Source organism: Cryptomeria japonica, chromosome 10 (assembly GCF_030272615.1).
Source record: "Cryptomeria japonica chromosome 10, Sugi_1.0, whole genome shotgun sequence".
In the NCBI taxonomy this organism is placed as follows: Eukaryota; Viridiplantae; Streptophyta; class Pinopsida; order Cupressales; family Cupressaceae; genus Cryptomeria; species Cryptomeria japonica.
In genome coordinates, this window is record NC_081414.1 from 298,752,994 (window position 1) to 298,825,082 (window position 72,089).

The 72,089-nt window shown below is 35.6% G+C and overlaps 1 protein-coding gene across 2 annotated transcripts; it reads right to left on the minus strand.

Moving 5' to 3' along the window:
* Positions 1-504: 504 nt before the first annotated feature.
* LOC131040905 (probable methyltransferase TCM_000168) lies at positions 505-54,903 on the minus strand. 2 transcript variants are annotated; one of them, XM_057973863.2, is made up of 4 exons: positions 54,554-54,903; positions 54,060-54,440; positions 53,705-53,980; positions 505-704 (listed from the first exon to the last, which is right to left on the minus strand). In XM_057973863.2, exons 1-4 carry the CDS (start codon positions 54,665-54,667, stop codon positions 675-677), a joined length of 801 nt encoding a protein of 266 aa, XP_057829846.2. In that variant the 5' UTR covers positions 54,668-54,903; the 3' UTR covers positions 505-674. The 2 variants fall into 2 exon arrangements, with proteins under 2 accessions (XP_057829846.2, XP_057829845.2); XM_057973862.2 differs by lacking the exon at positions 505-704 and adding an exon at positions 26,959-27,439 and having other exon boundaries at positions 54,554-54,899.
* Positions 54,904-72,089: the final 17,186 nt, after the last annotated feature.

The following is a 72,089-nucleotide window of genomic DNA, read 5'->3' on the forward strand; positions in this document are numbered from 1 at the left end:
TAAAATAAGTAACAAAGAAGAGAAAGGGGGATTATAAAACCTCAAACGACACTTGCTTGAGGAGTGCAATCTTCAAGAAATATCAACACGCTAATTCAGGAAAAAAACAATCATTGCATATTCTCATTCATGACTCGTATTCAAGATAACAAGATTACAAGTACACATAAGATATAGCAATAATCATATTTGCATTGTCTTTAGTTTTATCATTAACTAACAAGTAAATGGAAACAACTTAACTCACAAAAGAAGATATTAATTGAAACAACACTTTCCCTTTTCAAAGAAATCATAGAGAGTGGACATTTTACTTCTCCTAACTGAACCTAAATAGATGACATTCTTCCATAACACTAAGGAAACTTATTCAACAAAGAAAAATAGAAATAACAAAAACCCTACAGGAGTCCTATTCTGAAATAAACTCTTTTATTACATAGCAACACAAAATTAGGGACACGATCCAATACATTAAATCTAGATTAATGATGCATAACCTCATCATCTTCCATGATGCCATAAATCCTTTATGATCTCAGATGAGACAAAGTCAACAAGGACTCAATGTGACTGCAACTCTCCTTCTATTCATTGATTGCTTCCATGTGAATTGACAGGGTCAGTCTCCTTTGACTATGTGTGGATCATAGATCTCTTAATTGTGGTTGTCTTTAGACATCCATTAAGCTACATGTTAGTCCCTTGCAACAAATAATAATCCACATAATCATTTGTAACATTCAACAATATATCAGTCATTAAAACACATAATGCATTCTATATAAACATGTCATTCATATATTATAACTAGATGGTAATGTGGTCTTAAAAATAATTAAAACGTATAAAATCCAACAATATACTCATAAGAGTTTGATAAAGTAGCAGGAAACTAATGAAACTAAGGCAATCCCAAGACTCATCACACCCTCCAACTTTGCCTTTTGCTTGACCTCAAGCAAACCATTTCCTAAGATTAAATCCTAAAATATCTAATCTATAATCTATAGTTTGAGTTACTTGTAAGAGACGATTTAAGTAGAAGCCATTATCATCTATAATCCTTTCCTAGTGGTCCCTTTCTCTTGTTGCGCTAATCATCTGGTGTCCTATCTAGTGTGGCACCGGGTAGAGGAGTGGGGTATGAAATTTGAGTGGTATCCAATCTCTCCTTGCATCTTCTGAGGCTTTCATGTATCTCTTAGCTCCCAGTTCCAAGGCAATAAATTTGTATAGGGCGTGTGGCTCTCTCTTTTTGAGTTTTTGGGGTAATTCCATCCATTTCTATCAAGACAATGCACCAAAGTATGTTCTTTCCCCGTTTCATGCATAAAATTCCTAAATCTATGGTAAAATTATCCTTTGCACTCATGGAGCTTTAGTACAACCTCTAACATATTAATCATTTTGAACCACTCCACTATAATCTTATTCAATTCATCACACTAAAATTTGATCTTCAATGGTTGTGATTTATATAATTCCTAATAGAGGATATAATGTTGGAAGAATGTGTTGTTGTGGTTGTCATTGATGTCAATCTTGTTGTTCCAGAGAGGTGTTGGTCCAGAAAAACTGTGGTGTAGAGATATCTTGATGTGTTGATGATGCAGTTGTTCTATTGGTTGTTTCAGAAGTGTTTGGGTTCGAAAAGTGATGTTGATGATTGTTTGATAATGTTATCTTCTTTGGTTATGTTTTTGGTATCATGGATGTGATAGTTTTATGGTCCAAAAATATCTTTGTGTTCTCCGGATGTTGTGACATTGTTCATAGTTGGTTATGATATTCTATGTTAGATCTGTCTTTGGGTCTAGCTATTATTTGTGGAAGGTGATTAGATGTGCTATGGGTCTCATCACAATGTCTGGAGATCTGGATTAGAGTTATTTCTATTGAAGAATATGTTTTGATTGTTAATTTCTTATATGGATGCGTAGCATGTTGGTATGTTGTTAGTTATGTTCCAATGATTGTGAATGATTTGATCTTTGGAAGATGTGTTTTGTTCCTCTTTCTCCTGGAGTGGATCAACATGTGTGTTTTTGGTTTGAAAGGTATATTTTGTTTTAGGTCGACTTGGTTTAAGATTCGATGATCTATCGTGTATATAAGGAATGAATGTGATTGAGTTAAGTATGTGATGAGGTATTGAGTATAGAGAGAGTGGGAATAACAATGTTGAGAATGCAAAAGAAAGTGTGCGAATTTCAGTGAAGAGTAGAGAAGAAGATTTGTCTTTGAATGATATGCAAGTTGTTTTGAGACTGTGGTAGAGGTATGAGATAGAGTATTGATGGTTGAGGTCTGCATTGTGTGTGTTGATGTTGGTCGCATGATGCAGAGTTCAAGGACAACTTCATGATCAGGAGATCCTTATTTTCAAATCATTTTTGTACCTTGCCTTGTTGCAGTTAGCTTTAGGTTTTGCAAGTCCTCTTTTTTATCTTGCCTTGTTGCATTTAACCTTGGTTTGCAAGTCTGAAGCAATACACTCTTTTCATTGTAATTTGATATACATAGTGGATATATTTTGTGGGTAGGTGCTCGCTATAGTTTTTCCTTGTTTGGGTTTTCCACATGGAAAATCTTGGTGTTGATGAGTTGTGTTTGTGTTTGTGTTGATGATTAATTGTTTATGTGCTGATTTAATTTTTGTTCAAGATTGATTCACCCCTCCCCTCTCAATCCTGCCTTGGTTTTAACAAGTGGTGTCAGAGTCTGGGTCATAGGTTCAAACCCCCTCACTTGAACTGGGGGAATTGTTTCAAGGTGTATGCACTTGGTCTTTTTGTATTGTGTAGCGCAATGCTTGGGTTTCTGACATGTCTTGACCGCCTCTTGTGGATTTTGTAAGTCTAGTGGTTGTATCAGGCATTAATAGGTTGATCTTTTGGTGCAACGACAACCATACTTCTAACATAGAATTCACCTTGTTCCTACTCATTCCTAAGATAGGATGTGAGTGATTTCAACTATAAATGACCCACATAGAATAAGGGGTTCCATGTAGTGTTATAGGGAATCGTTAGAATGTGAAGATAAAACTCATACACCTAGTCTTCTGTGTTTGAAGTGGATTTAACATATACAATAAAAAATTACCTTAGTGATAAAATAAAAATGGGCAAGTTACTCAACAATTGGCTAATTTGAAAACATAAGAATTTTTCCTGTGAATAAAATGCACACACTCTGGTAGGAGGATGAGGACTTCTAAGATGACTGGCTAGGTCAACCATCTATTCTAGATTAATAGTCAACTTCTTGACCTTTATGCTCTTCTCCTCTAATGTTGCTTCATACCCCATCCTGGAGTGTCTGTCATTCCTTTTCCCACCAAGTCTCAAATGTCATTCAAATTTTAAATGTAATCTCCATAAGGAAAAGCCAAGAGTAACTATGGTCAATGGTGTTGATGCATCCTTGTCTTTGATAGTAGGGCATCCTTTCTTTTGCAACTATAATAGCCAAATTGGCTAGATTTTTTCAGTTCACCCCTTTCTTGATGCTATAAGGTCAATTACCATTTCTACACCTTACCTTTTAACCCTTTCTCTCTTTCTTTGTATTCGACAAGTTACTGCTCCAAAAATTTTATCTTTTCTAAAGCCACTTGCAACTCCTTTTTCTCATCTCTCCTTTCTAGAGTATTTTCAAGAATAATAAATTTTTTAGGACCTACTTCAGTTCAATTGTCACCACTATATTCTTCAATAGGAGGAATGATTCCTTGTTCTTATGGTCTAGATGGCTTAGTTGGTATCTTGCTTGGATCAAAGAGGTCTTCATACTTAGGTTCCCCTTGTACTTCTTCTCTAACAATTTTCATTTTATGTGCCCCTACATCCTTATCCTCAATCTCCTATTTTGTAAACAAATTTTCCCTCTTAGAATCAATTTCCTCCGCATATACAATCTCTTGTATATGACTCCCTTGTTTAGATGAAGTTTTTTTAATTTTTAGAGAGGTGAATGGACCATCTTTCCAAGCTTTGTTTCCCCTGAGACCTTTTCTCTTTTGGTTTCTTCTTCTTAGATTATTTAATAGTTTTTGGGGTCTTATATTTTTCTTTACACTTATTCTTTTTTGATCCTCACATGGGCACTCTCCTAGATTCTTATATAACCCTCTACCTCTTTGTCATAGGTTTTTCACTTGTAGAATCAATCCTTAACTTCTTATGTTCCAAGGTTGAGGATGAGACAAACTCTTTTCTTTTCTTTTTAGAAGACCTAAGGCTACATTTTGATGATGAGGATAAAAATCTCTTAGGGGTTGTAGGTGTTTGTAGTAATGATAAGAGTGAGGTTGTTGGCTCATTGTCACTAGTATTCTCACGTTCCTATGTATTTTCCTTGGATTTCCTAGGGTTTATAACATGTGAAGAAGGAGATGCTACATTTCCCTCATTAACCCCCGAGGCTTCCCCTATGAAGGTTTCAATATGTTCTTCTTTCTCTCTCAACCCTTCCATACCTTCTACTTTATCCTCTCTCTATTATGAAACATTTCTCAAAAGCCTATTGTAAATATTATCCCAATTCTTAAATTCTCTCCAATCAATATTTGGAAATTGTAAAGACAAACTTATTTTAACAAACAAAACAACTAGATAGTGGTCAGACAAGGAGGAGGGTTTCCTCTTCTTTCTATATTCAACAATGATGGTTAACATATGATGGAAATAAAATTGCATGTTAACCAATCTATTATGATGAAAGAATGCTCAACAATTTGAAATGGATAGTAAAAAGTATAGAATTCTAGTCATCATAGGTGAAATGCCTAATGAATTGTGATGCTACCATCTGCTAGAGTAGAGGAAGATATGTTTATTGAGTGCCCTCATAGGTCAAGTCAAAATTCTTGTTAGGATAGGAAAATTATGCCCTCACCAATGCTACATCAGGTGATGTTGGGAAATCTTATATTATTCTTGGAAGGTTGGTAGCTTCTAAACTAACAACTTCAAACGCATCCACCCTGAGCCCCTTAACAATTGCTTCATTATTCTTGAAGGTGGAAATAAATTCCTCTATCATTTCATCATTATATGTAGTTAATAGAAGAAAATGGTGCACTCACCCTTCTCTCTCAAAGAATGGAAAAGTATTTGCATCTACGAGCAACTGATTGTGGTCTAAAGGTTCTCTCCTAATGGGGTCACCACCCATTCTACCTCTTCTCTTACTTCCTCTTGTCCTACTTTTGTTGTAATTTGAGTTATAATTCCTTCCATTTGTTGCTTGAAAGTTTTCAATTCCACTCATTTTTCCCAATATGGATGTCAAATTCACTTACTTCCACTCAAACATTTATCGGACCAGGTTTCCTCAATAATTCTTTCCATTCTACATTATGTGGGTGAGCTATATATTATTGTGACACCATGATTTGTATTTATATTTTAGCCAAAATTTTAAACTTGTCGGATATTACCAGACTTTACAAAATAAATCTAAATTTTGATAGTCAACACAAACATAACCAGTCATATCAACTACCCATGTAAGAGAAATAATGACAACTATACCCTTTCAATAGGAATGTAATGATGATGATGTCCCCAACTTATTTGTCAAAAAATTTAAACGAGGGAGGTAGGGTACGAATTAAAGGAAATAATCATTCTAATAGTATATACATTATTGTCATGTTGATACAAAAAAACATAAGCAAAAGGTTGGTACTAGAGAGCTTTGATGGTTTTTTGCATTGTTGTTTCTTTGTATTGTGTGTCTCTGTAATATTTTACCAAGATCAAGAGCTCAATGAAAAGTACAAAATAGAGAGACAAAATATTGATAGGAATAACTGTATTCTATCAAGAACAAATGCTAATCAATTGGATCATCAAAATTTAGCATACAATGTAGACAAGCCTGCTTATAAAGGCAAGGCTAAGAGACAAGAGAGCACACAATGATGACATGTGGCTCAATGAGATGCAAGGGTAGGTAGGGGTTGGTAGGAGAAATAGTAAAATATTCCACATGAGGTGGATCGCCCACCGAAGGTAGAATTATCACTCCACAATAAGTGGATATGATAAAGTAACAACAAGATCACACCATTAAAGGTGGAAATTATCCTACATAAACACTCCCAATGTAGCACATCTCCCTAAGTGTCTCATATGAAAACTACTATGATATGCATGTACCTAAGTAAACTTAAGTAATGTGTAATTATATCCAATATGAATAAATAATTACACCAACACCCCCCCGTAAGTGCAACTTAGGGAAATGTAGTTAAGTTTACAATGCGACTAAGTAATGCAAGATGGGTCTCGACTACTAGGCCATGTTAGGTACCCATGCACAAATACAAATGCACGCAAAAAAATGCAATCTCTCATAAAGCGGGGAAAGAGAGAAAACCTCGATGGGAAAAAAGCATCCCCCAAAAGAGAGATGAAAACTATATACAAAGGAACTCTCAAAGAAGTATGAGAAGGAAAAAACCTAATGTGAGGAAAAATTCCCCCCAATATGAGAGAAGAAGAGAGACCAAGTAGCCCCCCCTCAATGTAGAATCTGCACCAATGGTAGAAGCTCGATGCCGAATGAAGGAACTGCTTCACGAACGTCGAACAACATTCATCCCCTTAGGAAGAAACAAAACCAAAGGTGTATCCATGAAGTCTCCCCAATCATGAAGGGAAGATGTAGGAAAAAAATGCACGATGAATGGAATCTTTGAAAATTGCTCAAGAGTCCCCATGTCGATGCTGAAGGTTACCCCATCCAAAGTTAGTGAACTACTCCACACTACTGAAAAAGGCACTCCAAGATCTAGTGGAGATGAATGTAGAACAATATCCAAAGACTCACATGTCTCCTCTAAAGATAAAGAGACCCCCTCCAACTGCTGTACAAAAGAATCCACAATCATGTCAACCTCAAAAGAAGAATCATGTAGAGACTGCACAAGAGGGTTAGAGTATTCCCTCACAACAATCAAAGAATGATCATCTTTATCAAAGAGAAGATGAATAACATCAATGATGTCTCCCAAATCTGCAATGTAGGACTCCACAAACAAATATGCAATGTCTGTCAAGTAGTCATCCCAATCAACTGAAGCTGGAAGACAAGGAATATCCTGCTACATTGAATCACAAGAAGGCAAAACTATCGCACTAGCTGCATCATCAAGTGCAATAGGTGATGTGATATCAAGAGGAGGATATGAAATGCAAGGCTTAAGAACAGGGTCACATGTGAGAATCCCCAAGTTCAAGTACCCAAAGTTCTCCTCAAAATTTGAATCATCAATATAGGAAGAATCATCCTCATCAATAGGACCAAAATATGAAAAGGAATACAACCGAGATGCATGATCAACCACCCTAGTCACAATGATAGCTCTAGTCTCCAAGTCTCTAATGATAACTGAATCAAGTCTGAACTCCACAGTTTTCCTAGTTGCCCCATGTGTGATTTGGTAGATGGAAAGAAGATTGTTTGTCAAGTGGGGTAGACACAGCACATCATTAAAGGAGTTATCCCCAATGGCAATAGATCCTTTCCCAATTACATCCATGTATGTATGCTTGCCCATCAAAATATGTGGCATGGTGCAAGGCTCAAATGAAGAGAACATAGATTGCAACAATACCATATGATGAGAAGCCCCTGAATCTAGAAGCCATCTCCCTAAATCATGACTTGTAGTAGCACAAAGAGCTTGTCCCTTTCCTTTATCTATCCAAAAAGAGTGATCCTTTCCTTTATCCTTTTCCTTGGAAGAAGAAGTCGAAGTAGACATTCTAGAAGGTAAACTGATTTTGTTCTTCTCAAGAAGATGTTTCAATTCATCAATATCCTTCTTGTAACAATGATGTTCATCATGTCATGACTTCTTGCAATATGTACAAAAAAGATTGTCCCTAGATTTCCTCTTAGGTGAGGATGTAGAATCATCTTGTTGTGGAGAGGAGGATTGTGCTCCATCTTGTTTAGGCTTATGTTGCTTTTGGTTCTTGACTTTTCCTCGATTGCATTGATTCACTTTAATAGCTACCAATGCTTGTGACTTTGAAGATTTGAGAATCCCCATCTTGGTCAACTTAAATTGCTCAAGTATCAACAGCTCCATGAATGCATCAAATGAGGGAGAAGTGTATGAGGAACTTTGAGCTAACCTATGGGCGTGAAATCTAGATACAAAGGCTGCATACTCTGATGGAAGCTTGTCCAAAAAATTGTAAACCAATTGAGCATCCTTTTTGTCAATGCCACAATCCTTTAGCTTTGCTCTTAGCTCATTTGCTTTTGTGATATGATCTTGGATTGTATCAAAATCCTTGGGATCCAATGTTGTGAGTTTACTATCAAGCTTGTAGCCCTTAATCTCATCAACTTGACCATATAAGTTTTCATAAATATCCCAAGCCTCTTTAATTGTTGTACACTTCTCAATGTGAAAAATGAGGTCATCTAATACATACTTTCTAAGAGTTCCAAGTGCCATAGAGTTTTTAGTGAGTCATTCAACTTGAGAATCAGGATCAACCTTAGGATCGGGTGGTGTTGTTATTGTTTCATTTACATAATGAATGAGTCATTTTTCCATTAGTTTACTCCATGCCTTAATCTTCCATGATGCATAATTATAAGGAGTTAAAAGTGGAAATTTAGGAGAACCCATAGCACCAAAATGAAAAAACACAAGATAGAGAGAGGCACAATCATACAAGAGACCCCCCAAATTACTCAATCAAGAACCCCCCCCCAAAAAAAAAAATAATGATTTGGCACTTTATACTTAGTGTGTGTACAATGGGCCACTTGCAAAACAAGGCAAGGTGGACTTCTAATTTCAATTTCACAACTACCTCAAATAGGCTATAAGAGACTCCAAAAAATGCTGCAAGTGATCTAAATTGAGATCCAAGAAAAATACAAGTACCAAATAGGCCAAGAATGGCCAAATACTGAAAGTACAATTTCTACTCAAAATCACTGCAAACTAATGGAAAATTATGAAAGTAGACAAAAAATTATGCACTTAAAAAAAATGACACCTGAAAAGGAGGTCGTATGACCCCAAACAAAGCCTCTAAAGTTGCAAAATTTAGAATTAAACAGGTACAGTCATCAAAAAAACCTAATTGTGAAAAATATGTCCATCAAAATTAGAAAATTCCTCCACCATTGCGAAGAGCACAAAAAATTAGCCCAAATAAAAAAAATTGCACCAAAAAAGGAGCCAAAATGAGCAAGTTATGGCCCTTCGAAGTTTGATTGCAAAACTTAAAAGGCCATTGGAGAGGGGGTAATTTTTTTTCAAAATAATGCTGATGTAGGATGATGTCATCAATTCATGAGCATAAATTTGACGCTAGTTTGATCATCATCAGACCATCGCACCCTTATCTCAGATCATACGGATGATGATGCCAGTAGGTGATGTGGTTGTTTGGACAGTTGATTGTGTTGGCTAGCGTGTCAAGGTGACGTGGTTGTACGGATATTGATATCATCATTGACGTGGCATGCCAACTGGGTGTATGACAGAATGATGTGTATTGCCTATGTGTGTGAGTGACTTGGCAATCTATACCATCATGTGGCCGGTGGCCTCTTGCCACATGGCAGACGCTGAAATGACAAGCGACTTTCGGTGGGTGGTTATCGGGCGGCGAAAGGGAGGTGCCGATAGGTCGCTGTAAGCCGGAGCAACCAAAATCGGTGGTCGAAGAAGCTGGGAGCCGACAGCCAGATGGAGGTCCAGTTGCGTGTTGGAGAGAAGTCGTTGATCACCGACGGGAGGAGCAGAACATGGGTGGTAGGTTGGAAATAGGCGAGTAGTGGTGACCAGAGTCGAGAAGCAGTCCAACCGGGGAACTTAACACACAAGTGTCGGGAGATCAGGTGGTGTGTAGGCCGGGGAAGGACTCGGGAGCCGGAGAATGTAGAAAGTCAGGTGGTGGCACTGACAAGAATATCCAGTGGGTGTGGAAATGTGGGTGGGGTCCCCACAATAAATAAAATTCTGCAAAAAAATTAAACCGTTGTGGTACGAGCCGGGAGGGGGGTCTACGAAGCCCCCCGTATTTATGTTTTGATTTTCAAATAAAAAATTTTCAAATAACAATATGCAAAAAATTATTCAGCATACAAAGGTGAAGAATTTTCTTTTTTGGAGAATAATTTTTTTTTTGAAAATCCGTACGACTAGAGCCAAATAGGCGAAAAACATTTCCTCACCAAAGTAGGTCGAGTTTATACTCAATTCTCATGGAAATGGCCTCCCAGACTCAACCGTGAGGTCCAAATCGTTGTAGGACGCCTCCAAAATGAGTAGCTCCCTAGATCCGAAAATTGAAGCCTCCAAAATGTCTCCAAAAGACTGATCAATGAAGCCCTTTAGCTCTGTAACCATGTGAAATTTTGCCAAGATCAAGAGCTCAATGAAAAGTTAAAAATAGAGAGACAAAATATTGATAGGAATAAATTGTATTCTATCAAGAACAAATACTGATCAACTGGATCATCAAAAGTTAGCATACAATGTAGATGATCCTACTTATAAAGGCAAGACTAAGAGACAAGAGAGCACACATTGATGACATGTGGCTCAATGAGATGCAAGGGTAGGTAGGAGAAATAGTAAAATATTCCACGAGGTGGATCACCCACCGAAGGTGGAATTATCACTCCACAATAAGTGGATATGATAAAGTAACAACAAGATCACACCATTAAAGGTGAAAATTCTCTTACATACACACTCCCAATGTAGCACATCTCCCTAAGTGTCTCATATGAAAACTACTATGATATGCATGTACCTAAGTAAACTTAAGTAATGTGTAATTATATCCAACATGAATAAATAATTATACCAGCAGTCTCATTGTGGTTTGCCCACTGTCATAGGACATTTATTGCAAGATTTTTTAGCCTTTTAATGGCCTCAACCAACCTCAGCCTAGCTATTGATGTTAGTGTTGGGTTTTTATCATTCGGTGATCATGGCACCCCCAAACAAATGGCTCATGAAATTTGTTTCCAATTTTTTTAATGAGGTATGCCTTCTAGTACCCTAGATGTTGTTTTGCCTATTTAGGACTTTGATAATGCTTATCAGTGGCTTGAAAATTTTACTTCAATAAGTTATTTTGTGGGGAGGGTTCCACTTGAAAGCATGCTTTGTGACTGGATTGCCAAGGCTTGGGCTCCTCACGGGGTCAGGGTTGACGACATCTAGAATGTCACCAAAGGCTTTTTTCAGTTTCTCTTTGTCGATTCTACCCATGTGCATGATATTCTACGTCATGGGTCTTGGTTTTTTTAGTCCACTTTGTTTGTTTTTTAGCCTTGGTCGTGAGACTTTTCTATCTTTGATGACAAGAAGCTCAAAGTCCTAGTTTGGATTGAGTTTTGTGGTCTCCCTTTTCTTTGTTGGCCTTATTTGTTGACCATCACCCAAATTATTGGCAAGATGGTTTTCATGGAACCCGATCGTTTTTCCATACCCATCCAAAAAATTATGTGTTGAAGTGGATTTGTCTTAGGGCCTCTAGGAGGCTATAGATATTCAGATAGAAGGTCTATGTTACACTTAATGAGTAATTTATCTGAACTTTCCCAATAATTTCTTTCGGTGCCAATATTTAGAACATAAGATTAAGGAATGGCCTTTGGCTACCTCAAGAGCTAGAATTCCTCCCAAGGAGGTTTCTCCTCCTCATTCTTCTGAAGCTCCAAAAAATGAGGAGGGTTGGACTACAATTGTTTGCAAAGGAAAGGGTTCTTTAATTGCTTCTGAAAAGCTATCAAGCTCTATTGTTGTTCAAACACAACCCCAAGTTTCTTTATAGCTGCAATTGCAGCTGTAGGTGCAACCACAACTATCACAATTGTAGTAGCTAGTTTGAAACCCTGTTTTACAAGGGAATGATCTTGTAGGTTCACGTGGTGCCCGCTCTTCTTGGGTTCACACCCCCTTTCCTACTTCTCTTATTTCAACTCATAAATACTATCTGTGTCACTCTCGTAACCCTTTTGGGCATGTTGGGGATGGTGATGGAGCTCTTAAAAAGCACTGAGTGGTTCTGCACTTAGGTTTCCAGTTGGAAGAGATTTTAAAAAATAGTATCTCCTCTCTTGAGGATGAGGATAACATGAATGATTTTCAATCATGAATTTCATGTCTTGGAATATTTGAGGTTTCACTGACCTTTCTAGTAAGTATTCCATTTGGGATAAACATCTAATATATCTTGGCATTGATGTTTTTTGTGTTCAAGGGATTAAAATTGTTGCTTTCATGATTAGTATTGCATGCCATGTTATTTGGCGAGATGGCATAGTTTTTGCTTCAGAATATGAAGTTGTTCAAGGAGGTGTCATCACCCTTCTCTCACTATGCTGGCAATCCTCTATTGTGAATCATGGAGTGGACCCCACTCAAAGATTGGTCTGGATCCTCATGTCAGTCAACAATCATTCCTTTGGGATCATTAATCTTTATGCTCCTAATGATGCTATGGAGAGATCTCACCTTTGGCAATGGATTGTGGATTCATTTCCACCCACTACTTTGGTTTTGTGTGGTGACTTTAATATGGTTGAGGTGGCCTCTGATGTGGAAGGTGTTTTGCCTTTTCGATAGATATCTAAGGAGAGAGAAGTCTAGTTCTACATGCATAATAAATTAGGTCTTTTCGATTCCAATACCAATCACCACCATCCCTAGGGTGCGTGACATACTTAGAGTAGTATTGGGATTGGTGACCTCCCGAGAGGGGCCAATGCTTCACCCTTGTAAGTATCACCTAGATAAAATGAGTGTTAAGTGTATCGTTCATTCTCGTGAGAGATGGGTTCTTGTGAACCACTACCCATGAATCATGGGTCAATGAGTTTGACTCAAAAACTACACAGTTGAATCCTAATAGCAATATCATAATTTGACTTGTTGTAGAAAATATCTCCTACTTATCACTTGATGAGATTAAGGGGCTCTATCATGGATGGTTCATAAGGAACAACACTTGTTGAAGGTTTTGCAAATGGAGTTGCAAGATGAGTGGGCTTAACCTTGGAGGAAACTCCACGGTTAAGCGTGCTCAAGTTGGAGTAGTACTGGGATGGGTGGCCTCTCATGAAGGACCAATGATTCACCCTTGTGAGCATCACCTAGATGCGACGAGTGTTAAGTGTATCATTCATTCTCATGAGAGATGGATTCTTGTGAACCACTACTCATGAATCATGGGTCAATGAGTTTGACTAAAAAACTATACAGTTGAATCTTGATAGCAATATCATAATTTGACTACTTGTGAAAAATATCTCCTATTGATATACGATGCTTTAAAATGCACCGAGTTATTTATAAAAGAAACTATTCTAAGTTTCTATTTAAAATAAATTGCATGCATAGTTATAATGGTAGCACATAGGCATAAGTTTGACTCTAAATATAGTTGAAAATAACTAGATTTATTAGAGGTCATATTCTTTGGTGTGCTAGCTTGAAGCTATTATGTGATTTTAAAATGCACTGGTGGTTGTCTTTGAATTTTCACCATCCTAAGTATTAATTTAGACAAAAATTGAAAGATGTAAATGACCATGACCCAATTTTAGATGGGAAATGACTCAAGAAAAGTGAATTTGGTATTGAAAAGGTAGACAATATCACATTACATCATTGATTCTATTTATGACACAAAATTGTATTTGTAATTTAAATAGGGTGGAAAAATAGATCAACTATAAGGTTGGCCTATCCACATGAGATTAATCACGTAGAAGGATGTGAAAAGAGGGGTATGATCATCATGTGGGCTGAAACAGTTTAAATTATGTATTATAGTAATAAAATTATTATTGACAACCAATACAAGTACAATATAATTGGAGAAAGTGAAAAATTATATTTTTGAATTTGCCTTTTGTTAGAATCCCCTCAATTTTTCATTAAAATTTCAAGCTTGCGGGTTGCCTTATGGTGTTTCTTTTCTTTTCGGTCTTTGTATTTCCTCACTTTGAACCTATGTCATTGAACCTTTAAGCAGTTCAAAAGGTTCGAGGTTCAAAGCACGTTTTGGGTAATGTCTTTAACGACCTTTATCTTCACTAAAGCAAGCGTGTTGCCATTATGTGTTTTGAACTTTGAACCTATGAACCTTTTCTTTTTTGGTTCAAGGTTCAAAAGGTCCTTTTGCGTGAGTCGCGACTATGTGATGTTATTTAATGAGCAAGTGTAAATGTGTTTAAGTCGGTATTGAACTTGAACCTTGAACCAATTGTCTTTTTGGTTCAACGGTTCAAGGTTCAAAGTCCTTTGCTTGTTAGTCATCGTTATTGCTCATTCCCGGTATTGTTTTGAGCCGCTAGTTCACTATTGTTCTAACTAAATGAACTTGAACCATTGAACTCCTCCTTACCGCTCTGCCTCCAGTGTTAGCACAATTCTTAGAATCATCTTAGAGTGAACTTTTTGAACCTTGAACCATCTCACAAGGAATATTCTCGGCATCTAACAGTTTAAAATTCTAAATTTGGAAAGTAATCATGAGGACATCACCTATGTGTGCGGAAGTGATGGGCAATTAAGAAAGTATCAGGTTTTCAGTCATATCATTGTTACTTGACACATTTGAATGAATCATTATGAAGTGTGTGTATTTTTTCTCGGTTTTTTCCCATCTGTTCAAAAAGGATATATGAATTCATCTCCATAATTTGTAAGGGTTGTAGCTGCTGTAATTGAGCAAATTGGAGACGCCGAAGGTAAATTCAGCTCTACTTTCCTGAGAGGGTTTCATAGATTCATGGTGGTAACAAGTGAGTTCAGACGATTCCCCTATGTTGTATTTATTTAGTTCTGAAGATTTATCAGTGTAGGAAGAAAATCTTTGGTTTATTGGAGTAGAATTCTACCCTATTTTAGAATTGCTTAATTAAAGTATAGGTAGGCATTATGAGGCCAATACTGTCGAAACTAGGTCAGACATCATGTCTAGTGAGCATATTGCCAGAGTTAGATGATACTTCTTTAGCTCATGCCGACCTAGGGGATATCTTAGAAAGAACCAAGAACCCTGAAGCTGGTTCAATAATGGAGAAAATAGTGAGAAGTGGTCTCGTTGAAGCCGTTGCATTTCTGCTTGACGCCCCATGCACATATTTGGTAATAGCATGCATGAATAGGTATGATTTCGCAAACAGATGTATAAGAACCAGTAGCGGAGAGTTGTTAGTTGGTATCAACAGGGAAATAGTAATGGTGACGATGGGAATCCTGCATAAGGAGTCATATGAGGATTGGTCAATTGGGACCTCATACGCTTTCTTCTTTGAGAAGAAAAGTAAATATAGAAGCATAATTGCAAGAAACTGGCTCCTCAAAGTTTAAGAGGGAGGGTCGCGGCTGTTGAAGCCCATTACCAGGGAGCACTTCATCACAAAAGTGTGAGACATTGTTATACTATTGAATAGGATAATTCACACTCATTTTATTGGGAGGACTGGATGCATTTTTATATCCAGGTGCTTCTATCAGGTGATAGATATCTTGACTGGGCGTAGGTAATTGCAAAGAGACTCCATGAAGGTTTAAGTAATTTTGTGGGCATGTCTAGTTTTTATATGTCCTCTTATCGTTTCTACATATTAGCTTGTACCAGAGATTGGCATGGCTTGCTCAATGAACCATGGGTGGATGGTATGAAAGTCTATGATTACTATCCTTTATTGCAGCAACAGAAATATGTGGAACATATTGTTAGATGGAATGGTGTCTTTGCAGGAAGACTTGCTTTTGAACAACAGGGTGATGTGAACAAGAGGATGTCGGTTGAAGCAATGAAGTTGATAAGTATATATGGCAGCTTCTTCATTCAATTTCCCAGGTTTACCTATCTTTGGGTAGGTGGTTTTGAAGGTGAACCATTCAGGCTACCTGGGTACGCCTTTGATAGCCTTGTACTCATTGAAGTGTCTAGGCAACTAGCTCATATTGATAAAAGGTTAGGGGTAAAAGGCGAATTTGGAGTTGTCTTTCCCATTGAACTTGGATACTACAGTTGTAAGTCTGTGTTTGATGCTTTAAATTTGGAATTGGAATTTAAGAAGTGTAAAGCGGAAAAATCGAACCCTAGTCGTTCTCCCCTCCCCAACTCCAAGGAGAGAGAAGGGAGAGTCACTAGGGTTGATGGTTTTCACTTAGGAGAGACTTTACATTCAAAAGAGGGGTTGAAACCCACAAGATCCAATCCCATGCAATGCAAGATTGGATTCTATATGAGTTTCAAGGGTTGTGATAGCAAGGATACCCTCTTTTGTAAAGAATGTAGATAGAATGATTAAGCTAGGAATGCATAGAAAGTGAGAAAGATTCGCTTATAAACTGAGTTAGGGATATAGGATGAAGCTGCGGACCTGGAATTAGCAGTAAAATGTCGAGACGACACTGTCCTACAAATTTGAGCAAAAGTTGACGGGACGATGGCGCCCGGCGTGCACACGGTCCTCCGAAAAATCCGCGAAACGAAGGGGGATCTGTTCGTCTCTGCACAAGGATTCCAGATCTTCAATTTCAGCCGCGTACCTGCAACCTACACACAGAAAAGTGAAGACGATTGGGGGGTTAGGGATTAGGGGTTTGTCCTTAGGTCAAACCCCGGTTTTGGAATTAACCAAGAAATGAGAAATGCTGTAAATGTAAATGACTGTAATGTAAAACAAGTACTAGTACCTTGTTGTAAGGATGTTTGTATCCTTATATGCGAAGGTATAGATGTTGTTGTTTGTTGTATGTTGTATGTTGTATGTTGTAGCATGTGATCTCCTCTTCAATGGTTGAATCCTTGTCTTGAATGCAACACCTAGCCTTGAATGGAGACTTAGAATGATCAATTGCTTGAAGGAATGTTTGAATGCTTGAATGCTTGAATGCTTGAATGTTTTGAGTATCGTTTCCACATCTTGTACACATATGTCCTCCTTCCCCAAATGGGAGAGGAAATGTAGTTTTTATACTTGCCAATTAGGGTTAAAAGACTGATTTTCCCGACCTTAGGCCGACCAAGAAATGTTATTTTCCAAATTGCAAACAAAAAAAGGCCCGAAGTCCCAAAGGAGACCGGGCCCAAAATAGGGCCAGCGACCAGGGCGGGACCAGGGCGCTGGGCGCTTTGGTCCCACCTCCCGGGACAGCAGGGTGCAAGGAGAATCAGACAGGGTGCTGGAAAAATGCAGTTTTTGATGTCATGAACAAGTTTCGGGGTCTCCATTCAGGTTCAATGTTGCGTCGCCATCGTGAAGACCCAAATGCAGTCGAAATTGCAAGTGTCACAATTTTAGGATGCTACATTTAGCCCCCACTTTAGCGGGAGTATAAGCGTAAGTTCATACTTCTGGTAAAGTACAAGGAAACAATATTGAAAGACTTTCACCACGTCAAGGAGGCAAGATACACCAAGCCCCCAGTGGACTAAGGATCTTATGACTTCGATTGACAAAGTAAAAGGGAAGATCACGAGGGAGAACCATGACTGTCAGTAGTAAGGTTCCCTCACTATGAGTCATGTAAGAAAGATATCAAAAATCTTCAAGGCAAAATTAAATTTGTCAAGAAATTTTCAAGTATCTTGAAAAGATATGGACGAGATGTATGCCCCCCTACGTTAAAGCGATCGCACACGCCTTACCGGGGGTGATTGCTTTAAGGTAGTGATACATATAAGAAATGAGAAAGGAAAGGAGCATGTTATCGCAAGGATTTAGCCCCCAAGTGTGAGATAAGCCCAAGGATAATAGACACAAAACACAAAGCACAAGGTGACTTCGCTTTCCTCGGGGTCAATATGCTGTATGATTATTCATGTATATCATATGTATGTATGCATAATTGTTCTTCATTCCCCAATCAAGGAAGGTCACCTAGAAGAAGGGAACACATGTGTCTTTTGAGTCAACATGAGAGAGACCAAAAGAGATCTCAATGCTTTGCATCGTCCTCAAGTAGACAACACTAAGGACAACAAATAGAAGAATGAGAGTAACATATAGAAGAAGTAACAAAAGAGAGGAGGAGAGAATCTGCTATGCTAATGAAACTAGTCTAGCACGTCATCTACCCCCCGATCTTGCTGATCAATGTTTCGGGAAGGCAGGGAACATGCTAGAGGAGGAACATTCAACACAGCAGATGGAGCTATCACAAGATCCAAACAAGGGCTATGTTCATGTTCCAAGCCACGTTGTTCTTGTCTAGGAGCTAGGATAAGTGCTTTAGAAAATTCATTAGATAAATGGTTATCAACATCAACAAGTTCGTATTCACTATCAGAAGCAAGAGAAGTAACATTTTCATCTATATCATCATCAAGATTTATAAAAATAGGGTCTTTAACTCGCACAGGATCAAGACCATCATGCATCTTATGTTTAGGAGATTTTGGCTCAATTTCCGGCTGAGGAGAAAATGGAATAATGCTTGTTGAAGGTGTTTTTGGGGATTGCAAAGTTTGAGCTCTAAGACGACGCTTTCGCCGGGGTTCACGTGCAGAACGATTTCGTCTAGTCTTAGTAGGAAGTTGAGAAGATTGAGGAGGAGGAATGTTCTCATCCTTATCACTTGGGTGTTTAGGTTGTGGTCTTTTAGGTTGAACAATAGGAGAAGAGGAAGGTCTCTTCTCTCCATAAGAGGAAGGAGGAGGAACTGCTCCATATAAGGGAGGAATATTTGGTTTTGGAAGGAGACCAAGTCCATCATGACGAGGAGGGATAGGTCTACTTTTGGGAAGTTTATTAGATATAGGCATAGTCACATCCATAGGAATGGGTGAGGAATCTTCTTGAGGAAAGACATTAGTTTTATCTTTCAAAGGAAGAACTTCCTTCTCAAGAATGATAGGAATATCAAGTTTGGGTGTTCTAGGTTCACTTAGAGAAAGGATCATATCTTTTTTCCACTTTTGATAAGATTTGAAAAGATGATCACTTCGCGGAGGAAGAGATTGGAATTGTTTAGGCCAAAAGTAATCAAGAGGAACACTAGAAGTTCTTTCAGCTGGTTTAAAGAGACTATGATTGACAGTAACAACTTCACCATTATGGGGAAATTTCAAACACTTATGAATAGGAGAAGCAATAGCTTTCATGGAAGATAGCCAAGGATAGCCAAGCTTCACACGAAATTGTTCAGATGATGGAATAATAGCAAAGTTCACATCAAGGGATTTGTTATGAACTTCAATAGGTAATGTAATAGAACCAATTGCAGGAGAAGAAAATGCATCAAATAATTTCACAACCACATCTGTTTCATCATAGATTACTTGATTCAATTGCAAAGTAAAAAGAAATTCTTAGGTAATGATATTAACCATACAAGAAGGATCAATAAGCACTCCACGGCAAGGTTTATTTTTGACTTTTGCAACTATATATAAAGGACCATCAGGTGCCCTGATAGTTTCACTAGAATCAAAGGTGATGGAAAGTTCTTTAGGGATTTTCTGCTGCTCTACAAAGTTAATCACATTCGGAGTCATGGACACAAGATCATCAGGTGAGACAAAGGAATCAGTAGTATCAATCGCATTAGAGGTATGAGAAGGCAATGGATCAGTGAAAATCTGAAGATTTTGGTTAGGAGGGGCTACAGATGTGTTGCCTTTATCATTCACTCCAGAAACAGAGATAGTATTATTATCAATCAAATCTTGAATTTTCCCCTTTAAAGCAAAACATTTTTCAGTATTATGCCTAGGTTGACGATGAAATTGACAAAAAGATTTGTTATCGAAATAAGGTGAATTTATCTTTGCAGGATCAATTTGCCTTATAGGAGGAAGAGTAAGCACATTTTGTTCCAATAACTTATTCATAATACTATGCAATGATTCATTCAAAGGAGTAAACTTTCTTTCTTTCTTGAAAAACTTAGAAATAGGAGACACACCTGATGTTGCATTCACATTGTTGTTGATGATGTTTTCATTGAATTTAATGGACTCTCTGTTCGGTTTAAACTTCCCAAATGGTTGTTGACTACTATCACCCTTATCACTCGGAGCCATAGGATGTGATTGTTCCATTTGACTCACAGTCAGTTGATAATTGTGAAGAGTTGCGCACAACTGTTGGAAAGAAGTAAACTCAGAAAACAGGAGTTTGTCTCGAATATCTTTTTGTAAATTAGAAATAAAGATTCTTTGAATATCATTGTCAGGCACTGGAAAAGAAATCTGAGCATACAAATGTTTATATCTACCAATGAAATCAGTCACTTTTTCTTTAACACCTTGTTTACAATGCATTAAATCAATCAAAGTAACTTTAGGACTTATATTGTTTTGAAATTGTTGAATGAAAGCATTTGCAAGTTGTTCAAAAGAAGTAATAGAATAGGAAGGCAACGAGCAATACCATTGTAGGGCTTTGTCTCTTAATGTTCTAGTAAACAGTTTTGCAAGCAACCTTTGGTCATAAGCAAAATCAGTACATATTGTTTGAAAGGTCTTAACATGTGTTAGAGGATCACCCTTACCATTATAAAGTTCCAAGTGCGGAATTTCAACATGTTTAGGGGGAATAGCTCGAACAATGTCAAGAGAAAGTGGGCTCACAACATCAAATGTGGGCACACTAAACTTAGATTGATTCATAGAGGCAATTTGTTGCTGTAAAGAAGAGACAGTTTGTGCAAGATTGTTAATGGTCGCTTCAGTCGAAGAGTTCATATTAGATGTGTTAGATTGTGATGGAGGTGTTATGTTATTGAAAGAAGGTAGAGAGTAAGGTGGTGGGACACTATGATAGTTAGTCATAGGAGATGATTGGACAGGAGGAACACTACAAGGAGGAATGGAATGGTTAAATGAATTGCCCCCTTGCGTCATGTTCATTTGTGGTGATATAATAGGAACACTCATTGAAGGAATGAATGAAGAAGTCGGATTGAATGAAGGAAGAGGGTTAATTGAAGAAGAGGGATTGCCCCCATGACTAGTTATCATAGGAGGAATGTCTTGTATTGAAGTAGTCATTATGTTTGATGTAAAAGTAGGTATACTAGCAATAGAAGTCATCAAAGGAATAGAATGATTGTCTTGAGTAGGAGGTTGTGTATAACCCAAAGTTTCAGCACAACTCTTCATAGGCATCACATTTGAATCCACAATGTGTGCAATACCACGCAAAATATCAATTCCATTCTTATCACTTTGAAGCATACGTTTTAGACCCTCAATTAAAGGAAGAGCTTGACTATCAGGGTATTCTTGAGACATCCATTGTCGAAAATCATCAAATTGGTTATCCAATTTTGAAAGTTGTTCTACAGAAACCTCATGGAGAGCTTCTTCATCATTAAGAGGATTAGAGGAATTACCCATGTCCTCATTAAAAAGGCCATTCAAATTAGGTTCCATCTCCTCAGTAATTAAACCTTGGAAAGACTTAATTCTAAGGCTTCGTCTAACGGGAATAGTGTAAGTAGGACTTATTGTTGTAAAACTCATGCACTAAAGAAAGAGAGAAGATTTTGAATTTTAGAGGTAGCAAATTTTAGTAAAACCAGCCAATCTTCTAGATTTAAGCTGTTAAATACAATCAGGACAATCTCCCAAAATTTCGGAAAAAATGTCCGAGACCGTGGCGCTCGGGGTGCACACGGTCCTCGCAACTTTTTTCGAAATTTGCAGGGATGAAAGTTATGATGATTTTACAGCTAACCTGAAAAAATTGAGTGATTTTACGATCTGTAGATAGGCCAAATTAAAGTTACAATCTCAAAATTGAACCCTACCAAGATTGTCGAAAAAATGCAAAATTTGAATTTTGAAAAAGAGAGGGAAATTGAAATTTTGAATTTTATGATTTTAGAGGGAATACCAAAAGCAATGCAAGTTTTGAAATTTGAAAGTTGACTCAATTTCACGCAAAATTCAATTTTGAAAGTGGAAATCAAAGTTGTTGTAATTAAGCACTTAATTTCAAAAGTCACAAATTGCAAAAATTTGAATAAATCACTGAAATTTCGAATGAATGATAACACACTTTTCAGATTTAGGACTATAAGAAACACAATTTTGACACAAATTTCAATTTCAACAATTTTTTGAATGATTAGAAGCCTCAATCCAAGCAATCGCTAGACCAACTTTGACCGTAATTTTGAAAGTGTTAAAATTGATAAAATCAGCCAAAATTCTGGATTTTAGCAGAAAAATACAGTAAGATCTAGCTCCCGAAATTTCGGAAAAAATGTCGGGGACGATGACGCTCGGAGTGCACACGATCCTCGCAACTTTTTTCCAAATTTTCAGGGATGAAAGATATTGTGATTTTATTGCGGAATCCAAAGTTACAGTCGATTTGGAGATGTTTTGATCAGTGAAATTGTCGGACAAAGGTTGAATCAAGAGGGTTTCAAAAATTAGGGTTTTGACACTTAACCACTTAATTTTCAAAATTAAAGCACAAATATGAATTGATAATTTGTAATAGAAGGGCAGATCTGAAACAAGCATTAACAATTAAACATTTCACAAGCTCAATTACTTAAAAAGAAAATTTAGGGTTTTTATGCAATTAACCTCTAAAATTTTGCAAAAGATCAAACATGGAAATGTAATCAAGGAATCCAATTTTTAGATCTAACTATGAATAATCAGAAATGATGTTCACGTCGGGTTCACCAAAATGTAAAGCGGAAAAATCGAACCCTAGTCGTTCTCCCCTCCCCAACTCCAAGGAGAGAGAAGGGAGAGTCACTAGGGTTGATGGTTTTCACTTAGGAGAGACTTTACATTCAAAAGAGGGGTTGAAACCCACAAGATCCAATCCCATGCAATGCAAGATTGGATTCTATATGAGTTTCAAGGGTTGTGATAGCAAGGATACCCTCTTTTGTAAAGAATGTAGATAGAATGATTAAGCTAGGAATGCATAGAAAGTGAGAAAGATTCGCTTATAAACTGAGTTAGGGATATAGGATGAAGCTGCGGACCTGGAATTAGCAGTAAAATGTCGAGACGGCACTGTCCTACAAATTTGAGCAAAAGTTGACGGGACGATGGCGCCCGGCGTGCACACGGTCCTCCGAAAAATCCGCGAAACGAAGGGGGATCTGTTCGTCTCTGCACAAGGATTCCAGATCTTCAATTTCAGCCGCGTACCTGCAACCTACACACAGAAAAGTGAAGACGATTGGGGGGTTAGGGATTAGGGGTTTGCCCTTAGGTCAAACCCCGGTTTTGGAATTAACCAAGAAATGAGAAATGCTGTAAATGTAAATGACTGTAATGTAAAACAAGTACTAGTACCTTGTTGTAAGGATGTTTGTATCCTTATATGCGAAGGTATAGATGTTGTTGTTTGTTGTATGTTGTATGTTGTAGCATGTGATCTCCTCTTCAATGGTTGAATCATTGTCTTGAATGCAACACCTAGCCTTGAATGGAGACTTAGAATGATCAATTGCTTGAAGGAATGCTTGAATGCTTGAATGCTTGAATGCTTGAATGCTTGAATGTTTTGAGTATCGTTTCCACATCTTGTACACATATGTCCTCCTTCCCCAAATGGGAGAGGAAATGTAGTTTTTATACTTGCCAATTAGGGTTAAAAGACTGATTTTCCCGACCTTAGGCCGACCAAGAAATGTTATTTTCCAAATTGCAAACAAAAAAAGGCCCGAAGTCCCATAGGAGACCGGGCCCAAAATAGGGCCAGGGACCAGGGCGCTGGGCGCCATGGTCCTGGGGGACCAGGGCGCTGGGCGCCCTAGTCCTGAAGGACCAGGGCGCTGGGCGCTTTGGTCCCACCTCCCGGGACAGCAGGGTGCAAGGAGAATCAGGCAGGGTGCTGGAAAAATGCAGTTTTTGATGTCATGAACAAGTTTCGGGGTCTCCATTCAGGTTCAGTGTTGCGTCGCCATCGTGAAGACCCAAATGCAGTCGAAATTGCAAGTGTCACAATTTTAGGACACTACAAGAAGATGAACCTGCAGCCCTATGTTGCTAGACGTAGGTTTGAGAGCAGAGGATATGCCATGGAAAACCTAAATGTAGATGATCACTTCTGTCATGAACCCCAGTAGGAAGATTACTGGGAGAATTGTAGTGATGAATATGAAGTAAGGAGGAGACTGTGGTCAAGATTTACTCTGCAACAGATAATCACCATGAAGCTTCCTATCAATATATCCAGAGTACAGGAGGAAACAAGGGAAGATGTTCTGGATCCTGAATTCAACAAGGAATTTCAAGGAAAGCCAATCCCTAAGATTGACTGGAACAAAAAGGAAGATGATAATATTCAAGATAGAACTTTTAATGTTGTAAGGAGAACTGAGAAGTGGTTGAGAGACAAGAAATTTAAGAAAGAATTGCTCATGTCCTCCCATGAACTAAGAGTTGATTCACATGTTGTGACTCAACTTCCTATTTCCTCCACTAATGAAATTGTTGATGTTGCAGGTGGTTCAAAGTCAATTGTTGAAAAAATCCAACCCAGAAGATCAAAAAGGTCACCGCTAGGTTCTACAATAGCCTGAGTAACTCGGTCAAGGAGCAAGAAAAAGAGCAAAGAGCCAACATTGAGCCAGATCGTTGTAGACCTGGATCCAAGTGAAGAATTTGGAGTAATAATGGATCAACATGATTTGAGTGAACCTGCAGTACAAGAGGTGGGCATAGGTAAAGAAATAGAGGGTGAATTGAATCCAATGAACACTCTTATTATTGTTAATTCACCAAGTACTCAAACAACTCCTCCATCCAAAGAACCTGCAAACACTCAGCGATGGTTAGAGGTTGTTGTTGGGAAGAAATGCAGTGTGGTACCAATTACAATCCCTATGGAAGATATGGTCAGCAAGTGTCTCGGAAAAGTGTCCAAGCCGAAAAGACTCAAAACACAGACAATGCTTGAGGTAGATGAGGCAACAGGTCAATGGACAGCTGAGATAGCTAAACCTATCCCAGACAGAGACTCGGACAAGGTCACTGAAGATGACTTCATCGTGGAGAAAGTTGATTTGGGGGTTGCTTCACGAGTGGTTGATGTCAAAAACTTGGAATCCTCCACAAAGAGGATGATTTCTAGTTAATGGAAGGACGAAAAAGATAAAAAAGAGTTGAAGTAAATCATCACTCAAATGGCTAAATATATAAATGCTATACACCATCCAAGTCGCCAACCCTTGTCACAAGTGGCAGTATCCTTCAACCCCAAGTCTCCAACGAACCAAAAGATGTTAGATCAAGTTCGGAGGAACAAAATGGTGGCGGAGATGTTCAATAAATGGCTTGATCTCATAATACAACAAGGCTCAAACTATATTGTCAGTTTGGTAAAAGTATACAAAGATGTTGTGACTGTAAGTAAAGAATTGGAATTAGAAGTTGTTGTCTGGGAGAAAGAAAGGACTAAGTGGGTGGCAGTACTTGTGCAAATGAATGATGTCCAAAAATTTGGTGTGATGAAGTTCTTGGCTAAGAAACCTGTGGATAGTTTGGATGGCAACGTACTATATGTGTTGAAGAAGAATGTAGAGTGACGAAATTCAATTATCAAACAGGGCCACGAGGAATCTACAAGATTGCTAAAAGGATTGACATATTTAATCGATACAATGCAAAAAGATCTTAAATGCATTGACATCCAACTTATGAAAGATGATTCTCAGACAATCGAAAGGATACAGTTCATCAGGAGGACAAATCCTTGACTACAGATGATTTTTCAAAGGTGGCCAAGATTGAGTCAATGCTCACGATTTGTTCTGATCATCTGGAAGCGCACAAGCAAAGGTGTGACAAGTAAATATGGACAAGGAGGTCTAGAAGCAATGAATTCAGCATATTGGACTCCCCTATTTCCAAGTCATCCTGAACTTCTCGGTGGCACATTTAGAGTGGCGTGGCATGCGTAGTTCTATGGCAAAATAGGATACACCAGCGGCTTGCTCTGCCACGGTGGAATCTTTATCAACTAGGGGATGAGCTGTCAACCTATCTATGGCTGTTGTTTTAGTTTCTTTTGTTTTAAGCAAACAATTTTTTTAACCTATGGAAAAAGTGAATTTTTAGTTATTATGTAACAAACTATGAGCCTGGAGGCTATTTAAGTTAGGAAGTAAGTTTATGTGAAGGTCTGAAAAATTGTGATTTTTGGAAGGAACAAACAAAAATATGTTTTCTGTGAATTTCTTAAAACTGGAATGACTGGTTTATCAATGAAATGTTATGGTGTGTAGTCTTTAAATCCGTGCGTTTGAGGAATTGGCAACCTCTGTTGAGAAATTTGCTAATGTGCATAATATCATTTTGTTATCAGTTATTTCTATGTTTTTTGAATCCATTGTTACCATTATTTACAAGTAAATTCATTGTGGATTGAGTTGTGCTGACCTCACTTGTTCTGTGAGACATGAGAGAGAATCGATCAATGTTCATACTACTATGCATTTTCTTTGCTTTGAATTTATGAAATGAACATTTGTGGAAATAGGGGTATGAGAGCTCTTATTAGGAATAGATCTTCAAAATATTCTCTCAATTTTGTTTTGAAAGCATTCCTTTGTGTTGATGAATGAATGTTGAAGCCTTTTCATGCTTTCTTGTTAAAAGTGTATTCATTTCAAAGTTTTTCTGCATTAAAAATTCATTGCAAACCTCACGAGGAGCTACCCTCTAATGTAGAGGATGGATTTGTAATCAGTTCATCCAACTGTTGGTTTATTTGTTTTCCTTCATAAAGGGGTGTATAAGAATTATATTATTCTTCAAAGAAAGCAAACATTGTAATTTAAAGAAAGGGGCAAATCTGTTAACCAACACCTTCCCACACCAAAAATTTAAACTAAGAGAGATATGAGGTTTTCATAACCTATAAGAACAACTAAAATATTTCTCAAAAGAAAACTTTCCTAATTTTTTCCTAATTTCTTTTACTCATCAAACAAGGGTATTTAAGGACACACTTAAAATCTATTTATTTTATAAATATAAAGATTCATTGGTAACTTTTCTTTAGTTTACTTTTGTTCAATTAGATAGTATTAGAAACTTTACATTGTTGTTGTTGACATACATTAAGTGGAGATAGCTCGTTCAAGTGCTAAAATAATGCTTGTTGACTCTTTCAAAAGCTCATCGATTTGTATGATGTTTGCTGCAATGACTTTAGAATATCTATTGAACAAAGCATCCACAACCCCTTCTCCAAAATGATATGAAATTAAATTCTCTAAAAGTGCTCTTGTTTGTTTAGAAATAATTATCCCTTTGTCCTTATCATCAAACTCCTCCAAATCATCATAATTGATGTTGACTTTAAGTCCCACAACATTGAAGGAGCCTTCTTTATCCACTTCACTTCTCAATTCATCTTCGAATGCATCATAATAAGGCATGTTGAAAGAATTTAATTTTTCCTCTTCTATAAGTCCCTACAAAAACGTTAAACTAGATTAAATCAAAATAAAGAATGAACCAATATGTTAAATTAAAAATAAACACATTTAATCTATGACTTGTGCATTGAAGTAAAATAAGGTATGTAGACTAAAAGAAAAAAACTAGTTCATATATATATATATATATATATATATACTTTTAACATATAATAAGCCTAATCAAATTTGATGGTAGATGGCTAATTTTAAAACCTCTCCTCTCAATATAACTACAAAATATATTAAACATAATAAATTGTTAGAAAAGTTGGCTCAACTTTACATGCTAATGTTAAAAGACAAAAAATATAAATGTTAGGTTATAGAACAAAAAAATATATAAATGTTAGGTTATAGAACAAAAAAAAATTCAATTTCTAGGCTATGGAGGTCATTTTCGGCCTTTAGAGTTTTTGATGAGTCATCACTAGCTTCTTAGTGATAATGAAATATATCTCTTCCAGATCTACAATTTAAAAGAATGGGCTCAATTTGCTTCCCCTATCAAAATGAATGTTGGGCCTCCCACATTATAAATATTAGAGCATCTATGACGTATAAGATGTCGACCATCTTATCACATCCGTGCACAATATCTTGGTGGTTTTACCTCATGATTTCTCAATTTTTATTTGATTTTTCATGTATTGCTTCTCCTATTTATTTAGTGTTTGAGATTGAGGTTATACATAGAGTTTTGTAGGTTCTCTTAGACTACCAAAATTATTCCAAATCACTTGTTGATGATACTCATGTAAGGGTATTTCACTATGTGATTCTAATTGTAACCTTTTTTGTTGATAATAAAATTGGTTCATGCTTTAGAATATGGTGTTTTTCTCCCAAAAGGGTTTTCCCTATGTAAACCCATGTTATAGTATAATTTTTATCGTGTGTTTTCCTTGTAACTAGAAATATTGAATTTATTTTGCAAATAACTCTCTTCAAAGATTAGACTAGGAATATTTAATACACTCTTGCTTCCTTTCATTTGGTATTAGAGTCTCATCACCCTAAATTCTAAGTGTTATGGATAGTATTTTAACATTAATCTTAGATTGAGTGGGAACTTGCATAGAATGTATTATTAAAGAAAAATGGAAAGCACACCAAGGATAGAAATGGAGAAGTCCTCAATAATAAAATTTGAGCTTTAGAAGCCCGAGATGGAGACCATATATTCATGTGTAGATATCTATAAGTTGCAATATCTAGATCTAAACTTGCTATTATGTCACAAAAAGAGTAATAAAAATGAGAAAAATGAAGGGAATCATTAGGTTATGTTTGTTAAACTCTATATTGTTGAATTTACATGAAAAAGCCACTATTGTAGCTCTATAGAAGAAGTTGGATTAGACTTATTTGGCTAAATCCTTGGTAATAATTTTTTTCCTAAGAAATAAGTTGTACTATGGTTCTATGGCTTCATATCTAAATGCTTTCAATATATATGGTTGTTATTTAGTTGTACTCCATTGGAGTTAAGATGGAGGTGGATCACCACATAACTTTGTTATGTTCTATACCATAATCATGGGACCACTTAGTAATGGAACTTAAGCATATTTCCCCTACGCTAAAAATTGATGAGGTAGTTACATCATTACTTTTAGATGATTTGCAAAGAAAATATTCTACATCAGTAAACGAGGTTGTTGGTAAGTTAGGAGCTAGAAACAAAATAAAAGTTATTGGAAGACTATTATGGTAGAAATCAGGAACATGTTATCCCTTTTGAAGGATGGGAAGACAAAAAAGACAAAAAGGATATGTTTTTACACTAAGAGAATGCTATAAGAGAATCCAAACTAACCACAATGAAATGAAAGAAAAATAAGACAGGAGAGAATGAAAAGATGAGACATATAGATACTACCAAAGTAAATGAGCTTGCAATAAATAATACATATTATATAAATATTTTATGAAAAATAAGTAGATATATTATGGTATCAATTAATGTCTAAGATTATTTGATCCATTATATTATGCATATGTTACCTATCACACTACTTTGGTTTCCTTCTTATTGAATCACACTACAATTAATTCTCTAACATAAATAGTGCAAACCTTGGGCCTATATTTTATTGTTTAACATTTGGATCTACTATCAAGATAATAGTTTTTAGTGTTGGGGAGGAATTGCATAAATAAAAATGTATATAGATTTTGTGTTGTACAAGATGTTACCAAAGGAGTATTGGTAATAGTAATGGTAGTAATTGAGAAGTTCAGTAACACACACTAGGACTTAACTTGCAAGAGTGACTAGACACCTAGAGATGATAAATTGAATATGTACGGATCTTGATGATATGCAAATGATAAAGGTGATTCTAAATTAAGCTATTAGGGACGCATAAAAGAATTAATGTAATTCTAAATTAAATCTACTTGTAGAAAAAGGGAAACAACAATAGGTTGATAATTTTTTTGAAGAGATTGTAAGAGCTTTTGAGATGCACATGAAAGAACAAATAATGTTTAAATAGACATAATAAATATATTAAATATATATTTTAGAAGGATAAAGATTGAGGTAGAAGCCTTACAAGAGCATTCTAGGAGGTTTGCTAGTGGAAGTGACAATAAATTACCAACAAAGGGACAAATAATTAATATGCCACACTATAACATAAAAAATGAGTAAATAACTATCCATATTAAAAGAGGAAAGGAAAAATTGAATATATTAGAAAATAAGATAAAAGTGTAGAGGAAATGGTGCTTCATAAATTAAAGTGTTGAGTCCAAAGCTAGGAGTAGTAGGACTTCACAAATTAAATTTATGGTTTTAAAGCATAGAAGAATTTGTGCTTAATGAAGGCAAGGACAATGGAAGCATATTGATATCTAGTTCATTAGAAATATACAAAACCTATAGATCCAAATCTAGAGGTCGATACGGTTTATTCAATCGATCCATAAGTTGATCTAGTAGCACCAGTAGTAAAAGAAATTGGGCTTTATAAATTAAATTTTTAACTTCAATATAGTAGTAAAGATGCTCTACAAATTAAAATTTTGAAATTAGGAATCCATATTTTGAATTAGATGTATCTAACTTTAAGGTCAAAATTAATGAAAATATTGAAGTTTTATTAACATCAATTTCCAGAAAAAGAAGAAGAGAGTTTTAAAGTTAAGTGAAGAAGATTCAAAAAATATACAAGTATATGTCCTAAAAAGGAAAAGAATGATGAAGGTTTTAAAAATTTCAAGAATGGAATGTGGAGAAAGAGGGTATAAAGGAAATGCGCAATAAGTTAGCCATGGATACAATTTTAAAAAATGAAGGATGGGATAACCCTAGATTATTTAATAATTTTTTATTCACTAAAGACAAATTACCAAAAGTTGTATCTCATTTCAAGAAAAGGCACCTTGAAAATATGAACTCCTCACACTATGTGGTATCCCTTGTGACAAATAAGTCAAGAAGGGTATTGAAAGAATAAATAAGCATTAAATCCTTGATAAGGCTACAATGAGTGAGAATGAGAAAAAATTGTGTAAAGAGATTTGAGGAGATAATATGTAGTGATTATTTTGATATTTGAGTACCTAGAGATAAAAGAAAAAGAGAAGTAATAGTGAAACAACAAGAAAGTAAAACAAGACAACAAAAAAAACGAAATAATAAAGAATGAGAGAACCAAGAAAAGAAGAAAATCTACAAGGAAAGACAATTTTAGAAATAAAAAGATAAATAAAAAACATCTTTAAATTAGAAAATTTTGGTCACAATGAAGACTAAGCTTCATGTGCTCGATAAGGATACTAAAGATGCAAGAGAGAATCTATTTCTTTTGGAATCCAATAGGAAAAATCATCATAGATGAGGACAAGAATTAATTGTATGAATTTTTAGAGATACTCAAAAATGAATACTTAAAGTGGTATTGTTGAATGCACCTTAAGATTGAAATTTTTTATTACTTAATTCATAAACTCTTTAACCTTATTCTTATTAGCAGCAATGAAAGGAACAACAATGAAATACCATGCATAAGAGAACACCAGATTCATGTGGAAATACAAACAAGTAAAAACCATGGTGAAAGTCAACTCAAAATATATGAAAAATTTACAATGTGGTTTTAGGCTCATTGCCAAGGAAGTACACTACTCTTTGAAGGACTTGTAGGGTAGAGGACACAACCCTAAGGAAAGATACAAAGATTTCAATCTAAAGATCATTTATCCAGAGCATGATATAATGAATATATGAATCAATAAGTAGGCCTTCAATAATAGTGCCTCTAGAAATCTCCAAACATGAAGTTGTCCTTGAATATCTATCTCAAGCAATCAACTCCACAACAATCACCATATACTGACTTTGTAAAACTAATTTTAGCAACTAATATAACCATGTAGGCACAACACACACTTTGATCGACACTCACATACTCACTCACACTTCAACATCAATTTGATCTTCTATATATACCATCTTCTTCATCACAAACATCAATTAGGTCAACCAATATAGAGGACAAGAATAGATGCTATCAAGTTAGCCACTAAAACATAATTGTGGTGAAAGCGATCCAATCGGGGAGAAGGAGAGGACCTACAACATCATATCACTTCATTCTAAGTATGTAGGAACAATTCACGTGCTATCATTTTTCCTCCTAAGGTTGGGAAAAAGGTAATGTGTAGGTACGCCAAGCAACATGCCACAACTTGACCCAGAACATATCTTCCATATGAACAAGTCCAATGCAGATCCCCACCTATCAAGGTAGGACCCAGAATGAATGTAACACAAATTTCTAAGCAAGTAGAGACATCCAAGGATTCATTGTAGGCCAAGGGACAACACTAGTCGACTGAACCAAAATAGTCACCTTGAAACATTAGTTCCAATAATAGTGCACTACCAAATAGACCATCTGACATCATACAAAGCATACCAAGATGTTCTGTGAATATTCAACAACATCCTCAAATCCTTCCTTCACTTCTTTGTACTTAAAGATCATACTAGCACACCATAACTGATACTAAACTCTCCGTTTTGGAATGCCAGTCAAATGGGGAACACAATATCATTAATTGCAAACTACACCACCATCTGATAATTGAATTAAGATAAATCATATACATTGTAAATACGTCCTCCAAGCTGCAATACCAAAAACATCATTGTGGAATAATACAAAGCATTTCCCAGACCACTTATGACAAAGAACCAGATTGTTAGGCAACAACAATTACTAAACATATTAGTTAGAACACCAAGGACCTAAAAAATGTTGGATATTTCTGTTGCTGGAATGTGATGTTGTCATTGATGTCAACATATTCCTGTAATCCTATGCTCTATTGTTGTAGAGAGTTGGTTTAGTTAGTATGTTGCAGATTTGCTGGCAAGGATTTGAGGTTTCAGATATTAGTATTTCTAGTTGATTCAGTATGAGTTTCATGATGCTATGTGGTGATCTGATCAAGTTATGAGGTCCGGTATGTGGATTGGTTTTTCAGTGTTTAGTGTTGCAGAGTTGTGGTATTTGATCCATATTGCTCCAGAATGATTATATTTTGACTTGCAGATTTGGGAGAGTGTTTGGGATGTTCTTGTGTGTCCTCAATTCAGATGGTTCGTGATTTGGTTCTTCCCAAGTTATCTTTCTAAGTTGTCGTTGAGTGTTCTTGAGTATCAGTGTGTTGATCAATGAAGATTTTGCTAAGTGGTATTGGTGCGATTATTGCAGATGGAATGCACTTATGGATGTTTCTTAATTGTGTTCTATTTGTGCTGTTGGTCCACATTGATCTTTGTGCACATTATTGAAGATTTTATTGGTTCGGTGGTGTTCTTCATGTTATGCGACATATTCGATGGTTTAACATGTTGCAGATGATCTTGGCGAATTATTTGGTGGTGTTGCGTGTTCGAGGATTTGATCTGGGTCCATGCTATGTCCTTGCCGACATTGTATTGGTCTGGTTATTGATTTATGTATCGTGTGATGTAACTTTGTTATTAGGTCTAATGTGTTGGGACGACCTTGAGGTCAAGATTGATGATTTGTATAAATGAGTGTGATATCCATGTAAGTTGGAAGTCTATTGTGTGTATGCGAGTATTGTATGAGCAAACAAGTGAATTGATCTTTCGGTAGAGTGAAGAGCAGAGAAGCGAAGTGTTGTAGGGCAGACAAATGTGCTTAACCGGAACTATAATCAAACATTTGGAGATGCTATTCTTTCAGTTCATGTAATCCGGATTGGTGTCTAATCTTTGTAAGGTGGTGGGCCTTCGTTGGGTTGTTGCTCTTCTTGTTGTTTTGAGTAGTGAGCTCTAGGTAGTGTGCTTGAATGTGTGTGCATTCTCCATTGCAATATTTTCACATACTATTGTAGAGTATCATCATATTGTGGGTAGGTTCTCACCGTGGTATTTCCCTTAATCAGGTTTTCCACTTCAAAATTTGTGTTGTGTTGTTGTTAATGTGCTCATCTTTATTCTTCTTCTTGTTGATCAGATTTGAAGTTGTGCATAATTTGTTTAATTTGGTGAAAACTGATTCACCCCCCCCCTCTCAATTTTCCTTAATTGTTGTTGCCAACAAATGATAGGATTGCAATGTCCCCAGAGCATAAACATTATTTCCAAGTCTTAGAGGAATGCAAAGCATTCTTCTGGAGATACATCAACACTTACTTCTTATACCAACTTGCTTTGTTAGGCTTCCATGGATCAAATTGTCCCATAAACATCACCTTCTCATTTAGAACATTATTTTCATTATATTGTCATGCATCTAATCGTCATTTTAATATCTTGACCCATTTGAACATATTATCACTACCATCAACATTATCAACATCATTAATACATCCAACTCGGTGTAGACATAGACACCAAGGAGGTGGACATCTAGAGACTTGGAACCAATATCAATCTCGTCATACTAGTTAAGAAAAATGTGACAATATCATACAAACAGTAGCCACAACAAACAATAACAAACACAATGTCATCATTATATCCTTAATGATCCACCCAACCAGCCATATAGTTACTCACGTCAATTACATCACTACTGCCAACAGACACTTCCTCAACAACAACAATAATCGTTGACTTCCAATACACTAATTAAGAATTAGTCATCTCTATACCATTGCATATTTGATAGGATAAAAAAAAAATGTCTTCATCAACACTCTCCATAGAACATCATCTAAATATCACTACTTTAAACCTTGTTACCAAAGTATGTTAGATATCAACACAAAGATGGTGGATATCAAACACAAAGAATCTTCTCAAAACAATCTGCAACAATCCTCTACAAAAGAACATATCAAATACCCTTTATACTATCCATAATCTTCTTCCAACAATTTCTTATTTAGTTTCACAAAGTGGCAACACTTAGTTAAGAGCATCAACAACAAGTAGGTAGGCAACTATCATAGAGAACCATCAACCAATCTCCATGTAGACACCATACAAATTCACCATTATTATAACAAGAAGGTAGCCACAATTACCATATCCACAATGATATTTTAACATTTGTCACCAGTTAGAAACCAAATCATCAATGAAACCTCAACATCTATCACCATCAAAGGACCACACATAAGACAACATATATTGTCAAACAGCAGGTTTTCATCAATGACAAAACATATTTCCAACAATATCCTCATTTCTCATTGATAAAAAAAAACACATATTGGTGTATACATAATTCAATGTTGTCTCCTCCCATATCAACATCTCTGATAGTATCTCTCCCCCTTTGACATCAAGTAAAAAGGGCGTATGTAATCACATAATTCAGGATTTAGATTTAGTAGCACAAGCTCTGATTTATATTCTTTGCTTCCAATAGCTACTAACCAATTATCGGCTCCCCCCGAGACAACAATCAACATCAATCCAGAAAAAAAGGATGTACCTTGAAGTTCTTCACTTGGCTTGAATTATTTTCTTCTCTATGCACAAACTTTGCATATACCCCTTGTAAATATTAATCTAATAAACTACTATCTCCCTTTGAGGGGAAAGGCATTGGTACTCCTATTCTCATCTATCAACATCTTCTGCTAAGATGATCAACAAATATTGCCATAGATATCTAACACACAACTAAAATTAGTCTTTTCCATGTTCTGAAACAACTTGCCTTCATTATCATGCTAAAAATATATAAACTAAAAAGCTTCCTAGATAGAAGCCAAAACACTTAAGCAGGGATAAGACTTATATAGTGAATACTTCCCCCTAATCCTTTGCTATCATTTTAGTTTTAGGAAGAACCATCTACACCATCCTGGGGTACAAATTCATTCTTTACCTTGGCATATTCCTTATCTTCTGTCTTCTTTAACCACACATTTTTCCATTTCTATCTTTATTTGATCAACCTCCCTTTGTAAATGAATTGTCCTGACATTGTTTCCTTTGTATAATCTAGCAACATGTCCTAAATTGCTACAATTATAGCAAGTGATATTTTGTTGTGAGATATACCTTCTTCCTACACTAGATCTACAATTTGTAGCCTTGTGACCAAACATGTTATACATGTAGCACTATCCACTGAAAGATCTAACATTGATCATATCTAAAATATCTTTCCTCATAGTTCTACTTCTACATGCACTTGCTCGATGACCATATTTGTTGCATGCATAGAACTGACCATTGAAGGATTGAAGCCTAAAAGCCTTAAATGAGCTTATGTTGATTCTATTTCTACATTTTGTAGCCTTAAGTCGAGACCTTTTGCAAGATAAATAATTTTAATTAAAAGATTGAAGATATGTGGTTAGAGTAATTTGGTTTGGATTAGGTCTTCTAAAATTCTTCCTTTGGCTTTGGAGTTGTCTAAATTCATTTCCATCTACATTAGTCTTCTTTAATTCATGTGTTTTTTATTCCTCACCCTTTCTAACCTTCATGTTTGACTTAGAGCATTCATAGTCATCTTTATCTCTATCAATTATATAGGTGGTTTTAGCTTCCTCCAATTATTTCTTCAAAGAAGCAAGTTCTTCCTCAAGCTTTGTGCACTTAGTGATTTTGTCACAAAACTTAGAGTTTAAACAATCAACAATCATCTTGTCTTCTTCAATCTGAATCTTTAGGTTGATAATTTCATCCCTTCAAAGTTTGTCCTCATATTCTCTATTTTGTCTAATTTCTCACTTTAGCTTGATAATTCCATCTTCTACCTTTTTCAGTTTTAACTTGTATTCTTTACATTCAATCTTTGTAGAAAAAGGTCATCAAGAGAAGACTATAGATTCTTTTCAAATTCTATTTCATAGTCATCAATGCCAACATTATCCCAATCATTAGTTTTACAATCATATTTTTGAGATTTCATCACTTTGGTTTCCATAGGGTTTTCTTAAGCTATTATTTTTAAGGAAAACAAACTTTTCCTCTTTTAGTTGATAGATGTTTCCATCAGTCCTTGTTCCTTCTGCAACCAATATTTCAGAGCTACATTTTTTGATTTCACATCCACTCTTGTGAAATCTTTGCTTGTATCCTTTGTTGCGCATCTAACATTGAGCAAGACATGTTTTAGACCTTCAACATAGAGAACATCCTCTGTTATGCACTTTTCATCTATTGTAATCGTGCCCTTTCCATATATTTGAGAAACTTCTTCTCCACCAAATGTGATTAATCCACCATCACATTCTATAAGATTAATGAACTTTCTTTAATCATTGGTCATGTGATTGAAGCAACTAGTATCAATCACCTAAGCATTTGGATCTTTTGCATGAAGAGTATTCCAGACAATCAAGGCTCTTTCATTGTTTTCATTAGCATGCAAAGTATTAAATTTCTTATATTATTCAACATTGTCAACTTTTACATCCATGAACAATACCTCGTTATTTGAATCTTCACAATCCTAATCCTCTGAAGAGTAACATTCTTTGGAGTAAAAACTTATTTTAGGCATGTCTCATCTATCCTATCTACTTCTCTTTTGTTTCTATCTTCTCCTCCCCTATTATTATTATCCTTAAAAGTACACTCAAAAGCATAGTGACCAATTCTTTAATAATTAATGCATTTGAAGGGTAACTTAACTTTATAATGGTTAGTTCCTTTCTTCCATCTTCTTACAAAGTTTGATTCTCTATCAAATTTTTCATCACGATCAACATTGTCTTTTACTTTTCTATTGGCTTTGAATGTTGCTTTCTTCTTGGAATTGTTCAACTCAAAATCTCTCATCTCAAAGGAAGTAATTGCTCTGTAGTTGATCCTTTGCATAAGTGTTCAAATCCTTACTTTCTTCAATAGCAAGTACCTTAGGAACAACAAATTTAGGCAAGGTTCTGAGTACCTTCTTTAATGCCTCACGTTCTTCCAAATTGCCACCAACTCCTTTAATCCCGCTAACCACTTTAGTTACTTGGTGCATGTAGCTCTTAATATTCTCATCTCCAAACATGCTTAGACTCTCAAACTTTCTTTTGAGGTTCTTCAACTTTACTCACTTTATCTTCTTATCTCCTTCATCTACTTTGTTGAGCTTCTCTCAAATTTCTTTGGCAAATTTACAATCCATCACTTTCAAGATTTTTGTATCAGACAATCCACTTATGATTTGCATTCGTTACCTTTCTCATATTCCCATACATTCTAATTTCATCTAGTGTGGTAGGCAATGTAGAGGGATGATTTTAACCATCTACAATAGAATTATAAATTACATATCCCATAGGGTTCAATTATGATTCCATACTCATCTTCAAGAACAAGTAGTTAATGTCATCAGACTTGTGAATCTTGTAGGATATATCTTGTGCCATCATAGATCTGCCTCAAGTTGTTAAGCTTCTTCAAGAGGAACTTGGCTATAATATCGATGGTTGAACACAACTTAGTACTGGGAGTGGGGGGGGGGGGGGGGGGTGGTGAATCAATTTGGACGTTATACTTAAACTTTATTACTTAATCTACAAATTCTTTAACCTTGTTCTTATTAGTAGCAATGAAAGACATAACAATGAACACCATGCATAGAAAAACACTAGATTTATGTGGAAATCCAAAAAAGGGAAAAACAACGATGAGAGTCAACTCACAATATATGAAATGATTACGATGTAGTTTTAGGCTCACTACCAATGAAGTGCATTGGTCCCTAAAGAATTTGTAGTCTAGAGCACACAACCGTAGGGCAAGATACAAAGCTTGCTATCAAGAAATCACTTCTCCATAGTAGGATACAATGAATATATGGATCAACAACAAGTAGGCATTCAACAACATTAACTGTGGAAATCCCCAAACATGAAATTGTCCTTGAATCTCTTTTTGAAGCGACCAACTCCACAACAATATCCATATTGTGACTTTGTCACAACTAACTTCTACAATTTATATATCCATGCAGTCGCATCACATACACTGATCCAAACACACATCTACACTCACTCACACTTTAACACCAATTTGATATTTTATATACTATCTTCTTTATTGCAAACATCAATAGATCAACCAAAACATAGGACAACCATACATCCTATCAAGTCGGCCACCAAAAAGTAATTGTGGTGAAAACGGTCCAATTCAAGAGATAGAGAAGACCTAAAACATCATGTAACTTATTTCTAAGTATTTAGGAACAAATAACATGCTATCATTCATCCTCCAAAGGTTGGTAACATGTAGGTAGACCAAGCAACATGCCACAAGTCAGCCCAAAAATTATCTTCCAGATGAACAAGCCCAATGTGAATCCCCATATGCTAAGGTAGGGCCCAAAATAAATGCAACTCAAACTTATAAGAAAGAAAAGACATTCAAGGATTCACTACATGCCAAGGGACAACTCCAACCGACCGAACAAAAGCAGTTACCCTGAAACATAGGTTCAAATAACAATGCACCATCAAATAGTCCATTTGACATCATGCAAAAAATACCAAGATGTTCCATGAACATCCAACAATATGCTCAAATCCTTCCTTCACTTCTCTACTTCAAGATCATACTGGCACAACATAATTGATACTAAACTCTCCATTTTGGAAGGCCAAACAAACATGAAAGATAATATCATTACTTGCAAACCAGACCACCATATGATAATTGAATTGAGACAAAGCATAGACATTGTAAACATGCCCTCCAAGCCACAACACTTGAAACATCATTGTGAAGTAATGCAGAGCATTTCTCAAACCACCTCTAACAAAGAACTAAACTATCAACTAACAACAATTACTAACCATATTAGTTGCAACACCAAGGACCTAATAATATAGGAGTGCAATTTCCCCATAGCATAAATAATATATCTAATTCTAGAAGACCGTAACTACAAATGTGGGGGAATGCAAAGTGTTCTTGGCATACATCAATACATACTTATACCAACTTGTTATGTCAGGCTTTCATCGACCAAATTGTCTTGGAAACATCAACTTCTCATTCAGTACATCATTTTCATCATACTTTCATGTATGAAATCATCATCTTAATATATCAACTCATATGTACATATTATCACTTCCATCAACATTATCAATAGTATCAATACAACCCACTTAGTGCAAACATCAGACACCAAGGAGGTGTACATCCATAGATCAACTACAACCAATATCAATCTTTCCATGACATTTAAGACATTCATGACGTCATACGAAAAATGGCCATGACAGATAATAACTAATGGAGTGTCATCATCATATCCTTAATGATCTACTCAACTAGTCATACAATTACTCATGTCAGTTACATTACTACTGCCAACAAACACTTCCTCAACAAATGCAACAATCATTGCTTTCTAATACATCAATCAAGAATTAGTCATCTCTATATTATTGCATATCTAATAGGATAAGAACAAATACCTTTATCAACACGCTCTATAGTACAACATCCAAATATCAATTTTTTCAACCATGTCGCCAAAGTATGTTAGATATCAACACCAAGATGTTGGAAATTAAACGCAAATCATGTGCCCAACACAATCAACAACAATCCTCTACACAAGAAAATATCATACACACTCTGTACTATCCATAGTCTTCTTCCAACAATTTCTCATTCAACTACAAAAAGTGACAACACTTGTTAATAGCATCAACAAGAAGCAGGCAAACAACTACCATATAGAACCATTAACCAATCTTAGTGTAGACACCATACAACTTCACCATTACCACAAAAAGTAGGCCATCAAGTAGTTAGCCACAATTACCATATCAAGAATGATACCTTAACATCTAACACCAGTTAGGAACCAAATCATCAATGACACCTCAACACCTATCACCGACAAAGGACCATAAATAGGATACCATATATTGTTAGACATTAGGTTGACATCAGTGACAACACATATTTCCAACAATCTCCCACTTTGTCATTGATGACAACATAAAACATGTTGATGTATGCATAATGCAATGTTCTCTCCTTCCATATCAACATCTCACATAGTGTCCCCCTTTTTGACATCAAGGACAAAGGGTGCATGTCATTACATGATATTCCTAATTCAAAATTAGTAGCACAAGATTTGATTTTTATTCTTCCCTTCCAACAACTACTAACCAATTATTTTCTCCCCCTGAGAACAACAATCAACATCAATCTAGAACACAAGATATACCTTGAATTTATTCACTTGGCTTGCATTATTTACTTCTCTCTTCTCAAACATTGCATATTCTCCCCTTGTCAATATTAACCTAATAAATTATTGTAGCACCCTAAATTGTACTCGCTTACAATTTTGTACTCATTTGGGCCCTCACCTTGGCATTTGTCTCCCAAGGCTTGATTGGAGCCTTGGTTTTTCTCACACCATCCACCAAACTTTATTTTTTCAACATACACAGTCTCCCCTTATATTCTATGTCCCAGATTGGTTAGGACCAGAGCACTAGCGCTATGACCCTCTCGATTAGGGCCCATTTTGGGTCCTCTTAATAGTCATTTGAAATGAGTGAGAATCCTAATCCCATGTTGGCTCATGTTGAAAAATTAAGTTGTTTTTCAACTTAGAGGAAGTATAAAAGGAGGCATGTCCCTCTCATTTTCAGAAGATCCAAAAAATGTAATCACACATCCATCAAGCAAACAAGCATTCAATTCAAGTGAGAAAGTAACCAGACTTCTTTCAAGGATTGGAGCAGAAGTGAAGTCAAGGTTCAAGCATTGGATATGACATTCATGTTCTATGTTTTATGAAGACTACATGAAACCCTAATTCCTCATGGAGACAAACAAAACTTCGTAAAGAGGCACATCATTAGTGTTTCAAACATTTTTGACATTTCCATCAAAAGGAAATCATTTCCAATACAACACTTCATTTACATTTCATTTCTAAATTTCATGGTTAATTCTAAAATCGGGGTTTGACCTAAGGAAAACCCATATTCGCAACCATTTTCCCTTCTCTACCGTGTACAGGAATATGTACGGATCTACAATTTTTAGGATTGACATTATTCACAGAGATAAACAAGTCCCCCTTTGGATGGCAAAAAGTTCAGAGGATGAGAGCGAAAGGCATTTTAGTCTCGACAATTCAGGATGACATTTTGGGAATAGATCCAACACTGACATATTGTTCAAATCCAAGTTTGTGGCTCTATTTGATGACCGTAGCTATATGTTTATGCATAATTGCTTCAATTTTAGTATATTTACCCTAATTTTAAAATTTTCACAATTTAACTTAAAAGAGGGAATCAAATCTTAACTAGCAAATCTAATTAGAATTCTCAGCCCTATCCTTGTTAATTTGAGGTTAGATCTATTGGTTTCACCCCTCTTTAATGTGGTAGTCCCTAAGGAAAATATTAAAGGTTTTACTACATCATTGGGTGAAACCTTAATATTTTTCGCCATCACAACTACTATCTCCCCCTAAGAAGAAAAAAATTAATACTCCTATTTTCATCCTTCTACATCTTTTGCTAAGATAACCAACACATATTCCCATAGATATTTGATACACAACTTAAATTAATATTTTTGATGTTCTAAAACAACTTGCCTTCACTATCACGTTGGACATATGCGAACTACAAAGCTTCCCAAATAGAAGCCACTCTACACCGCCTACTACTATAGATGAAACAACAATAATTTAATATTATGTACTAACATAATATTTAATTTATTCACTAGTACATATAGTTTATAGATGTCATGGCACAATGGATAGGTACAAATTGTTGTCCATAGAGGGGTTTGTGTTTACCCCTCATGGACTAATTCCTCCTATGTTGTTTGGCCATGACTCACCACAATCTCTGTTAATTTGTGGAATCGTATACGCTAGAAGTAGAATCAATAGAACTTTATTCCCAAAGTTTTCTTGGAACTTGAGAGGGAGTATATATTCCTTTCTAGTGGTTAGTTGCCTCTGCTATAGAATAGGCATTATGAGAGTTGATGTATTTTATGTTTTATTAGAGAATCAGTGACAAGAAATATCTCTTCAAAACTACAAGTGTCTTTTCAATTGACAAATTTGTAATCGGGCTGAGGTAAGCTTCTTAGAACAACATTTGGCACTTTTCCTTGTATGAATTACAACGGTACATGTAAGATGATACAATTGTAAATACTACAAGAAATTTTAAAATTGGCTCATAGAAAGAAGAGAGATAAATAGAGAGATAGAAAGATAGAGTTAATAAAGATATATAGAAAGAGAGGTATAGATAGAAAGAAGAGAGATAAATAGAGAGATGTAGAAAGATAGAGTAATAGGGATGGAAAGGGAGAGAGGGAGACATGGATAGAAATAGGGAGCTTTATATGTAGAGATAATTATAACTTGAGAAAGATCTAGAGGACAAGGGAAAGGAGAAAGATAGGTAGAGGAGAGAGAGAGGAGAGATATACATATAGAGGTATAGTAAGAGAAAGGGAGTTAGAAGGGTAGAAAGTGAGATAATGATAGGGGAAGAAAGAGAGATATATCTAAATAGATAAACAAGGGAGAGAGAGGTATAGAGAGAAATGTTCTCCCAAATCAGCTTGGGTGAAGGTGAGCATAGGATCAAAGACAACAAGGAAGCCTTTTATAATGATTTATGAAAATTTATTACTGTCCTTGGTACATAAAATATAAATGTTTAATTGTTTATTACTTTTTAAATGTTTCAATTCTTTTGGGAGCAAAAAAAGATGAAATATTATTATTTAAAGTAACTTTTTTAAAATATGCCGGCATTTAAAGTTTTAAAAATGAAAGATTTTAAATGAATATAATTATTGTTTCCAGTGCATAGTTTGAAAATGACTTTAAGAAATAGATATATGTTATATTTACAAATATTTGTTATAGTATTTGGTTTGGTATTACCAAACTAACATCAAATTTGTCTAGCCCATACAAAAGTGAAACATCCTTTTCACATTTTTAGTTAAGTAAAAATTCTTTTTTTTCATATTGCCACTTTTTGATCCATCGTGATCGTGCACTCACCCTTTATAAACACTTATGTGATGGGATAGGAGAGAGAAATGAAAGGTTAAGAATAGAATTGTTTTACTAGACTTTAATTGCTAATGTATAAAATCATAGCACACCCAACAAGATTTAAGAGGAGAAATGTAAGATATTGGGATAAAACTAAGGTATGTTTTGCATAACATTTTGGTTCTAGTACCCAAGTTTATAGATAGACAATGTGTTAAGAAGAATTAAATAGGTGATCATGTTACTAGAGCAAGAATTAAAAAATAGATTTGGAAAATAAAACATATACAAGGCACTTAAAAGTGAGAACAACAAGAAGAGATCCATTTAATGCATGCCAAAAATACACCTGGAATTTAGTACTAACGAATAAAGGCTCAATAAGGATCCTTTAGTTGAAGAGGATGATCTTAAAGGTTAAAAAAAAAGAGAGGAAGAATAAATATAAATAATAGGTAAATTTGAGGATAAAAATAATATTTAACTACCTATTAAAGTTAAAGAGGAAAAGATATGGTGGAAATAGGAGTCTTAGCCTAGTATGAAAACTAAGAACTTAGTTAATCACTATTTCCTCATATTTGTTAGAGGAGAATAATCAACAACATCCAAGTTTAGTCCTAAAGGAGATTTGGGGGCTATGTTTGTTTATTGACTCTTTTGGGGTTGGTTGTGATTGGATATAATTAGGATAAAAATGACGCAAGAACTAAGAAATTGAAAAGAATCAACATAAAAAATAAAAAATAAAAATTGAAAATCAATTCAAAAGTATAGATATGGAAATTGAATGCAGAAAGGAACCCGTATCAGAAATTTGAGCTAAAACAGCTACCACTTTAGTCCAAATAAGTGTCATGCAAGTTAAGTCTTTGAATCTAGAATCAAGAGGTTTTGTAGCCCACTCTCTCAAAAAATCAATCAAAAAGTATCAGACTATGGAGCTAATTAGATTAGTTCCAAGATTTTCGCTTGTTCAAAATCTAGAAATGTGTGTCTTAGTCTATACTACACAATTTTGTCACTTTCTACTGTTAGATCTATAACTAACACATTGGAAAAAGAGAAAAGGTTGTTTTGTATAGGAGTTTTCCTAAGTCAAACCCTAGAAAGGATCATAAGAGAGCTACCCCTAGCAGGGTGAAGGCTAAATCTAAAAGAAAATATTAAATTGAAATGATGTTACCTTAGGAATAGATGATAATGGTGATGCTAAGGATAATACCTTCAAGTGTTGATGCAATAACATGACATGACAAGACATAAAAGAATCAATCATGAAAAAACACTTGCATGTAGATTGTTTTAGCTTGATGCTCCATATTGCTCAAATCTGAAGATACTTGCTCAATGATTATAAATGATCTCAATAGTGCTTAGATGAAAATGAATTAAAGAAATTGCATTTTTATAGGGTTCTCAAGGTCTTTCTTATTTTAGGTTGACTTCAATGGTCATTTCAAATTATATAGATCAAATTACAAATGACGAGAACCAACACTCCAACACATTTCATTTTTTACCCTTTTTGGATGGACTATGGTGCTAGGTGCCATAATCGACCTAGAAAAGGGTAAACTTATGTTGGTTGCAAACTACATAGACCTAATACATATGATTTGGTCACCAAATAAGTATATGATGATAGTTTTGTAGTGGCAAGACTAGAAATAGGCTTGAAATTAGTTATGAGATGACACACTAAATCAAGGGCCCAAAAGGAGTGCAAGATTGTAAAGGGGTTACAATTTATGGCGCTACAATAGGCTATTGAAGAGCAGGGAAAGTAAAAAAAGTGTCAAAATACTAAAAGATTATGAAGATATTTTCCTAAGAGTTAAATCACAACTGAAAGAAATAAAAGATGAAGCTAGAGTAACTAAAAATTAATTAAAAGAAAATGCTAAAATAAATAAATGAAGACCTTACTAGGTCAACTTAAATTATGAACTAAAAGTTAAAAGTGAAATAGGCGGAATCTTGGTTGGCGATTTATTAAATTGGTAGAGAATTCAAATTGAATAATTCATATGGTAGTTTAGAAAAGAAGATAGGGGAACGAAAGATATGTGTGTAATTTTTAGAGCTCAATAAAGCTTGTGAATATGACATATTTCCAATGTCATATACAAAAGAAGTCTTGGAAAGGATTTCTAGTGGAGAATTTTGCTCCTTCACATATATTGTTTTATTGTCATTGGATAAAGATATCAAATGAAAACTGACCAAAACCAACATTTACAATAGAATGAGGATGATACAATATATAATCATATCATTTAGACTAAAGAATACACATGTAGTTTTCAATAGGATTATGATTAATAATTTGGAGATTTCATACATGATTTTATTGAAGTATCAATTGATGATTAAAGATTATATGGTAATGCTAAAGAATATGTTTAAGAACTCAAACTAATGTGTGAATGATTCCAAAATATTAGGTTTTATATTAAGTTAAAAAAAATATATAATTTGCAACTCCATTCATTAGCTTATTGGGACATATAAGCTACAAAGAAAGAATTATGATATATCCTCTTAAATTAGTTATAATTTTAAACCTACCACCATGAATGAAAATGAAAATAACAAAAAAGCATTCTTGGGCTACATTCATAAGCACCAAATATTTACAACTATACATCTATCTCTAGTCCCATTGAAGAGCTTCAAAAGAAAAATGATAATAATTAATTTGAATGGATTGATTAATGTCAAAAGTCATTTTATACACTCCAAAACAAGACAATGGAAACCCCAATACAATTATTTCCGTATTGGACAATACCATTCTATGTCTAATTTGATGCATTTGGAACCATTATATGAATAGTATTAGCACAACTTAGCGGTAGGAAGGATCACCTAGTTGTTTTACAATAAAAATATGCAATAATAGAAAGAGAAGCCTTAATGATGGTGTTTGCCTTGCATGAGTTTAGACATTATTTCTTAGTAACACCTCTCAATTTTTCACAAACCATGAATTGCTCAACTTTCTCATAAGTAGACTAGTAATACATGGAGTAATATGTAAATGGGTAATGTTATTTAAAAAATATGGTTAAATTTTCTAAAACTAAATCAAGGGTTAGACTATATTTCTAGAATTGTAAATGGAGAATAGAAAATTAAAAGATGATTTCTCCAATGCATACCTATTTAGGATAGGTGTGTATCTAAAGAACTACAAGAATGGTTCAATTTCTATCTATTGACACCTTTCAATAAAATTATAACCAAGAAGATGGACAAACACTAATCACAAAAGCATTCACATAAACTATCACAAGTGAAGAACTATACATTTTTGGGAAAGATAGTTTTTTGAGTTCTATTAGACCATAAATGAATCAAATATTGGAAGAAAAACATCAAGATAAATCTAGAGGGCATATCACAAGAAACAAAACTATAAGAAAAGTTTCATTTGATAGTACTTTGGTGGCCAACCTTATTCAAGGGTGCTAATAAATATTGCCACAATTTTACATTTCTTAAAAGAAAGTTAGGAGACAAACTTCAAGAGATGAAATGCCAGTATAAATAATATTAGTTGAACACCTTTCAAAAAAGAGTGATTAATTTTATAAGACCTATTAATGTCCCCTGCTTATAAATATAAGACAATTCATTATAATAAGCATTAAATATTTAAGTAGATGTGCAAAAGTGGAATTGATAAAGGATTGTACTTCAAAGACAACAACTAGATTTATTTATGAGAATACTATCATGATATTGTAAAAAAGAAGGAATCAAACTCTAGTTGAAAGTCATAGATGCATGCTTAAAAGTAGGGACTTATCTTAAAAAAAATTCAGGTTGAAGATGGATGTATACAAATTTGGTTATCAACTATTGCATTGCATAAGAAGAAACCTGATGAAACATGACATGGAAGCAAGATGACTATGATAGGTCTGAGAAAGTAATGCATAATGATTGGTTACAACCTAGATTGAAAAGGATATAGAATTCATAATATCATAACACATGTGATTCTAAAAAGGGATCTATGTCCTTTTTATGTTGATTTAGTTTTGCATAAACTAACAATAGCAGAGAATGTGAAAGCCACAAAACTAGGAATTTTATTGCAAATTTGAAAAACTTGAAAATAATGATTCTATTTTGATTGGGCTAGTAAGGGAACATCAACCTACAATTATACAATGTTCATGCATATAATCCATTCAAAATCAAGAAGTTGATATATCCCTTAGAGTTCAAGAAGCACTTGAAAGTGATAATATTGTAGATTGGAAGCATGTAATGAATACTAAATATGAATCCAATCATAAAAAACAAATATGCGAATTCACAAGTTTTCCACCTTGAAGAAGAATAGTTTGTTATAAGTGGTTGTTCAAAAAAATATAAGACAAATGAATCAATTGGAAAAAATACACCTAAAATTATAGGTTTGGATTATCATGACACATTCTCGCCTATAGTCAAGATAACTGTCACAACCCTCCTTTATCACTTTTTGATTTAAATACAATTCTATCATATTTTTGGATAAGCTATTTGAATGATTGAATAAATGTTATAAAAAGAATGAAAATAATAATACACACACACACACACGGAAAATATACATTATTTTTATTTATTTATTTTCCACTTCCAATTATGGCACATGTTGTAGGAAGAATAAGAAGCTTCTAGAGGATTCTCCACCACCTTGCATGTAACTCCCCACTAAGTTTAATCAATTTGCATGAAGTCCAAAATTGGGAAAGAATCTCCTTTTTAATTAAATTTTCTAGATAGTGGAATGGAGGGATTTTTCTTATAAAATTGTATGCAAGTTTGAAAGAAGGGAGTTGATTATGTTTTGAAGAAATTTCCCCAAGTTTTAGAAGTAGATCTTCTTTGGTAGTCTCATTTTCGTTGCAAGAATTTTAAGTTGTTGTTTGAAGGATTTCTCTCAAGTTGCAAGGAAGGATCATAAGGATAGCAAGTGGATTCAACATCAAGCTCGATAAACCAGGTTCTCTCCTTGCTTTTTCTACATTCACTTATGAGGAATTCGTAATATCAAAAAATATAGTTATAGATTTTCCTTTATATAAAGAAATTTTAGATTGTAAATCTCTTATTTAGAGATAAATAATAATGATAATGCTTTCATATAGTGCATGTAAAAGATAGTTTATTTATTTATTTAATTTCCCTTAAGAAAATATGCACATGATCTTGCTTTTTGTTTTTTCCAAAGATTTTAGCAAAAAGAAAATCATATTCCTTCATTTGTTTAAAATCTCTTTTTCTGAGATTAAAATTCTTCCCTGTGTGATTTAAGTCTTTATTTCTTCCCTCTAATTCATTTCTCTGGTTCTTTGAATGGAAATCTGAATCTCATTCTTCAATCTCTCTGTGATTATTTTTAAATCTCTGTGTGAGTATTTTAAATCTCTCTGTGATTATTTGTAAATCTCTTTGTGAGTATTTTAAATCTCTCTGTGAGTATTTTAAATCTCTCTGTGATTATTTTTAAATCTCTGTGTGATTATTTTAAATCTCTCTGTGAGTATTTTAAATCTCTCTGTGATTATTAGTTAAATAGATCTCTCTATGAAATGAGTTGACTAAAATCTCTTTGTGAATATTGGTTGAATCTCTGTGAATATTAGTTGAATAAAATCCTCCTGTGAATACTGGAAATAAACAATTCCCCTGTGAAATCTAGAAATAAACTTCCTCCCTACGAATGGTGGAATAAACTCTCTCTCTCTGTAAATATTAACCTCTTGTTACTGTAAAATCAATCTAAAACAATTGTTTGATCATCTATTTTATCCATGTTCTTATTTTCATAAATAAATTCTCTTTTGTTTTTATATATCATTAAGTAATTGGAAATATATATATATATATATATATATATATATATATATATATATATATATATAAAATTTATTCCAAATGTTAAAATATATTAATGTTGCATGTAATTATAATAACACGGTCTTCGAAAAACATTCGAATGAATATCGGTGGCGTACGGGGGTGGTGGGTATTGTAACCGCCGGGGGCAGTGGTACCCCCCACTACCCCTACGGTCACTATCATGGCAGTGGCCGCAAGGGAGTGGAGGGGATCACGGTGTCCCCTCAACCCTGTGGGCCTGTGCATGCAGGACCGCAGGGGTGATGGGACCCATGGTCGCCACCTCCCCCCATCACCGTCCCCTCCCCCTCACCCCCCCTATTTACTATTAAAACAAAAAAAAAAAAATCGCTTATTTTATTTTTGTAATTAGTTTTTTTATATATATTCTTTTGCAATTTAGAGTTTTTAATAATTACTTTGGGGATAAATTTCAAGTTAATTGCTAATAATGATTTTTGTTTAAATTTTAAGTTTAATTGTTATTAATTGCAATTTAGGAAATGTTAATTCTTTCCTTAGTATAAATTTTAAGTTGTTGAATTTAACTTAGAAAAGTTCATAAATATTGGGGATTATTGTGTAGTAAATTCATAATTAAATTATCCTTGGTAAATTTCTATATTCGTAAATTATATTATATCAAATTCTTTTAATTAGAGTTATTCATTCCATTTAAGATCCATTGGGACACTTGGTTGGCCTTTAGCAATTAATTCACATTAATATGATTTGAATCGAATGCCTAAATTAATCACTATTTTTGGGTTGCTTAATCATGCACGCAAGTTACACTATTCTTATAACATGCAAATTACTTATAGATTAATTACATTTATTGACGTTTTTCATGCAAGTACACATGTAATTATTAATATGCAAGTTTCATGATGGTCATTGTTATGCAAGTTATATTTCAAGTAGTTATTTCAATCAATTAAATTTTGTGTGTTCAATTAGTAATTGTTTTCAAGTATGATGTTTTCATAGCTCGTAGTTAGAAATAAAGGAAGATGGAAACCAAAACATGGTAGCGTTCGGTATATACGGTGCCTCTGAGTCACGCTTATGGGTAATGCTGTCGTGTTGAACTATTGCACTTAACACCTAATAAAGCTACATCAACGACGTCTGTGGCATTGTCCCTATAAATCGTCGGGGAGTAATAAGGAACACTTGGAAGTTAAAACCCAAGGGGCGGGCAATCCCCCTTGGATCGATAATCTAATAAGATAATTTTAAATGATTTTTCATCCGTTGAGATAAACCATAGTAAACCCCCTTTAGGGTTGGTTAAGTAAAATGCTTTATGAAATTGATTTAATCTTGAAGAGATATTGGTGAATTACAAATTGGTCAAGGGTGAGGCTTATGATAGGTGATAGGATGTAGTTGTTTTAGGCCACAAACAATAGGCCATCTTGAGCCTTTTTTTAAGCGCTACCACTGTGGGTAGCAACCGTAGAGAAACTGTCTGGGACATTGACCCTAGAAAGGGTTGCGTACCCACTAACCAGTTTACATCAAACCATAGAGTAGAAAATAGAACTACATACTTTACGCCTTGATCCCGTGCCGAAGCGGGTATGTAGGCAGTCTTGGGATGGAGTTGTCCCTCGTACTCAGGCGTTCGTGGGTGGGGTCTAGGCCTGGTATAGAAGGATTGAATAGAATCTTAAATTGAAAGATAAGTAAAATAAAATGGAAAAAGTAATTCAATGCATACTCGGAAGGAATCCCGTATGGATTCGCTTGACTTCCTGAGGCTTTAAGCCAAATTCCGAGGTGGAATTCAAGCTTGTATTATGTTATTTAATTACTCCCAAGGACGGCGACCTCGGTGCACTTCTGTTAGAAGAGTGTAGTACTTAGTGAGTGGCTCAGGACCCGAATGGTCCCGATGAGTCTAAGTCTTTGGCCAGAGCACCTCCTATCTCGATTGGATAGATGCCTACCTCGTATGGGTAGATGCCTATCCCGTATGGACAGATGCCTAACCCGTACGGTTAGATGCTCATCCCGGATGGATGAATGCCTAATCCACATGGATGGATGCCCAGAGTATGCAATTGAATCAAACACAATGATTAAATTTTTTATTAAAAAAAAAAAAGAATGGTAAATTTTGTTGAGTTAATTATGGTGGGTTATTACAATAACACCCTTTAGAGTAATTTTTGCAATTGTAGCATCCTTAGATATTCGTGTACACTAGCTAGATATAGAAAATAACATTTTTAAATGTGTTCTTAAGTGAAGACATTGTGTTGATTGAGATAGTCACGTCAAGAGTATGATATGAATATATTGATGGGTTTCTATAAAATGAAGGATATGTTAGTTGGAATGCTGATTTGAATGTCTACATCAAACATTTTTGTGTCGAGGATATTTTAGCTCTATATGTTGATGGTATTATCATTATGAGTAGTTATTTTGAAATGTTTGAATTTTTAAAGTCTCAATTAGCTATTGAATTTGAGATGACCTATCATGGTGAAATTCATTATTTCTTGAGTTTTTCAAATTTTAAAGGATGGGAGAAAAAGAATATCCATTTTAATCAAGAGAGGTATGTTAGGAACATTCACAAGAATTGTGGGATGGGAAATTAGAAGACAATAAGTACTCCAATAGAAATTAGAAAGATCATAAATGTGTTCCAAAACACAAGAAGAAGAAAACCATATGAGTATAGTCCAAAGTTAGAATGTTATTGGGAGCTTAATGCATGTTATGATTTTTAGTAGACCTAATATTGCACATTTTGTAGGTTTATAAGTTATTTTTCCAACAATGTTGGACTATGCACCATTGGGTACTAGTCAACATAATTTTCAAATATCTTCAAGCACAAACTAAACAGAAAATTTAATATTTTGGAAGAATCTCTAAAGCTTGCAGGTAATTGTGATGTATATTGGGTAGGAGATAGTAATAGTAAGAGATCAAATTTGGGATATATTTTATTCTTAGGAGGTGTAGTTTTATGAGCAAGTAAAAATCCACCAACAATTTATCTTTCAAATGCAAGAGTAGAGTACATATTAACATGTCAAGAAACAAATGAATCAATATTATTGAAAACATTTTTGCTCGAAAAATGGAATTGTCAAACCCATCCAATATATTTGAAGTGTGATAACAAAGTTATATTGTCATTATAAAGCATTTAAAGCATCATTGAAAAGTTAAGCACATTTATAAGAACATTGTACAAATGAAGTATTGTTTCACTAAAATAATGATGGAAAACACATTGACACATGCACTTCCAAGAAACAAGTTCGAGTTTTGTTGGGAATGACTAAATGTATTACATCCTAATTTAGAAATAGTTGGCTAAGTGAGAGTGTTGTGTAGAAATAATAGCTATATATTAAGGGACTAGAGTTATATTTAGAGCATTTTATTTAATAAATGATAAAGCAGAAGAACAGTTATGTAAGTTTTGTTAAAAATGGATTAGTTGCAGGATAAGGAGTAAATCTATGTAACAAATAAATCTAAGAAAATCATATTATTTAATTGAAATAATGGTGGCAATTGCATTGACAAAAGCACAATTAAGAAACAAATTCGAGTTAGATTGTTCTAGGAACCACTACATGTATTACATCCTAATTAAGAAATAACTAAAAAGTGAGAGTAATGTGTAGAGATTCTAGTCATATTTAAAGATTAGAATTGACTATCTTTGATTTGACTTGTGTAGGTGACTAATCTAAAATTACACTAATTTTTCTAGTAAGACCCACCTATTAATATTGTCTAATATTTAACCATTTAAGTAAATCAAAATTTAAAATATGTTATTTAACCCAAGCGATCTAAATAAATCATTTAAAGAAGGATCTTAAAGGACGGATTTAATGCACACCTGTGAGACCAGGTCCTGGATGGCAAACCCTAACGCCTCCCAACATAAGGCAGATGAAGTGGGCCGCCTCCTGCCTGCATTTAAACGGCCGTTAAGCACCAGAAACATGCGCCCTCCCTCCACCACTTCTTTTGCCCTTGCTCTCAGAAAGCAATTGAAATCCTCTTGAAACTGTGCAAAGTAAGCATCTTCAATCCCTGCAGGCCCCTTCTCCGATATGTAGATTCTTCCTTTATTCCACAGCTTGCTATTCTTATCTTCCACCTGTGGGGGAACCTGACCAAAAGCCATTTATTTATTCAGTGAGTAGATCCAAACCCTCGACAGATAAATGAGCAGGTTGAAATGAAATTACCTGCGAAAGCCAATGAAGGCTGAAAGAAGAATGGACGAAATGAAGACTTTTGGGCGGAAAAAGTCGGGTGTAGAATGATCCGGGCACGCCCGCCGCAAAATATGATGTTTCCACAGGCGGCGCAGCTGATAAAAGTCTGAAAAGGGTATTGAAATCAGTAGAAGGTAAGTCGTTGTAGAACACATGGAAATCAGGAACCCTAATTCCATTGTGGGCATATTTGTTTCGGATTAGTGTTGTAATTATTTCTGTGATCAAAAGTGCATTTGGTCCGCATGAACAACCCAGATCCGCTATGCACAGTGTCTCACACTCTAATATTGTTTTCCAGGATTTGATGCATTCTTCCAGCTCTGATTTTGCTCTCAATAATTCGTCCTTCTGTGTTGCAGAGCAGATTCAATTCTTTGCCTCATAAATACCATCAATAATGATCAAAACAAAGGGCGTTTTCTTGAGAGAGAGAGAGAGAAAGAGAGAGAGAGAGATCAAACCTGCCAAGTGGAATTTTGAGCATAGCTGTAGTCTCCATTGCCGGCATTCATAGAAAACACCCTTTCCATCTTTTGCTTGTTGTGGAACGCTTCAGCAGCTACTTCTGAGCACATAAATGTTTTTCTTGGAGGGCTCTGTGTTCATCAGGCTTCAAGCAGTGCTAGCAGACAAGACAGGTAATTTTCAAAAAAGTTTTGATTTCTGTGAGTGTGGAGGTGGAAAGTGTTTGTTGGATACTCCAACAAGGACCGGGCCCGGGGGTCCTGGCTCTGCAGTGATGCATGGGGTCAGGTGTCAGGTGTGCCTCACATTCTCTCTTTTTTTCTTCAGTCCAGTGGTGGAGAATGTCTATTTTGAAAGAGGTCATATCCTTTCAAATTCTAAGGGATAAGATATGTAAGCCTTTTTTGATAGGGTGTAATGGTAGTTTCATATTATTATAAGTCATATGTAGATCTATATACAAAAAATTTATTAGACACTTAAAAATAATTATTTTAATTATTTTTAAATTCTTGACGTAATTAATTTATTAATTATGTCAATTTTTTAATTCTTCTTAATATAATTAATATTGTCACTATAACATGTTGATCAATCATCTTTTATTCTTCTAAAAATCTTCATTATTAAATCTTTTCAAATTTCTTCTCTTAACTAAACCTAAGTGATTCTTACAAATCACCTTTTCCTAATCCATCATTAACATAATAAATTTTTTTAGAAACTCTCTAAACTCACTTAGCATCACTTAGCATTATTTTTTTAATTTTTAATTCTTTCCACTCATTCTCTCTCCTAGTCAAATCCTCTTACAAATCTTATCTACCATAATCCCACCTAATCTTTCCTCTAAACCTTTTCCTAATGAGTTGCTAGTGACTAATCATCATGATTAGCCACAAAGTCAACTCCTTGTCATTTCCATCCAACCACTCTCTTTAAATGCCTTTTTCTTAGGTGAATGTGAGACATTCCTCTAGGCATCTCATCTTCCACAGAATTTTAATTTCTCCTTATTCTTCCAATCTCCATGAGCATCTCTTTTGAAGAATTTTTAATTCTTCTTTTCCATCCCTCAAGAAATATCCTATCCCTTGCTCTCTCAGGCACATTGGGAAGTCTTCCCAATGAATCTTGAGGAGTGTGGAGACAAGAAATGCCTTCAAGGCATATCTCTTGGTCTCCACACCTCCTCTTGGGCCTTGTGTGGGCTCACAAGCCTTCAAGGCATATCTCTTGGTCTCCACACCTCCTCTTGGGCCTTGTGTGGGCTCACAAGGACTCTTGACCCTCCATCTTGGGTCAATCCTGGCCCTTCATTTCTCCTCCTCTCTCCCTATAAATTGAGGACTCCATCCTCTCACATTTCATCTCCAATTTTAACAACTTCATGTTGTTAGTTTGTGCCTAGGAAACCATCTTTGCACCTTTATCATGCCAAAGTTACCCCTCATCCATGTTTAGCCATATTATTCATCTCATCCTTTAAATCCATCACATCCATTTATTCACAATGTTGGAGAGTCAATCACAACAAGCAATCTAGGAGCAAATCGACATCATGTTGAAGGTATTTGGACGCACTTCGACTTCATCCAAGCTCCATCCGAGGGAGAAGGTAAAGGTTTGCAAGGTAAAAACATTTGTCTTCATATTTTTATGTGATTTGATTTATGCTTCATGTTTTTATATGTTTTAGTGTTTTGATTTGTATGCTAACCATCCAAATCCACCTTGTTTTTTTTCACCATCAAACTTTAAAATATCAAAACTTTAAACCACATTCAGATTACTATGGTTAAACAATAAGATCTCGGTCAAGGAAACTTCTGCACAACAAATTAGGGGGTTTACGCTGAAGAAATCCAAATTTTACATGAAAACAAACAATCAACAACTCCAGGGTTTGCAAAATGAGCATCAGACAGTGTTGAAATCGCTGATGGTATTTGTTAAGTAAGTATGAAGAGGATTTAGTCATTCCATTGAATAATAATTTCCAGACTTCAATAGGGTTTGCTGATTTTTTATCATAATACGTTGATGAGAAATGTTATTAGGCCTTGGGATTCTATTTGACAGATGGTCTCCAAACAAGTGCAGTTGATTTGGATGAAAAGCTGGTCTTTGTAAACACAAAGCAGTATAGAAGGATTATAAGGCATAGGCAAACCCAAAAGGTGAGGCAGTTGTAGAAAAATTCATTTTGATGCTATCAAAAATAGTTAAGAACAATGCTATGGTGGCTATGAAAATGCAATGGTTAGAGGGTAGTCAATTATGTAAGGATCTGCTTGTCCTAACCCTAATTATAATTTTCAATTATAATTCATAATTTTAATTAAATTAAATTCTATTAAATGCACATGGAGATTTAAGTCAATTGACATACATGCAAGTAAATAAGTGAAACTTAACATTCATGCGGAGCACATTTGACATGCAAAACTTATCATGCATTGTAGAAAAAGAAAAGTAGAAGTAAAGTGTGCATGAAATAGCATGACGGTAGAATTAACATTCAAAATTCATAATTAATATATACCATAATTAAGCTAACTATCTAAAAATTAAATGTGATCATGCTTGCATATATGAAAGAAAATTAACCAAGAAAAGTAAATCTTGCAAAGAAAGACGTATGTTAGTGTGTTAGTGGGTTAGTGGTTTTTCTCTTCTTTCTCTTAGTTACATATTACATGGCAACTTTCTGTCGCATTACATCATGGGACTTTATAGGTCTTTTACATAGCTTTTACATGAGACCATTCTGGTCAATTACAGTAATATAATACAATATACATCTTTCAATTATTACATATATTTTCTCTGATTCTCTATCTTCGGATGTGTCGTCTTCATCACCATCGGACAAACCTCCTTCTGCAATTTGGAAGACGGACATATGACCTAGGTGTTTTATCCGCCCAACCAAATGAAGCTCACGCTTCCCGAATGCTCATGATAAACTCTCATCCCTCACGACGGAGTATCTTAGCAAACCAACATCAATATCAGGAATGGAACCTGTGCACGCATGTAGAACTAACAACCAAACCGTTGACCTAACTACATGTGTTATGGTAGGGAGAATTTAATTATTTGGCCAAGTTTTCAGACAAAAGAATTAAATTAACACCTCCCAGATTAATAATATTATAATTATCAATATTTTTTTTTATAAAAGTGGATATACCATTGAATTATATCTATATTTTTTTTTTACAAGGTGCCTGGTAATGAGTACTGAAGGGAAAGAACCGGTAAAAAAACCCTTCAGTATTGCTCTAATAACACAGAGCCTACCTACCCATTACAAAAAAGCCACTTGGGCACATTCCACCAAAACCCCTCCCCATATTACATATTCTTTTCATTAGACACAAAAGAAGCTGTCATGAGAGACATACAAGCATAATTTGTCATTCAAATCAGAGAGAAGAGCAGCAGCCACCTAAAATTGAAAGATCAATACAAAAAGTCGTCCACGAACCACCCCTGTCTACAAAGAACATGTCTCCAAGCCACTTATTAGCATGTCATTAGACACAAAAGAAGCTGTCATGAGAGACATACAAGCATAATTTGTCATTCAAATCAGAGAGAAGAGCAGCAGCCACCTAAAATTGAAAGATCAATACAAAAAGTCGTCCACGAACCACCCCTGTCTACAAAGAACATGTCTCCAAGCCACTTATTAGCATGAGACAAAGAACAAGAAAATAAGCCACTACAAGTAAGCCTGCCAAGATAAGAATAGAGAGCAAACAAAGAATAATCCATATAAAAGGAGAAGGGGATGCTAGAAACCCGATGGAACCAAAATGAGGCCAAGCCAAAGAATAGCCCATAAAAATAGCCAAGTAAGCAAAATAGAAATAAGAAACCACCCCATATACCATACCACCTGCAATTTCCAAAACCCCGAAGACAACCACCATCTGCCAAGCCTTAACAAAATCATTCGTATGAAACAGATCATATTAACATATGAGAAGAACCACCAGAATAAAGGAGAGAAAAACATGAATAAAGAAAAACATAGCTCGTTTATAATCCAAGCCAGGTGAGAGAGGCCATCATGAATACTACATTGGCGAAGCACGATACAACACAAAAAGTGTAGAAACCAACTTACCCAAGCATAATTACCAAACCCACTAGCCGAAGGAGTGAACAAAGCACATCCAGACATAATTACCCAATCAAGTAACCAGGCCAAGCACTTCCCACCATGATTACCAAATCAAACAGCCAACTGTAGATCATGTTAAAGAAGAAATGCCAACTCATAATAATGAACAACTGAATAATAGCGTGTAAGGGCATCAAACCTGTGATTAACCAAATAAACCCAATATGCCAGACAGGATAACACCACACGGATGAAGTTCAAACACCCTCCACGCTCGAAAAAGAAATACTTACTATGAATGCCATCATCAAAAAATGTTGCCACCCTCCTTAATGTAATACACTCACCCGAACTTAAAAACCAAGGCGACGACCAATAAGCAAGCAATGAGGATAAAGAACACTTCCCACCATGATAACCAAATCAAAACATCCAACCTACAGATCAAAATGCCCACTAACAGTAATAACCAACTGTGTGAGGGCATCAAAACTTGAGAATGATCAACTAAGTCCGACCTGACAAACAAGATATAAATCACACGGATGAAGCTCCATCACCCTTCTTACTCGTAGAGGAAATACTTATTGTGTATGCCATCAGCAAAAATGTTGCCATAAGGCAAGACAACACCCTCCCTAATGTAATACATGAAAGAACATCCACAACGAACAAGGAATGTGGTGAAAGCAATAGAAAAAAGGAAACCACCCATCCAAAAAAATGATCAACCCATAAAAGATCAGATTGCACATGCCATATTGAATCAAGCAAGAGACCCCTGATCCCAAACCTCAATCAAAGGAATACTTAAAAAAGAACACTAATGCAAGAAGAGGGAATATCCCTAGGGGAGACTTCCAAATACTCGACACCTTCAACTACAACGTTATTAGCAAGAAAATCAACAATACAATTAATTTCCCTATAGCAGTGAGAGATAGTAAAGGAACTAAAACACTTCAATTGAACAAGAATTCAATCTAAAAGGTATTGCAAGTGCCAGGAGACACATTTCTTATTAGAGACCAATTGAAAGACCAGCATTGAATCTCCTTCAATGACAATATCCTTAATGCCCAAAGAGATGACTAAATCTAGACCGAAAGATAAAGCATGAAATTCAGTAGAATTGTTGGAACCAACACCAATATATTTACACACAACTTTGACAATCTTAGAATCGTGATAAAAAATGACAGCTGCAATCCTCGACTTTTCCGGATTACCCTTGACAGCCCTATTAAAATTTAATTTAAAAGAGAATTGCGGAAGAGGAGACCATTTAGCAAGCCTACGCTTGACAAGAGAGGATAAGCTTGATGCTACAACCCCATGAGATGGAATGACTTGAAGTGACTCCCATTTCCATGTTACCCAATTATCCCAACAGGAAAAAGAGCGCAAATGTTCCAAAGTTTTATAAATATAAGAAAGCACCACTTCAGAAATGGAGGATTAAATCCTATCAAGCACATCCAACAATGAAGTAGATTTATGCTTGAAAATCCTAGAGTTTCTCTTAAGCCAGATATTCCAAATGACAATAGATGGAGCAACAACCCAAAGAGAAGAGTAAAATGATGATGAATACAACAAAGGCCAAGCAAAAAATTGAGACAATAAATTAGGACCAATAGCAGAAGACCATCCAAGCATACCAAACAACCAATACCAACAATCCAAGGCAAATGGGCAATGTAGAAATACATGATCCATGGATTCCATGAAGAAACCACAAAACACACAAGGAAACATCGCAGTAATCCCAAGCCTATCTAATCTCATCCCAGTGAGAACTCTATCTTGAACTGTGTGCCAGACAAAGGAACCAGCTTTAGGAAGACAAGTTGAATGCCAAAAGAGCTGAGAAGGCCAAGGGGGGAAAGAAGAAGAATGAGACAAGACCTTGTACCCCTCCTTTACTAAAGAACCTGAAGCACTCTTAGTCCAAATAAAAACATCCTCTCGATCTTGAAACACTGGTAATCTTTTTTCAAGCTCTTGTACATAAGCATCTTTGAGTTCTTTACTGGTGGACAAAAAATCAATAGATTTCCAATGAAAAATAGGATAAGGATCTGAAGTATCAACATCACAATAATTAGCAACAAAAACGCCCCAGAGACCAGTAAGGATATCAGATAAAGGAGGCCAAACCCGAATGGAAGACAAGGCAACATGACCATTCCAGACTTCATCCCAAAATCAAGCCTTCTTGCCATTATGAACTACCCAAGAGAGGTGAAGAAGGATAACCGATCTACAACTAATAATAAAATTCCAAAAAGCTGATCCTTTTGGGAGAGATGAGGTTGTGAAAAGCTGTTCTCTAGAAGCCCCCCTCAAAGACTAAGTAAACATAATGAAAGTCCATTTACTTGAAGGGTCCATATATAGCTTCCAGACAAGTTTAGCCCCCAAAGCTTTGTTCTAAGAAACTAAGTCTCTGATACCCGAACCTCCCAACTCCTTAGGAAGACACACCCTATCCCAAGCTAATAGAGGAATCTTCTTCTTACCCCCAATATTATCATTCCAAAGAAAGGATCTTAAAGACACCTTGAGATCATGAACAACCTTGGGAGGAGTTTTCAAAACAAACATCAAATAAATAGGAATGGCATTAAGCATTGACTTAATCAGAAGAATCTTACTAGCTAAAGTAAGCCATTTATGATTCCAAGAAGAAATTCTGGAAGATATCGCATGAACCACTTTATCCCAAAACATTGCCTTATTCGATCCAACAAAAAAAGGAATGCCTAAATACTTACAAGGGAAAGAACCCACTTGAAAACCCCAAAAATGAGTCAATCTATTCTGAACTAGAGGGGAAACATTCAGGAAAAACACCTTTGATTTAAGACTATTAACTTTTTGCCCAGAAAAGGAAGAGTAATCATCAATAATCTTTTTGATAACTCTGGCTTCTGTCAGTGAGGGTGAACCCAATAGGAGAGTATCATTCACAAAAAGACAATGGGATTACAAAGTCGGATACCCATCAATTTTAATACCATTCCAAATACCTGAAGATCTAGCATCAGAAATAGCCCTACTTAAAGCCTCAGCCAGAAGAATAAATAGAAAGGGGGAGAGAGGATCCCCTTGCCTAACCCCTCGAGAGGAAGAGAAAAAACCAGTAGGAGAACCATTAAGTAAAATTGAAAAATGAGCAGAAGAAATGCAGGAAAAGACCCATTTAACCCAACTATGAGCAAAATCAAAGCGTTTTCTAAAAACATAAACTAAGGAAAGCCAATCAACCCGATCATACGCTTTAAGCATATCAAGTTTAAGAATCATAGCCGAAGTCTTTTGAAGTGAAATGGAATGCAAAATCTCATGTGCAACAATTGCACCCTCTGAAGTTTCCCTTCCAGGAACAAAACCACCCTGATCAACAAACGCAATCCTAGGAATGAGCTTAGCCAACCTAACTAAAATTGCCTTAGTAATGATTTTATACAGGGTAAGTGCACAAAGATGGTGGTAAAAAAGAAGGTATAAGTGGACACTTTTTTTCTGAAATCAGGTGAACCTGAACTTAGAGGCAAAATTTGAAAGTCATCCACTCAAGATATGAATATAATCAAAGAACAAATATTGTAGTACTCTGAATCTAGTTTCCAAACTACTATACTTTTTAATAATTGGATAAGATTAAGGAGGTCAAATCCTTCGCGCACAAAAAACAGACCCTGATTTTTTCATAAAAACATAACATAGTGTCTAACGTGCGCATCAAAAAATTCATATTTAGATTTAGTATTTTGACAAATCATTTGGCAGAAAGATAGTTAAGAGTGAGCACTAGAAAATGTGTATTTTTTTGTAATTTTTTGTTGAGTATTTTTTTTTTTATGATTTTTCCGATAGAGCACATCCTGAAAATTAGGTACCTGTTCATGCGCGAAGCATAAGTTGCACTAAAAAAATAAAAAATGCAATTTTTTTTTTAAATTGTAAAGAATCAAGTTCACTACAATAATATATAATTTTTTAAAAATTTGGATAATTATATCAAAAGTTATTAAAATAATGGTGCATGTATGTCTGTGAGAACTATGGAGACACTGGTAAAAGAAATTCAATAATAATATGTTATTGTTGTTCAAATTTTTAAAAAATTATATGGTTAGAAAGCTCGGAAGATGGGTGAAAATATGGTGGAAATTTTAGAAATACCCACTTAATGATGTGTAAACCTGATGATGACAAAGTCGAAAAACCAAGTTGATAAAATAAAACACGCCAAAAAAGAGGGAAATGGAGGGAAATCAAACTTTCAAACCGTAGCTTTGTCATTCAGGTCTATTTCCAAGTCTAAACAGACAAAAGCGCGTACGGGGTACCTATGATATAAGAAGTGCGTACAAGGTATTTATGATGTAAGAAGCGCGTACGTTCTATCTTTACTATAAAAAGTGCGTACACGCTATTTGTACTATAAAAAGCATGTACGTGCTATTTTTACTATAAATAGCACGTAAGTTTGTTAAATTTTGGGAGTGTGTATAATATGTTATTGTATATATATAATATGTGTATATACATATAATATATAATTTATATATAATATAAAAAATAAAAAATATATAATATTTATATATATATATATGTGTGTGTGTGTGTATGTATATAATAATATATAATATATTAAATATATATACACATGTGTGTATGTATGTGTACTGTCTCCCTCTCTCCCCCTCTCAAGTGCGTACAAGCTCTCTCTCTCTCTCTCTCTCTCTCTCTCTCTCTCTCTCTCTCTCCCATCTCTCTTCCTCTCCCTCCAATATATCTTCTTTTTGTTTGCATATATATAAGGTGATAAGAAGATTGACAAGGTGGTCAGTTTTCTTTTTCTTTTTAAAGAAGATAGGATATAAAGTAGAACGTTTGAAGAAAATGAACATATTGGTTTCTTTTTATCATGTATTGGTTGGATAATATTTATGGGTCGTATGGTGTACTAAGGGGTCATATGGTGTATTATGACCCGTTAGGTGTCGTTATGGGTCATATGGTGTTCTATGATCCTTTAAGACACCATATGACCCCTTAAGACTCCATATGATATCATTATGGGTCATATGGTGTCTTAAAGGGTCATATGGTATTCTATGACCCCTTAGGATACCATATGATCCCTTACATATCATTATAGGTCATATTGTTTCTTAAGAGGTCATATGGGGTCCTATGACCCCTTAGGACACCATATGACCCCTTAACACACCATACGACCCATAACGACACCATATGGTATCCTAAGGGGTCATAGGATGTCATATGACCCCTCAGGACACCATACAACCCATAACAACACCATATGGTGTCCTAAATGGCCATTTGGTGTTTTATGACCCCTTAGGACGCTATTTGGCGTGATTATAGGTGCTATGGTGTGCTAAGGGATCATATAGTGTCCTATGACCCCTTAGAATACCATATGATCCCTTAGATGTTGTTAGGGGTCGTATTGTGTTCTAAGGACCTCATATGGTGTCCTATGAGCCATTAGGACACCATATGGTATCGTTATGTGTCTTATGTTGTCGTATGACCCCTAGGACACCTTATGATGACTTAGGACACCATATGGTGTCATTAGGAGTCATATGGTGTCCTAAGGGGTCATATGGTCTCCTACGACCCTTTAGGACACTATTTGACCCCTTAGGACTCCATATGGTGTGATTATGGGTCGTATGGTGTCCTAAGGGGTCATATAGTGTTTTATGATCCCTTAGGACACCATTTGGTAATGGTGTCATTATGGGTTGTATGGTGTGCTAAGGGGTCATATGGTGTCTTATGACCCCTTAGGACTCCATATGACCTCTTACGTGTCGTTATGGGTCATATGGTGTCCTAACGGGTCATATGGTATTCTATGATTCCTTAGGACACCATATGATCCATTATGACTCCATATGGTGTCATTATGGGTCGTATGGTGTCCTAAAGGGTCATATGGTATTCTATGACCTCTTAGGACATCATATGATCCCTTAGGTGTCATTAGAGGTCATATTGTTTCCTAAGAGGTCATATGGTGTCCTATGACCCCTGAGGACACCATATGACCCCTTAAGACACCATACGACCCATAAAGACATCATATGGTGTCCTAAGGGGTCATAGGATACCATATGACCCCTCAAGATACCATACGACCCATGACAACACCATATGGTGCTCTAAAGGGTCATATGGTGTTCTATGACCCCTTAGGATACTATTTGGCATCATTATAGGTCTTATGGTGTTCTAATGGATCATATAGTGTCATATGACCCCTTAGGATACCATATGACCCCTTAGATGTTGTTAGGGGTCATATTGTGTTTGGTGTCCTGTGAGCCATTAGAACACCATATGGCATCGTTATGTGTCTTATGTTGTTGTATGACCCCTAGGACACCTTATGACAACTTAGGACACCATATGGTGTCATTAGGGGTCATATGGTGTCCTAAGGGATCATATGGTCTCCTACGACCCCTTAGGACTCCATATGGTGTCATTATGGGTCGTATGGTGTCCTAAGAGGTCATATGGTGTCTTATAACCCTTTAGGACTCTATATGACCTCTTACGTGTCGTTATGGGTCATATGGTGTTCTATGATCCCTTAGCACACCATATGATCCCTTAGGACTCCATATGGTGTCATTATGGGTCGTATGGTGTCCTAAAGGGTCATATGGTATTCTATGACCTCCTCTGATATCATATGATCCCTTAGGTGTCATTAGAGGTCATGTTGTTTCCTAAGAGGTCATATGGTGTCCTATGACCCCTTAAGACACCATACGACCCATAATGACATCATATGGTGTCCTAAGGGGTCATAGGATGCCATATGACCCCTCAGGATACCATACGACCCATAACACCACCATATGGTGTCCTAAGGGGTCATAGGATGCCATATGACCCCTCAGGATACCATACGACCCATAACACCACCATATGGTGCCCAAAAGGGTCATATGGTGTTCTATCACCCCTTAGGACACTATTTGGCATCATTATAGGTCTTATGGTATTCTAAGGGATCATATAGTGTCCTATGACCCCTTAGATGTTGTTAGGGGTCGTATTGCGTTCTAAGGGTCATATGGTGTCCAATGACCCATTGGACACCATATGGTATCGTTATGTGTCTTATGGTGTCATATGATCCCTAGGACACCTTATGACCACTTAGGACACCATATGGTGTCATTAGGGGTCATATGGTGTCCTAAGCGGTCATATGATCTCCTGCAACCCCTTAGGACACTATTTGACCCCTTAAGACTCCATATGGTGTCCTTATCGGTCGTATGGTGTCCTAAGAGGTCATATAGTGTTTTATGACCCCTTAGGATACCATTTGGTGTCATTATGAGTTTTATGGTGTGCTAAGGGGTCATATGGTGTCTTATGACCCCTTAGGACTCCATATGACCTCTTATGTGTCGTTATGGGTCATATGGTGTCCTATGACTCCTTAGGACACATGCATGGATCCCTAGGATACCATATGACCCCTGAGAATACCTTTTGACCCTAGAGAGGGAGAGAGGGGGAGGAGAGGGAGGCAATGGGAGAGAGATACACCTAAGAGAGGAGGAGAGTGAGATAGAGAGATAGAGACTGAGAGGGAGAGACAAGAGATAAATGTGAGAGAGAGAGAGAGAGGTGGATAGAGGGATTGGGAGAGAAAGAGAGAGACCTAAGAGGTGAAGGGAGGAAAGGTGAGAGATAGAGAAAGAGAGGGTGAGAGATAGAGAGAGTTTGAGTGAGAGGGAGGAAGGTGTGGAAGGATATTACAAGAGACTAGAGAGAGAGGTGCGAAGAGAGGGAGATAGGGAGAGAGTGAGAAAGAGAGGTAATGAGAAAGGGAGAGAGGGAGGGAGAGGGGAGAGGGAGAGAATGATAGAGAGACACATGAGAGAAGGAGAGAGTGAGATAGAGAGAACAAGGATGAGAGGGAGAGACTTCAGAGATAAAGAATGAGAGACTTCAGAGAGAGAGAGAGAGAGAGAGACTTAAGTGAAAAATAGAAAGGGAGGTGGGGAGGTAGGGAGAGAGTGGGAAAGAGATACACTTGATAGAGGAGGAGAGTGAGATAGAGAGATAGAGAGGCAAATAGGGAGAGAGACTTGAGAGAGAGAGAGAGAGAGAGAGAGAGAGAGAGAGAGATATTTGATAGAGATATTTGAGAGAGGGAGAGAAACTTGATAGAGATATTTGAGAGAGGGAGAGAAACTTGATAGAGATATTTGAGAGATAGAGAGAAAGAGAGGGATATATGAAAGAGAGAAAGAGGGTGAGGGAGATGAGAAAGAGACAGAGAGATACCCAAGAGAGGGAGATGCCTAAGAGGCAAAAAGGTAGGGGTTAAGGAAGAGAGAGGGGGAATGTAGGGAAGAGATGAGAGACATAATGTTGATATGAGCATGCTAATTACTGAAATTTGACTGTCTGAAATTTATAAGAATACTCAAAAAACTAGAATCTGCATTATAACTCTTAGAGATCGGGAACCACTCTCAAACATCCTGACAATATATGCATAAAATATAACTTAAAGTATAAGAAAGATAAAAGACAAATAAAAGACAAAGAAGACAAAGAGAAATGTCACTTATACTTAAATGTTATATTTTATGTATATATCCTACTGAAAAACCTAATGGAATGCTAAGTGAATTGCATTTTATTGACAGACAGAACCGCGTACGCGGTTTTAGTTTTTAAACCACGTACGCGGTTAGTATGCTTTAAATCGTGTACGCGGTTAGTATGCTTTAAATCGTGCACGTGATTTAGCTTTGGTTAGGCTCGACAAAACGCGCCTAAACGCGTACGGGGTTCTTTAAATTTGAAATACCTCGTATGCATTTTGGTGTTTTTCATGTGTTTTTTTTGGTGTGTCCACTTTTCTGACCACCATCTTTGTGCACTTACCCTACAAAGTATTACAAAGAGCAATAGGACGAAAATTAGAGAAAGAGTTAGGATTGTCCACCTTAGGAATAATGGCAATAAGAGTAGTGTTTTGTTCTTTCAAAATAGTTCTATTTCGCCTAGACTCTTCAAGGGCTAATGAAACATCATTCCCCACAAAGTCCCAACATTTATGAAAAAACAATGTTGTGAACCCATTTGGCCCCAAAGCCTTCTCCGGAGGCATGGAAAAGACCACCTCTCTTAACTCACCATTAGTAAAAGGAGCTATAAGAATCTTATTATCATCCTCATTAACAAATGGAGGGACTGAATTAACAAAACTATTATCCAAAGAGACTGACTCAGTGGACAATAAGGACTTAAAAAATTTAATAGCCTCTGAAGCAATTTCACCATCATCAGACAGACAAATTCCATTGGAATCGTGAATACAAGATATTCTATTACACTGCTTCTTTAGCTTGGTTGAAGAGTGAAAAAACTTAGTATTCCTATCACTTTCTGATAACCATAAGTCCCTAGATTTTTGCCTCCAATAAGATTCTTCCTGAGCCAGAACTTCCTCAAGCTGGACTTTCAAACATTTAAGCCTATTAAAGGACAAAGAATCCATACCAGAAATCAAAATAACCTCATTTATCTGCTCAATTTCCTCTTGAATCCTAGCCTTTTCACCAAAAATATTCTTAAAATGCAAAGTATTCCAATCTCTAATCTTGCCTTTAAGAAAAGCCAATTCTTAACTATCTGAAACATCCTAGATCCATTGACATGTGGAGCAAACAACCACGACATTTTCAACAGGGGCAAAAAAGATTGATCCCTTTTTACTTACAAATTTGTGTATATTTATTGTTTTTCCTTGATTATGGAAAGAAAAGCAATCTTATAAAAAGACATGATGAAAAATTCTAATTTTAAATTGAGTTAGGAGAAAACGATAGACCAACCGTCTAGAAATCATAATAATTCAAACAATATTAAATGCATATCACCTCTTTTCCCAATTTTAGGTAGGTCGATTATGGGAGAAGAGACTATGCCCAAGAATTATCTGTTAGTAATGAAATCAGTCAATGATAAAGTGACTCATTCACACATACAAACCCAAAACAGTGTCCTTGCAGTTAGCTACATACAAATCGTTGATCAGCGAAGGATAGGAGGAAAAACTCAAATACAATTTTAACAATTAAAAGAAATCTATTCCAACCAATTTTTTTCTAAATCTGCAAAAATGAGTACATCTGCCAGACTTATCGATTTAAAGTCAATCTGCAAGGAAAAACCCTTGCCCGACATGTCGATCTAGCTTGGAGGAGAGACATATACATTCAAAAATGAAAACAACTTTGACAACCCAACCATGCGTGGAGGAAGGGGGAAATAAAGAGGAGAGGAGATTCCAGGAGATAGGGGCAGGTAAGGAGTATATATTTCCCCAATATGCTCTTGATCATCCTAGCCAACCAAACTACCAGCACATAAATCGATCCCAGCCAGCCTAATACATACCGATTCAAATTTGCAAAAAATAAATTGGTGCGAGGAAGGAAGGGATCGGCTATCACCTAGCACAGATAAAGGAAATCGACTTGCGGAGAGAAGAGATGTCAAATAATTCGGTTTCCCAACAATTCGATTAGCTATCAAGGTGGGAAGAAGGTAAGAAGGTGTTAAATCCAGTCAGGAGAAAAGTAGTAAGGAAGGGAGGTGTTTTTCATTATCGCAGAACAACTAGAAACAACAATCACTTCAAATCGCTCTGTTTCAGATTGATCTCTTTGCAGAAAAAGTGAACAATGGAGAGAGAGAAAAATGTTAAACTGCAAAACTAAATCAAGTAAAAAAAAACTTCAATTTGTACCCCATGCTGAAGCATGCAGTCCGATTTTGGTGAAGGCAGGAGAGTGGCGCCAAACCACTATCAAATTGCAGATTTGCTGCCTTGTTGACAGGGCGATATCTATACTTTTCCACCGACCTTGGTGAGGGAGAGGGCATGGGGAGAAGGAGGGTAAGAGAGGCGTGGGAAAAGGCGAATTCCCTACTAAACTCACATCCCCTGTTAAAAATTCAATTTCATGCAGACCTTAAGTGAGACGTGGAAGGTAGAAGGCGTGGGAGGAAAGGGAGGAGTGGAGGGTGATTTAGCAAAAAGAAACGTTTTTCACAGAATCCAAAATTTAAAACAAAATCTGCTAACTAAATCGACCCAATAGGAATCGATGATAAGGAGGTTAACCATCTTGTGTTGACAGGAAATAGTCTGATAAGAATAGCGACTCCTTCAGCAATTCAACTCAGCATAAGGAATAATGGAAATGGGTGGTCAGAAGAAATAAGAGGCACTACCTTGCTACAAAACCAAACATGTTAATTTCACCCAAATCTAGAAATTAACAAGTAATTTAACACATCTATACAGTGCAGATGAAGAAATTAAGAAAGCGATAGAACTTGTAAACCTTGCAACCAACGTGGAAAGTGGCGATATATCCCAGTTGGCTACCTCAATTGGATTCACATGAAATTATGGAATTCAAACTTCCAGCTAAATTGGATGATGAAATAAGAGGATTGATCCCCTATATTTATAAACGATAAGGCTAAGATTAATTCAATGCATGTAAGATTCATGGATTAAAAGTTTGTTAATAATGAGTTCAATTAATATAAAACTTAGCTGATTGTAATTACGAATGCATGAATTATAACAAACTAAATTGGGAAGTTTAACTAATTTGCATGTCTCATGCATTCAAGATATAATTTTTCACAAAATCTTAATTTCAGGAGGTCTTATTTTTAAAGCAATTTATCATTTAATCTTTTATTTTAATATTAAAAACTACACATGATACCCCATGCATGTCGTTAATATTATAATTTTATTGTAAATTGTTATAAATTTTTAGTTTTAATACTTTTATCCATGCATGTTAATTTTCATATTTTAAATATTATAATTTACTAATTATCACCTTTAAATTGATTTTATATTTAATAATTCAATTTTCAAATAATCTACTTATTATAATTGATTTATTTTATTTTATTCTTTAATTGATTTATTTTATTTTAATTTCTAAGTTTAATTTGTTTAATTATTATTATTTAATTTATGTTTTCATAGAGTCTCATTCTGTTAGTTGCTATCGACGAGCTAGGAAATCCCTCCTTGGTCATATGTCTGCTTTCGACGGTCAACCTTGCAACCACCTCGCACTTGACAAAAGAACATTAGATCATGATAAAAAATCATTATATTCATCATTACATTTAAATAACTAAAAATTCATTAATAGTATTAAATAACATCACATTGAAATAATGTCGTTACGCACATTTATTAGCATAATAATGTCAACAATATCAATGTCTGGCAAATAAAAGTAATCAAAAGCTATTTAGTCTAAATCGGGTCGTCATAAATTAGGCCCATGTGTTGATAAATACAAAAGAAAAGAGGTGCTCTCGATGCAAGAGTAGTGTGAACTAAAACAAAACAAAACCAAAAAACTTTCAACAAACAACGAGAAAAGAGAGGATGGGTCTCATGTCTATGAATACACATATTGCCCCGCGAGAACTTTGTTGTTGTGGTCATCCAAGGTCCATGTAAGTGAGCCCATGAGCATGAAAAATGATTGAGATTATAGAAGTGAAGGGGCAACATAGAGATCTCAAGTTGAAAGAAATTTTAGAAACTAGTCGGAACTTTGAAAGGGAAAACAGGCTTCTCAAAGAGTAGGGAATAAATCTACAAAGTTGTTTGAAATGAGGGCAACATAAGTTAATTGCTTTGAGACAAGATTTATAGCAAGCGACAATAGTAGAAGAAAAAGCGCTCGAAGATAATAAAAATCAGTAGCTCAAATCATATGGAAGAGATTAAGTCAACAATTGCAAACATGGAAATGGAAAAACAAGTTAAGAGGATGAATGAAAGAGGATAAATTTTGGGCTCAAGTGGTAAGTGAAATGTTGCTTGAGAAAAAGGAAATCATAGAGAGACAAATTAAGAGGCAGTTAATAAGAGAATAAAAAGATAGGTAAGACAACGCCACTAATTTCATTATCAAAGGTTTGAAGGACTCTGGAGAGGTGAGAACAAATATTTTAGCAAGAGATTTTCTCAAGGACTAGTTGGAATGGTGAGGTTGTATTCAACCTGTAAATAGGTTCGAAAAAAATAGAAAATGAAAGGAATAAATATGTGAGAGTTACTTTGAGAAGCATGGAAGACAAGATGAATAACCTAAAGAATAGGAGGTTGCTTAAAGGCACTTATATTTACCTAGATGATGACTTGACATTTGTTCAACAAGAAGAAAGAAGGGATGAATGGGAGAAAGTGAAATCAACAAGAGATGCAGGAAAATGAGCATTGTTGAAAAATGAGAAAGCCCAAGTCAATAAGT

Coding starts and splice junctions, on each gene's coding strand:
- LOC131040905 (XM_057973862.2), bottom strand. CDS start 54,667: ATGTGCTCAGAAGTAGCTGCTGAAGCGTTCCACAACAAGCAAAAGATG. Junction 54,441..54,553: donor CTCAAAATTCCACTTGGCAG/GTTTGATCTCTC, acceptor TCTGCAACACAG/AAGGACGAATTATTGAGAGC. Junction 27,440..53,704: donor TCCAGGACCTGGTCTCACAG/GTGTGCATTAAA, acceptor ACGTTTTTGTAG/GGACTTATAGAAGAGGAAAA.